The following is a 68,966-nucleotide window of genomic DNA, read 5'->3' as shown; positions in this document are numbered from 1 at the left end:
TTTAAATTATTTTAAAAAAATTTAAAATTATTTTTAAAAACAGTTAAAATTAATAAAAAATTATTTAAATAATTTAAAAATAATTTTTATTTTATTTTTAAAAATAATTTTTTATTTTTTCTAAATTTTTACTTTTTAATTTTTACTTTTTTCTTGTATTTTTTGTATTTTTATTGGACTTTTTAAAATTTTATTTTCTCTTAAATGACGTGTTGTACTATGATTGGTTCCACGTAACAAAAGTGACACATAGGACGCGTCATGTTAGCAAAATGTTAACAGCGTCAAAGGCAATTGACGGAATGTACTATATTGAAACGGTTTTGAAATTTTTTGTATCAACAAATTACTAAAAAAATATTTTGGACCAACTTGAAATATTCATGAAATCTTTTAGACCACCGGTGCAATTTATCCGAGAAAAAATGAGAGAACGCCCTAGTATTTTATAGCATCTTTTCTCTACCGAATAACATGTATTTGTAAGTAACACTTAGGTCGAGTTCGTTGGTATCGATAAAACATTTTTATTTTGACAGATAACCTGAAAAATACTTAAAGAAAGAATGATTAATGTTCTTAAATGCGACTCACATTCTTTTTGTATAGTTGCACCACTAATTATCTAATTATCAAGACGATTTACGAAAAAGTTTGAATAGACGAACTTCCACATTTTTAAAAATAAAATATCATGTCATATAATAAGAGTATTTTTTAGTTATTTCTTTTCCTTCTCCTCAAACAAGAAGTAGGGGCAGACAATTCATAATGAAGGTTGCATTTAGATCAAGGCATATCATTATAAACCCATGCATGTTCTTTTACCATCCCAAATAATTAGTTGTCCTGAACAATTATATACATATATTATTGTTTTGGGAAAAAAATGAAAGATAAAACCGATTTGATTTACCTTTTCCTTTTTTTTCAAAAAAATCGAATCATTTGTCATAGTTATGTCAATTCGAACTGGCACTGATGAGATTATTATTCTAGGATGTTTTTGTAAATCGAATCTCACTCAAAGGGAAATGAACGGGGGATAGATGCTTGCTTGGCATTAACTTGTCCAGCTCAAGAACAAGAATAATCATTTTATGCATGGCATGCTACGTGTGACTATTTCATTTGTTGGAATATTGTGAAAATATGAAATGAAAGAATAACCACAAAATAAATAGTTCATATTTATCTTATGTCACTAATATTAAGAAGCTAATCTTCAAGAATTAACCGTTATCGTTTAACCCGTTATCTTGCAACTTACCATGTATATCGCTTTTGATATGATTAAGCTCTCTAGTCGTTGTTAAATTAAGTCCAATTCATCGTTAAGGGGGAGAAAAGGGCCTAATTAGTCAACTCTTCCTACCCTAAATTTTCTTATTCAATACTAATGATCACGCTAAAGGCTTACTGATGAGAAATTATGCATACATATACTGCTTGACATTGATATTTTTGGGTTTGACCTCGTTACCTCAATTAATTCGCCATGAAACTTGATTAGAAGCCAAGGCCTAGCTAGCTAGCCTCCTTGAGTATAGTTCAATTAATCGAACATGAAACGACCGCTAGCCACCTCAAGTATTTAATCACATCAAGCGCTCGAGTTAAGCTTGGCTAGATGACGGATTCATTTAACTAAGGTATATTAGTTAATTACTTAAACAATAATTAGCTCGACCAGTGAGATTCTCCTTAATTTATATGAGAAAAGAACATAATTATGACTAATACAACACTTTAACGGATCGTTTGCTCAAAACATATATATGTAGCTGTAGCAGGTTGGGAAAAAGAGTAGAGCGGTGATTATGATCAACCACTGTCTGTTAGAGTGGTGATCTATAGTCTAATCGATGTCGAGATGTTCCTTAACCAGGGTACTCACACCATGGACATTTTAATTATGAATATAACTGCTACGTTTGATTTGTTAGTGTGATTTTAGAATCATGATTTTTATTTTAACTCAATACATTACACAACAAAAACACACGTTTTCCAAGTCAAAATTATAATCTCATCTCATTTGTCCTTTTTCACAATCAAAATTAAATTAAAATCAAAATTACTTTAATTCTGAAATCAAACACACCTAACATATCTAGAATAAATTATCCTTATGGTGCCTCTTGACAAAGAGTTACGCATAAAGAAAAACACATGCATGAATCATGCATGAAAAGGGTACTCATAATAATAACAATAATAACAAAAAAAAACAATGAAAAGGGTAATCCGGATATTTAGTTAGTATTTTTCGTATTTGATCAAGTTATATGCAATCACGATGTATTTTCATATTCAGCAAAAAAAAAATACAAGGTATTCATTATTTGTACATTATTTTCAATAAAAATCGCTAAAGAGATCACACTTATCGAGAGAGAGAGAGAGAGAGAGAGAGAGAGATCAACTAATTTCTGTTTATATATATATTTATTTATTTTCTATCTAAAACTATATATGTATATATTACCAGATCGTTATTAAATTGACATAAATATATACATTAATAGAGAAACTGGAATATCGAAGATCTACTGGTCCCGACAAGATCGGTTTCACGATTTGAGACCTCATGGGGTAAGATTCTAAAGCCAAATTAATCAAAGGTCATGCAAAGAGCAAACGAAGAAAGCAGCACGGAATTGCTTTAGCTAGCTAGCTATCAAAGTCAAAATTAACTTTTGAATACTTTTCCTCTTGATGATCGTGTATATATATATATATATATATTAGAAAAGAAAGTAACTTACTCAATGCAGTGTCGGATCAATTATCGATCGTTGAAGTGGAACGGCCACTTTAATTTATATAACGGGGTTCCACCTAGAGAAAAATTATTCGAAGACGTAAGTTTTTCACTAAGATAATAAAAAATATATAAATTATATGTTTCAATAAAGAATTATTAATACTTAAAAAGAATATGATCTAAAAATCATAATCTTTAGATTTTAGTTGAGTTCAGGACAACACCCTCATTCGACTTGTGGATGAGGAAAACCAAATTGCTACACATGCTTGCTTAAGCAAGCTCAATGGAAGAGACTCCATGATACTAGCTAAAAAAACGTAATAACATGTGCAAGTCGGATAAGTTTCAATGGTCATGCTATATAGTAAATTTTGATATAAGTACATATATATATATATATATATAGAATGCATGTGACAAGTGCATAATTGTTTGGATACGAGCTAGAAATCGGGTGCGATCGATGAGTCCGACTAACACGAATAAGGCCTGTTCGAGGTTGGTCGCAATTTTTTGTCGGTAGAAAGTGGGGATCTATACGTACGTGAGGTTTCAGTCGCACGTGGCCCCCATCATCCTCATCATCCCAAAAGCAGCACCGGCTGAGAAATGTTTGCCACTCTTGGTGGTGGCTGATTGATTGATCGGGTGATCGTACGGTCACGATGATTACATCCATCCATCCAAAGGATGGGACCTCGATCGATGCAGGCCCAGGCCAATGTTATATTATCGTTGAGTGCTTCCAACCGTACGGACCACTGTAAACTCCAGTGCACCGGAACGTGCATGCTCCGGCAGACACCTCATCATCGTCCACATTCCGCCTATATATATATATATATATATATATAGGGCCCGATAGCCTTGTATCAGGTACGTGCAGCGGTGACGGACCTTAGTATCGTTGGTGGTATAAAGGTGGTGGTTCTCAGAGAGAGGATGGCTCATGGAGATTTCAGCACTCTCATGGCTGAAAAATAAGTATTAATTTTAGAATAAATAAAAATATATGAGAGGTAAAAATTAAAAATTACTAAAAGTAAAAAAATTATTTAAAACAGAATAAATAAAAATAGATTTTATCAGCATTTATTAATCTGATTGAGAAAATCATATTTGCAACTGCAATTTTGATTCAAATTATGACATAAAAACTCTTATTAAACACCAAATCTACTTAAAATTATAAAAAAAAATTATAAAACCTCTCACTAACAAACGAACTCTAAAAGTGAAAACATCTTTGCGAATTGAATTGTTCGGATGGCACTATAACTCTAGGCTCTCATTGTTTCCCTAGTTCTCTGATTGATATTTCATTGTTGCGTTTTGGCGACATTATTGGGCTCTACTTAACTCGATTATGCTTAGTGTAGTTTCTATTCTTTTATTTTATTTTCTTTCTCTTGAGCTTTGGCTTCGATTCGATATGATTATGTGTAACCCCGAAAAAAAAAAAAGAAGGAAACTATGCCATGTCATATCGTTTATTGAAATTGCGGACCCCACTCGGATACTTTCTTTTTCTTTTTATTTTTTTTTATGAACGGGTAATTTCTTTCTCTTTATCCTTTTGGGTGAAAATATGTCAATTTCCTTTTTATTAAACCCGAAGACAATTTCTCGGGTCATAAAATCTTCAAAGTATATATCCGACACGAATATATATATATATACACCATTTGAGATCTGCTGCTACTCATAATATACTTGTATCATTTTGAGGAAAGCAAAAATTGATAATACATTGTAGATTTTTTTTAATCCTTTTGGTGATAAAAGGGGACCAAGCCCAATTTATTTATGTGTTTTTTCTTTTACATTTTTGCATGCTCAAGATGATTCGATTATTTTCAATTCTTGAATATATCATTAAGTTGAAACAAAAGCTAGCATGTTTACTTCGAGAAAAAATTTCAAAATTTTCATAAAAAATGGAAATTTTTGAAATATGTATTTACCTACCTAAATGAAACAACATTTTATAAGAAAAAGCTGAATTTTCTAATTTTTCAAATTCAAAATAATTTGAAGAAATACTTTTAATTGTTCTCCAGCTTCTTTGTTTAATTGGATTTAATTAAAATTTTGCAATAACTTTTTTACAATTTTAATTCAAGAATCTTTAATTAAAAAGTTCATAATCACTAAAAAGCATATTATTCAAGTCCCATACTCAATAAGAAAATACTAAATTTTGAGTTTGTAAATATAATTTTTCATTTTTAAAAAATATATATTTAGAAAAAGAGAAGAAAAGTGAGAAAGAAAAATTGAAAAGATTTTTTTTCAAAGTATAATATAAAAGGCACGATTCTATTATATATACACACACACACACTAAACTGTAGGCATGCACGTATTGCGCGACAACTATAATGGTTTTCTCTAATACATTCATGGATGGATTGATTTGATAGAGGAAAAATTTTTAATGTTTAGAAAAATAAAAAGAAATAATTTAAGGTAAAATTTGAAAAAGAAATAAAATTATGTGGTAAAACATGGGATTGGGAGGTCAAGAGAGGAGAGAGTAAAACAAGGAGAGATTGACACGTGGATAGAAAGAGATATGAGAATAGTAAAATAAAGAAAGATTGACACGTGAATAGAAAGAAATATTGTCATTCTACTCATATCTTTTATTTAAATTATATTATATTTTAAACTAAAATTAAAGGTTGCATTCAAATTTTCAAACACTCAACGAAAGTTTTAATCATAATATTCATCTTTTAAAAATATTTTAGTATATATTTGAATAGAATAAATTTATCAACAAAATCGTACATCGCACGCGTAATAGGCTAGCATATGTTTGATTAGTAAATATCTAATGTTTATTGGCCTTCTTAATTAAATAAATTTTCCGTTTTGAAAAAGAGGGTATTATGCTGTAAATACACGTCTTCGCCTTTGAACTAAGAATCTCTAAATTTGATTCTTACTAGTATAATTTTTCATGCCTCCTTTATTTTTCATTTATCATTCCATTTAGGACACTAAGTATAATCATCGTAATAGGAGAAAATAATTTTTATATTATATTATAAATTGTAAAGAAGAGATCAAGGGGTGCTTTTTAGGGACTAATGTGTGGAGAACCCTCACCAACTTTCGAACGCAACTCCAAAACGGGAAGACAATTGTGTTGACCATGACGGGGTCGTGTCTCTTACTTGCTTTAATAATGATGATTAGGGTTAACATTAATAATTGCTAGGTAATTAATAAATGTCGGGGCATGTTCAATGTTATTAAGCACCTACTTTGAATAAATCACGTTTCTTTAACTTATCCTCATGATGGTGATGGACTATTAATTGGAGACACAACGTTAGGAGAGACAAGAATCACATTGATCATTAACTAACGAGTGTTGATATATATATTTTTGATAATCAACCTAATAATATTTCTCCTAATTTAAAAATTCACCCACAATATGGAATGAGTTATAATTGACGCATTTAAGGACAATTTAATATTTTTATGCGAGTGTCGAGAGGGTGCACAATTTAGGAGAATCTAGCATTTGTTAACTTTATGCCCGATAAGTGGTACCTGCTGCCCGGATCTGACAATTAAACAAAGTTATCGATTGTATAAGCGGTTCCATCTATTGTATGTTGTATCAATTTACATGATTGATGTTTAAACCATATATAATATATTTTGCTTGAAAATGTCTTACATTATTAAATATATATACCTCTTTTTACCATTATATAATATGTCATCGATGTGCAGCTGGTTCACTTTCCGTGTCTTGACATCAAGTCCCTAGCCTACGAGAAGGCGAGCAATATTAACTCGATATTGATTGAATCATAGGTTATGACGGTATGTTGATAATTAGAAGTATTCATGGGCAGCCAAGGGTGCCGGATGGCCCATAATTTCATTGGGGGCATACGGTGGCCTTTTGCTAATTAATCGGCCATGTTGTGCCATCAGGTAATTAGGCTGTTTGTGATACAATATGAGATCAAATATCTATGGCATCTTAAGAATTACTAGTTTTATTTTTTTATGAACAATTAAACTATCCATGGCAACTTAAGATTGCTAGCAATCTAATTGGGTAGATAGAGGAAAAGTCTTTCCTAATTAACATCAAGATTGATGGGACTAAGGTATAATTAAATGATTGACGATATACATATAAGTTTCCTAATTAACATGCTATTCAGATTTTCCATTGTATAATTTTCTCGATCCAAAAGGAAAAGAAGGAATTTCAATCATAATTAATAATGTTGAAGGTACTTAGAATCATCATACATAGAATATTCAATCGATTTCTACAACAATCTATATTTCTTCTCTCGGGGTCCATCTTCACAAGCCGGTTGATATAAAAAAATTTATATCCAAGTAAATGTCTGGAGGCATTACCAAGAGCTATACGTGTGTAAGAATGGTTTCAAATCCACATCATAAATTACTCATGATTGTATGAATATTTTTCTCGCTGCGATGTGGGTGTTTTCTCTAGTATACATTTAACGGAAGTAGAGTTAGGCCTAGGCAACTTTCATTTTTATTGCTAACTTCTTATGAGGAAAAAAAAAAGGAGTTGCATCAATTGAATTGCGTGATCCTGCCTCGCCACGTGGCGTGAGGAAGCACAAATTGAAATGCATAAAACTAAGGATTTGGTGCTAATCACTCGAATAATTGCTATAATTATTATTCATTAAAGAATTCTTATTGGTTCTTCCTCACCACGTCATTTGAGATAGGATCATCTAAAATTTTCTCATTTGAATTGGGTTCATTTAGCATGGAATCGTAATGAATTGACCATGGAAAGGAAAGTTCAAATTCCTGGAATCTAGCTCGATGAAAGAGGAAACTACATGATGCGGGACTAAATAACTTTAAGATGTAAATGTTCCAGAAGATATAATAGACATGAAGATATCACGATATAAATTGCCTAATTAAGAGCTTCCATAGTCTTTTTTTTTTGGGGAAATTTCCATTGTCTATTTTTTTACCCAAAAAGAAAGAAGAAATAATTTCCTTATTAACAATTATATATACATGTATCCCCATACGCAGGCCGGTGTTACACGTACTCAGCCTTGCTCCCCATTCTCCCCGACGTCCTCGCTCTCGCGACTCCGTCTCAGCCCTTGGTCGAAAACTACTATTATCCTTTCTGGCTACTGGTTATTCCAGAAATCGAAACAATGAAGTGTATCGGTTGCAAATACACGCCTTCTGCTGTGCTCGGCAAGGAATGTTCGACGATAGAGCAGTCGGCGAACAATTGGGCATCGCTGCCGAGAGACCTCTTGCTCTCCATACTGGGAAGACTAGTGCCGGAAGTTTCCGATTATATACACTTTGCTTCTGTATGCAAGGACTGGTTCTCAGCCGCACGCGATCATCAGGCCCTAACTCACAAAAGGCCGTTCTTCCCTGTCCTTCTTATTCCGGCAAAGGACAACAGCCCGACACATCGAGGTTTGTGTAAGAAGAGATATGCCCCTTTTTAATTTTTCTTTTAATAGTAATACCACGGCATGATCAATGAAACTTTATTTCGTTGTATATTTCGCTCGAACCCATATCTTATCTTATGCATTTAATAATGATAATGACACATAAAATTACAAACTTTTCAGCAGGTTGGTACAATGCGGTCGAGAACAGGATAGTGACGGACTCCCGATTTCGTGTTCCTTATAATAAGAGGTGTTGTAGTTCACATGGATGGTTGATCTTCACCGAGGAGACCTTGGCTTTAACACTCTTTAATCCTTTATCTGGAGCAACCATCCATCTCCCTCCGGTGAGTAAGGTTCCGACTAAAGAAGAACTTGGGGAACACAGGTTTTACGACCACGAATATCAAGTCCAAAAAGTTGTGTTGTCTGCTGATCCTTCTATGGCTCCGGGCAACTATGAGGTTCTTGCCATTTACGAAGACGGAAGGCTGGCCTTGTTTAAGTGCGGATGGAGCACATGGATTCATGTCGAATGGGATGGACTCCTAATCAGAGAAGTAACCTATTTCAACGGAAAGTTTTATGCTGCTAACGTCTTTTCATTGATGTGCCTCGATGTGTGCAGTAACAAACTCGAATCTAACTCCGTCTCTGTTACTCTGAGATGGCCAGCCGAACGGCCACTTGATAGTGCTTGGCCTGGCATGACATACCTTGTTGGGACACCTTACGGACATCTCCTCTGGATTAACAGGATTCATACATATAAGAGTATCGGCACCCATAAAGATGTTCGGGATGACATCAAAGAGTGTCTTGAAGCCAGCGAACTAATAGAAGAGAACGGCTGCATAAGGTACCGCTTCACGTCACGCTTCGAAGTCTATGAGGTGAAGAAAAAAGAAGGGTCGACGACGCAGTTAGTAGCAGAGCCGGAGCTCATTAAAACGCTCGACGATATGGTTCTGTTCTTGGGTCACAACGAGTCTTTGCTGCTTTCGACTCCGTGATTTCCCCGAGTACAAAGCAAACTGCATCTACTACGTAGATGATTGTCTTTACTTGCCAATTGGAGCTCCTTACCAGCCATTTGGAGCGATTGACATGGGTGTCTTCGATCTCGAGAGTCAGTGCTGTAAGCCGTTTGATTTCGTAGGCTCTGGAAAGGGACTCATGCCACCGCCTATATGGGTCCTCCCAAAGGCGAACTTTGAAATACCACTTTCTAATTAATATATGCATGCATCCTTGTTCTAACTCCCCGTCCAATAAACCACACATATGTATATAACTTAATTTGATTTTTTTTTCCTTTTGGCAAAATCAAGTTCATAGTTTTTTTTCCGCAGAATTATCTGCATGCATGTATTTGCTTTCCCCTGCCTTCAATTTCAACCACTAATTGAATAGTTTGCATTTCCAATCCAAAATATTGTAGTTTTGTTCCTCATGGTACATTATATTGGGATGGCTACCAGATGTGGAAGAACAATACACGACTCGTTAACTTAAGGTCATATTCGAAATTAATTTGACCACGAAATTGTCCTCTGCGGTTCCGCCCCTTCAGGCTTCATGTCTCTGTTGGGTAGTCATTCGATTTTCAGCATATAACATCCCACATAAACCTTTTCGAAAACCTGGCCCCTGGCTAGCTAGCTAACAAATTCAAAGAAACCTTGCATGCTCAAGATCAAGAATATATATAGAAACATGGAGCTAAGCTAGCTTGTTTGAAGCTAAAGCTCGTGTATCATATAGAGCCGCTACAAATTAGTCGATCGAGGATCGAGCTTGACTCGATCAATTGTATGAGCCATTAACCCACATAACATGATTGTTAGAATCGTGATTCGAGTCGTAAAATCGTATGATTCTACGATTCAAGGGACGGCAAGCGATTCTGATTTCACCTGGCAGATCGAAGTAGTAGGATCGGGCTTGGATCGGGAGTTGAATTGCACAATCGTGGAATCGGTGCGAGTCAACCGATCCTACTACCGGTTACACTGCCAGCCCAACTTAGCACAAGCCCAGCCCATTTGTTCGGTCGGTCCATCAAGAAGCCTCGACCCGATTTTTTTATTTTTTACTTTCAATTCTCTTCTTCTCGGCTTTCAATCAGAGGTCAAAGTTGAGAGATTATCGAAGAACTGAGGAAGCCCTAGCTTTGCTTTGCCCTTCTTTTCCAGTTGAATCCTACAATTCCTACCTTCTTTGAAGTGTTGTACTTTGATTTTGAGTCTTCAAAACTATTGCAGCGCCTGATTTTGAGTCTGTTATCTTCGGAGTCGGAGCTATGCTTTCTTGGAGCTCTCTCGGTCTCTCCTGCTGCTGTGCTTCTTCTTGTTCTCCTTACCACAAGTGCCTCATATAAATTTGCTAACACGGAATTTTTCATGGATAATAAAATAAAATTTAAAAGTTATAATAAAACAAGGCAACGGTGACACGGAAAAAATTAAAATATAAAAGAAGAAGGGATCGATAATTTTAATCGTAATTGTCATATATCTATCTACCTATTATCTATTATCTATCTATTAATCTATCTATCTAACTATCTATCTCCCTGTACTTTTTTTCAATAAAAAGTGTGGGGTTAATTCTATATTCTTGCTTTAATCCCATATTTTCATAATTCCTTATATGCCATCTCTTCGCGCCCTTGCATTTAAACTAGACACCTTCTTACTCTCCATCTGACCTCAGGCCCTTCACCTTGTTCAAACATGATGGTAATGGACTATTAATTCGTGACACAACGTTGGGAGAGACAAAAATGACATTGATCATTAACTAACAAGTGTTGATATATATTTTTTTGATAATCAACTTAATAATATTTCTTTTAATTTAAAAATTCAACCACAATATGGAATTGGTTATAATTTACGCATTTAAGGACTATTTAATATTTATGTGTGTGTCAAGAGGGTGCACAATTTAGGAGAAACTAGCATTTGTTACTTCATCCCCGATAAGTGGTAACTGCTGTCCGGATCTGACAATTAAACAAAGTTATCGATTGTATAAGTGATTCCATCTAGTGTATGTTGTATTCATTTACATCCTTGATGGTTAAACCATATATATTTATTTTGCTTGAAAATGTCTTACATTATTAAATATATATACTTCTTTTTTACCATTATATGATATGTCATCGATGTGCAGCAGGTTCACTTTCTGTGTCTTGACATCAAGTCCCTAGCCTACGAATTTTAATACAAGAAGGCGAGCAATATTAACTTGATATCGATTGAATCATAGATTATGACGGTATGTGGATAATTAGAAAGTATTCATGGGCTGCTAACTTGCTAAGGGTTGCCGGGTGGCCCATAATTTCACTGGGGGCATCCACTGGCCTTTTGCTAATTAATCGGCCATGTTGTGCCATCAGGTAATTATGTTGTTTGTGATACAATATAAGATCAAATATCTATGGCATCTTAAGAATTACTAGATGTATTTTTTTTATGAACAATTAAACTATCCATGGTAACTTAAGATTGCAAGCAATCTCATTGGGTAGATAGAGGAAACGACTTTCCTAATTAACATCATGATTGACGGACTAAGTTATAATTACGTGACATTACGATATATATATATATATAAGTTTCCTAATTAACATGCTATTCAGATTTTCCATCGTATAATTTTCTCAATTCACTCAATTCAAAAAGGAAAAGAAGGAATTTCAATCATAATTAATAATTTTGAAGGTACTTAGAATCACCATACATAGGATATTCAATCGATTTCTATAACAATCAATATTTCTTCTCTCGGGGTCCATCTTCACAAGCCCATGAATATAGAAAAATTTGTATCCAAGTAAATGTCTGTAGGCGTTACCAGGAGCTATACGTGTGTAAGAATGGTTTCAAATCCACGACATCATAAATTACTCACGACTGTACGGATATTTTTCTCGCTGCGACGTGGGTATTTTCTCTAGTATACATTTAATGAAAATAGAGTTAGGTCTTGGCAACTTTCATTTTTATTGCTAACTTCTTATAAGGAAAAAAAAGAAAAAGAAAAAAGAGTTGCATCAATTGAATTGGGTGCATCTGGCATGGAATCGTAATAAACTGCCCATGGAAAGGGAACTTCAAATTTCTGGAATCGGGCTCGTTTAAAGAGGAAACTACATGATGCGGGACTAAAACTTAATAAAATTAAGATGTAAACGTTCCAGAAGATATAATAGACATGAAGATATCACGATATAAATTGCCTAATTAAGAGCTTCCATTGTCTTTTTTTTTTTAGGAAAATTCCATTGTCTATTTTTTACCCAAAAAGAAAGAAGAAAAATAATTTCCTTATTAACAATTATATATACACGTATCCCCATACCCAGGCCGGCGTTACGCGTTCTCAGCCTTGCTACCCATTCTCCCTGACGTCCTCGCTCTCGCGGCTCCGTCTCAGCCCTTGGTCGAAAACTTCTATTATTCTTTCTGGCTACTGGTTATTCCAGAAATCGAAACAATGGAGCGTCTCGGTTGCAATTACATGCCTTCTGCTGTGCTCGGCGAGGAATGTTCAATGATAGAGCAGTCGGCGAACAATTGGGCCGCGCTGCCGAGAGACCTCTTGATCTCCATACTGGGAAGACTAGTGCCGGAAGTTTCCGATTATATACACTTTGCTGCTGTATGCAAGGACTGGTTCTCCGCCGCACGCGATCATCAGGCCCTAACTCACAAAAGGCCATTCTTTCCTGTCCTTCTTATTCCGGCAAAGGACAACACCCCGACATGTCGAGGTTTGTATAAGAAGAGATATGCCCCCTTTTTTATTTTTTTAATAGTAATACCAAGGCATGATCGATGAAACTTTATTTCGTTGTATATTTCGCTCGAACTCATATCTTATCTTATGCATTTAATAATGATAATGATACATAAAATTACAAACTTTTCTGCAGGTTGGTACAATGCGGTCGAGAACAGGATCGTGATGAACTCCCGATTTCACGTTCCTTATAATGAGCGGTGTTGTAGTTCACATGGATGGTTGATCTTCACCGAGGAGACCTTGGCTTTAACACTATTCAATCCTTTATCTGGAGCAACCATCCATCTCCCTCCGGTGAGTAAGGTTCCGACTAAAGAAGAACTTGGGGAATACGGGTTTTACGACCACGAATATGAAGTCCAAAAAGTTGTGTTGTCTGCTGATCCTTCTATTGCTCCGGACAACTATGAGGTTCTTGCCATTTACGAAGACGGAAGGCTTGCCTTGTTTAAGTGCGGATGGAGCACATGGATTCATGTCGAATGGGATGGACTCCTAATCAGAGAAGTAACCTATTTCAATGGAAAGTTTTATGCAGCTAACGCCTTATCATTGATGTGCCTCGATGTGTGCAGTAACAAACTCGAATCTAACTCCGTCTCTGTTACTCTGAGATGCCTCGCTGAACGGCCACTTAATAGTGCTTGTTCTGGCATGACATACCTTGTTGCGACACCTTACGGACATCTCCTCTGGATTTACAGGATTCATACATATAAGAGTATCGGCACCCCTAAAGATGTTCGGGATGACATCAAAGAGTGTCTTGAAGTCAGCGACCAAATAGATGAGAACGGCTGCATAAGGTACCGCATCACGACGCGCTTCGAACTCTATGAGGTGAAGAAGAAAGAAGGGTCGACGATGCAGTTAGTAGCAGAGCCAGAGCCCATTAAAACGCTTGACGACATGGTTCTGTTCTTGGGTCACAACGAGTCGGTGCTGGTTTCAACTCGTGATTTCCCCGAGTACAAAGCAAACTGCATCTACTACGTAGATGATTGTCTTTACTGGCCAATTGGAGCTCCTTATCAACCTTTTGGAGCGACTGACATGGGTGTCTTCGATCTCGAGAGTCAGTGCTGTAAGCCGTTTGATTTCGTCGGCTTTGGAAAGGGACTCATGCCACCGCCTGTATGGGTCCTCCCAAAGGCGAACTTTGAAATACCACTTTCTAATTAATATATGCATGCATCCTTGTTCTAACTCCCCGTCCAATGAACCACGCATATGTATATAACTTAATTTGAATTTTTTTTCCTTTTGGCATAATCAAGTTCAAAGTTTTTTTTTTATCGCAGAATTATCTGCATGCATGTATTTGCTTTCCCCTGATTCAACCGCTAATTGAATAGTTTGCATTTCCAGTCCAAAATGCTGTAGTTTTGTTCCTCATGGTACATTATATTGGGATGGCTACCAGATGTGGAAGAACAATACACGACTCGTTAACTTAAGGTCATATTCGAATTAATTTGACCACGAGTCTGACCTCCGCTGTTCCGCCCCTTCAGGCTTCATGTCTCTGTTGGGTAGTCATTCGATTTTCAGCATATAACATCCCACATAAACTTTTTCGAAAACCTGCCCCCCGGCTAGCTAGCTAACTTCAAAGAAAACCTCGCATGCTCAAGATATATATAGAAACCTGGAGCTAAGCTAGCTTGTAAATTGAAGCTAAAGCTCGTGTATCATATAGAGCCGCTACAAATTAGTCGATCGAGGATCTAGCTTGACTCGATCAATTGTATGTGCCATCAACCCACAAAAAATGACTGTTAGAATCGTGATTCGAATCGTAAAATCTTACGATTCTATGACCCAAGGGGTGACAAGCGATTCCGATTTCACCTAGCAGATCGAAGTAGTAGGATCGGGCTTGGATCGGGAGTTGAATTGCACAATCGTGGAATCGGTGCAAGTCAACCGATCCTACTACCGGTTGCACTGCCAGCCCAACTTAGCACAAGCCCAGCCCATTTGTTCGGTCGGTCCATCGAGAAGCCTCGACCTGCTCTGTTCGACTACCCTCTGGCCTTCATCTGTAGCTGTCTCCTTCCAGCCCACTCTTCAGAGTCCATTGCCCACTTTTGAAAATGATCCCCTATACGCATTGAGATCTTCGATCCACCATGTTGCCTTATGCCCCTGCATTTCTCACCCAATGCTTAGCATCTTGTAAATATCTGCGCCCTCTCTCCGCGTCCATTGCTCAGTTTCGCATTTCGATTTCAACCCCGACTAGCCACTCCATCTACAGCCCTCGCAATCGCCACCGCCGACTCCCTAGCCCCTAACTTTGCCCTCTGCATGCCATACAACCCACGATCAACCCAGCAGCACCAGAGTGTCGTGCTTGATTGCCATACAACCCACGATCATCTCTGTCCCCCGTTTACACTCTCTCTGCTTATTCTTTCTTGCTTTCTCCTGCAATTATCAAGGTCCGCTTTTGCAGAGCGCTTCTATTGAAAATTGGAGGGCCTGTTATATATGCCGCAACCTGCATCCTCTCGCATCTGATATTCCCTGCTCTTGACTTCAATTTTTTGAACTGTTTGAACTTAGATATATGCTTTACGTTGTCGATTAATCAACCTCTATTGAAATCCACCAAATGGAACAACTTGCATGTTTCAAATTCGAGTTTATTATGCGTATGTTTAAGATTAAACACACCAACTTTTCAAATTGGTGGTATTAAACACGACTGTGCTTTTTTTTTTTTCTAGAGAATCAAGCTGAATTCTACTATTAAACAGATTTGTAACCTTTTTCTTCTTCTTTTATAATTGAAACTGGAGATTTGATTTGTTGTGTTCAGAAAAGTTTTAACACTGGTGCTATTCAAATTTGATGAAATTTTTGCTTGGATTTTCCTTCTAACTAAGAGTTGAAAGCAACGGAAATCATCCTTTGTTGTGTATCTGAAGACATAATATATCAGGAATACTGACTGTCACCATTTATTATTTATTATTTTTTTGGGTTAAATATCACCATTTAAATTTAAAATATTATGAAGTTCATTTTTTTTTGTGTCTTTACGATAGGGCTTGCTGCTGGCTGAACATTGTTACTTCATTTTCTTCGTTCTTTTTAATCCTCGGCCTTACTATTCTCATATGCCTGAATGTACTGTTCCAGTCCAGTTAATATAAGAGTAGATAAATCGAGTGGCTGTTAATGAACCAGGTAATGTGACATTTGCCAACTCATGAAGCAAAGTAAAAGTGTGCATTTTATTTAGTTATGAATAATTTTTATTTTGTTTTCTATTTAGTTAGTGTGTGTTGTTTGGAGTTAAAATCAATGCTGAAAATTAAGTATTTAATTTTTGAATACTTAATGAATTAAGTGCTTAAGTGATTAAGTTGATTTTGTTTGGCGTAAAATGTGAATGTACTCTTAGTTGTTATTACCACCATTACAAGATGACCCAAAAACTTTTCTTTTGCTGAACTTTGACCGAATAATCTTTGTATTATATTACTTTTTGATTTTTTAGAAATTAAAAAAAAATTATTCTTTTTAAAGGGACAGAACAATAACATAGTGGCTGCGATTATCCAGGAGGGGGTGGAAGCTGGTAGTGGCTCGTGATAATTTACTTTTCATCCTAGCCCTTTTTGAAGTTGGATTTGTTTCAAAAAGAAAGTTTTTATGTTCACAAATACATTGACATGGGCTTTTTATCGAATTTAGTTTCAAATAATGTATTCTTTCTTCGAGTCTGCTCAATCATCTAATAATGCTCTCTCCTTTGGTTCTGAATCATTTTCGGAGAATGTAGATATCTTTCTTGAACCGCTTGTGACAATTTGAAGATGCATCTTTGATTCCTCTTTTTATTTGTGTAAAATTATTTTTGTTATTTTGTACCGAGCCGTTTTGTAGTTTTAAATGCCAAATAGCCATATAGATTCCGATCTTCATTTGCTTGAGGTTTGCTCTCATGAGATTTCTTAAATAATGGGCATATTATGTTGTGATCTACGTTTGAATGGATTTCGTGAATTTAAGCAACCTCTCACAAGTATACAGTCTTTCCTATTTTTCTCTTCAGATTTTTTTAATATACTTCTGGCCTACTCATGATTCTCAAAATTTTTATATGATTTTGTGTTTTTATCAGGGATTCAACTCTCTAATTATTTGATTACTATCCGCTTATATAATGTAGGAATTTTTGAACAAATTTTTCTGATATTATTTTAGCCTTGACTACGTTAAACAAAATTTCTTACTTTGACTCTCTATGTAATAGTATGTAGGTACCAAATCATTAATGAACGAGCCTAAAATTCTCCTTTCTACTAGGACCAACATTTGTAGGGTCACCTTTTCGCTGAAAAATTGCATGAAGAGAGAAAATAACCATGGTTCGGAAGAAGAGAAGTAATATCAATGTTGAAAAGGGATACATTATTAGCGTCCCAACATGAGCACCAATATACTTCACCAACCGAGCTAAAAATGAATGCACTACATTGCTGACTTCTTCCAGCCCATTTAACTAGCCAATCCTTTTGAGGTAAGAGTTACGCTTGGAACAGTTTCCTTACTAATTATATTGATTTTCAATTAGCTATATAACTACATTTTCTCTTGTTTAATGTTTACGTAGGACAGGAGGACAAAATCCAACATCATTATAGACTGCCTTAGTTGGGAGGGCACTGAAGCAGCTATGAAGGTAATTAATCACAATGCTTCATATATATATATATATATATATAATTTGAAATATTTCTCTCTCAAAGTTTTTGGACTTAAAATGTTTTTGCAGCGACATGATATTGCTAAATAATTGATTAACAGGAACAGACAATTAAACAAGAAGACACAAGATGGAAAGGCTATGTGGGCAACAATAGTGAGTCTCCATCATCAAGTCTTCAACAAAGCAGATTGAGCTCACTTCGTTCCTAATTTTTTTTGTTTCTTTTATGGCAAGAAAAAAATAGCAATAGACTAAATAATGTTTGATTTTATTTGGATTGTGGATTGAAAACTCAGGGTTAAACATGTTTTCATTTAAGGGGTTCGAATAGTTGCTGGTTATCTTAGGAATTGATCTCATTTGGTGGAAGGCGAACATATGCAAACCCTGTTGTGAGAAGTTTATCAGGTGTGATGTCTTTGAAGACATCGAAAAAATACCAATTGCAAGTTATAAATAAGATCTATTTGTTTCATTTTGTGGTAATTCAGTGATACAAGGCACATGCCAATCCACTAGTTATACATAGAATATTCAAATGTTATATTTAAATTAGTTAATCGTTCTCAAAAAAAAAAAAACACAGTTTCTAATAGTTCTCTGCGGCAGGGTCCTTCACAAGCTCATGGATGTAAGTCTTGTATGCAAGTACGTGTCTCAGAGGCGTTACAATTAGAGCTACGCGTGAGCCGACAACAATGTATATAGAACAGGAAAAGCTGTTCAAACTTCAGAGACGTTTGTTGGACCCGAAAACATAAGAGATCCCGATTTTAACATTCTGATTCACATAGGATAGGATCAGACACCACGACGCGAAAGGACGCCTGAAGTAAGCAAATTCTTTCAGCGATGGCGGCTGCATTAGCCCAAAAAAATAATAATAATAACATAAAAAAGAACATAAAACAGTTAACTCGACATATAGCGCTGATGGAGATAATTAAATTTACGAGGCTGCCAATTAATTTAATTTATTATTGCATGCCAGCTAGCTCGTGTAAGTAAATGCATTAGGTGCGGAGAGAAGACTCCAATCATGATACGCATAGACCGTTGCCCCCATCGTGCCACGATGGAGGGGAATACGGATCAAATGTACGTACGTCTAAGCGATCCCGTACCTAGTATATATATATGCCTTTATGGGTTCGGTGCACCCATGTCTTCAAGAAGAAATTGGATGTGTAACATGTTTATATCTCATAATTAATTGAGACATAAATCATACTTATAAACCTAATTAATTATTTCTTGATATACTAAGTATATTATTGCTACATTCGATATGTCCTTGACAGCTAACTTTCTGACTCGCCAAGCGTGCCCGGTCGGGACGGCTGATCTAATTTCTCCAGGGCCCAAGCCGGTGAGAAATATTTCCAGGCCAGCCTTTGCAGATCTATCAGTTTGCCATGACCATAGTACTTCATCGCTCCAAGAAACATATCTAGGTCATTTAAGTTGTTAATTTCCCTCCTCAACCTCGTCTCCTTAATTCATTATGGCCTATTCAATTCATCTTTCATAAATATTATCATCAATTGGTATCTCTACCATATTATAGCTAGGTTTCGTCACGGTCGTCTTGGCATAAAATCTATTTTAATTTACAATATTATCTTTGACATATTTTAATTATTTAAGGTATGCATCACGAAGCAAACGGCATATGTCCGTGAGCAACTTACACTGATATATTGAGCCACATATATGAGCTTCTTCAAGCTGTCAGCTACTGAAAAACAGAAAACTGCTATGCCGCCGTGACTGTGTGAGTGCACCGAAAATTAGATAAACAATATATAAACGTGTAATATACATAATAATGTTAAGACTTGAGCAAAGCTCACAGTAAAGCATGCTCAAAGATAAAATGACTAAACGAGACCACGTACGAGAGGAGACCAGACGAGGAGACAATGTACTAAACGAGACCACATTTAACGATAATGATAACGACACTAGACTGCGATGAACACGGGGGACCCGCTAACATTAAAACATTAACAGACCGAGACTAGATGAGCTAGCTAAGTCTATGGAGAGTATCGCTATGCGCCTAGTTAAGCAACAGCATTATTCTGGGCATTATCATCGACGGCATCCTCCTCCCTTTCGTCCCTCCTTTTGCTCCTTCCCTTCGATGGCTGCGGATGCCGCCGGTCCACGTGCTCAGCAAGGTCCGCCTTGGTCAAGAACCGCCTCCCATGCTGGCACTTGGTGCAAATCCAATGGGCGTTTCGGTGTGCATCCTTCTGATGAAGAGAGACTGACTTCGATGAGGGCAGAACTGCCCAACACAGATTACAATAACCATTGTAATCGCTTTCCGCCCAGCGAATACGATCATGACGAAGAGCCATACCGGACGTTTGAATTAGACAGGAGAGAGAGAGAGAGAGAGAGAGCAGTGTAATATATAAAGATGAGAGAGATTTGAGGGTGATGAGAAGGGATCGGGGGGCTGCTATTTATAGCTCAAGCTAGCTTAGCAAGCTGTAGGTGATGATATAGTATAGTAGGGATAATGATACACTGATACATACCTGCAGATGAATTATTATTGTGTGTAGGGAACGAGATGATCAGATGGATCAAAGTTTTGGCACGCCAAATCCTCCAGAGGCAGGGGCAGGGAGTGCATTGATCAGCTGCTAGCTTATGCCGTCTCTCTCGCCATTCCATTGTTGGGAGCTTGAGAATGAGAGCAAGCTGGCTCTGATGATCATATATATTTCCATTAAAGGAATGGGATCGAGACAGACAGACATACATCTCTCTCTCTCCTCTCCTCCTCTCCCTGAGCTATGTGAGAGCCTGAAACACAGTGGAAGAAATTAAGCAAATGATATCAAGCAGAGCTGCAGATGCATGCGGAAGATCAATATGCATATCATGAGGAATATTGGATGGGATCGAGGGAAACTAAAAAAAAAACAAAAACAAAGACCAAAGCTAGCTCAGCTAGTGAGAAAGATCCAGGCAAGGGCAAGGGCGGGGGACTGGAGGAGAGGAGTGAGATATACGGAGAAGGACAAACGTACGGTCAAAAAAGAATTACTCGAGATTCAATCAATATATATGTGTGTACAGAGGGGTAAAACGTAGAGTCAAAACTATTTTATTTTATTTTTTAACTTAAGGTAAAAGCAAGTGCGAAATGCCCCTGGAATTGGAAATGTCCCTGCTTTATTTTTCACTCTGTTTTCATTTTTATTTTTCTATTTACTTGAAAAAGATGAAGAAAGCATATATACCCATCCCTTTTTCTTTTTCATTTATTGGGATAGAAAATAATACTTTTGCCGAAGACTAATCAAATATATTATCATTTTCCTTACCCAAAAAATGTGCTATTCTTTTATTTTACTTTTATTTTTTAAAACGAATACGTAGAAAACAAAATAACATTTTAAAACGAAAAAGTAAGGCCCTAGGGGTACTATGTACTCCTGTCCTGGATAGTAGATAGTAATGATGACGAGTTAAAGAGACTAGTACCGGTCAAGTAGGTCCCATCAAGTCATTTTTTTATGCATGTCGTTTTAGGATCTAATTTCCCACTTAAATAATAATAATAATAATTTTTTATTCAACTAAAGTTTCAAATTTTCCAGTGTTATAATCAAGAACGGAAATGATTTTTTTCTGCCGAGGAATCCCGAAATGTGAACATTATTTTAGTGGACTCATTATATATGCATTAGTTAATAATTATAGTAAAAAACCCAAAATCCAAAATTGCCCACTCAAAATCATAACACCACCGCAAACCCTTAAATGCATTATAATAATCTAAGTCTACAAAATCCTAAAACCTCAATTTCCTTTCTCGGATTTTAAAATTAAAATTTTATGGTGCGTTTAGTTTCAAAGTATAATTTTAAAGTCAGATTTTGATTTTGAAAAGAATGGTATAAATGGGGCCCACCATTTGACTTTGGATGAATTATTTTGTTTTGTTGTAGAAAAAAGTGATATAAATAGGGTCCACTCTTTGAATTTGTATGAATTATTTTGTTTTATTGTGGATAAAATTAGGTTAAAGATATAATTTTAAAATTTAACTTGCAAACTAAACATGGCAAGTTTCAATATTTTTAGGATCTCATATTATAATTTTTACGGTTATAGAAATTTATTTTAGGGTTTTTAAGAGTAATTAAATTTCAATCAGACAATGTGATTGGACCTAGGAAATTTAGGGGTAATTAATTAGACAGGTTTCACGAGTAATTACTTGAACCTAGGAAATTTACGGGTAATTAATTAGGCAGGTTACATACGCGTATTAAATGCTCTCGTAAATAGAGACGATGATAGAGTGTAGCCATTAAATTGAAGATATTTTGTTAAAAAAAATATTGTCGTTCAGGGAGCCACTATATTGGTGACAATATCCTGACATTGAACATCATATAATTGTTCACCAAAAAAACACATCATATATTTGATATTGTGGGTTATAAGATAATTAATCCCTTGCCTCCCCTGTCACTTATTTTCTTTTCCCTCAAGTGGATATAATCAAAATGTATCAGCCATAATGATAACTGTTTCTTTATACCCGATCAAGCTTCGGAAAATTTTCGGCGGAATTCTTTAATAAAATTTTTAAAATTTCCCCAATAAACTAAAAAAAAAAAGTTGTTAACAAATATTTTTAAAAATAAATATTCATTTTTTAAGAGTTAATTATATTTATATAATCACGTGGTATTTTTTTAAGGGTAAATTGCATTGTTGGTCTAAAATATTTTATAAATATTTCATTATGGTCCAAAAAGTTTTTTTTACTACATGATGGTACAAAATATTTCAAAGTTGTTTCATGATGGTACAAACCATCAACTCAAGCTTGATGCCGTCAAGTCGACACTGACGTGTCACCTCCTTATTGACGTGGTCGAAAACTTTTAAATAATTCTAAAAATTTTAAAACTTTTAAAACTTTTAAAAATAATTTTAAATTTTAAAACTTTTCAAAATAAATTTTAAAAAAACTTTTAAAAATATTTTAAACTTTTAATTTTAATTTAAAATTTTAAATTTTAAATAATTTTTATTTTAAATTTTAAATAATTTTAATATAAATTTTAATTTTTTATAAAATTATTTTAAATTATTTTAAAAAAAAAAAAATTAAAATTTTTAATTTTTAAAAATAATTTTTAAATTTCAAAATTTTAAAATAATTTTTTATTTTTTTTCTAAAATTTTACTTTTTTGTTTTTTTGTATTTTTAAAAAAAATTAAAAATTTTCAAAATTTTAAAATATTTTTATTTTTTTCAAAATTTTTACTCTTTTTTTGTATTTTTTAATTTTTTTGTTGTATTTTTTTGGACTTTTTTAAATTTTATTTTCTCTTAAATGACGTGGCGCACTATGATTGGTTTCACGTAATAAAAGTGACATATAGGACGCGGCACGTCAGCAAAATGTTAACGGCGTTAGGGCCAATTGGCGATTTGTACTATTATGAAATAACTTTGAAACATTTTATACCACCATGTAACGAAAAAAACTTTTTGAACCATAATGAAACATTTGTTAAATATTTTAAACCATCAGTGCAATTTATCCTTTTTTTAATAACCAAACATTTCAACTTTCTTTTTGGCCACAAATATTTCAAATCTAACAAATAAAATCAAGTGTTTCTTTATTTTTCCAAATCAATCCAACTTGTCAATTATATTATTTAAATGCTTACCTGACATGTCCTAACTGGCATTTTTATTCCACGTGGCATCAAAAAATAACTAAGTAAGATTACAGAGGCCAAAATCAAAACAATTATTTATTTATTTATATAAGATTAGCTAAATAATCCGATGTTTTTTTGTTTTTCTTCATCTATTTTGTGAGTGAATTTTGCGTAGTATTTGATCATCCCCTGACAGTGGTCCCCAATTTGGTCGACGAGCTATTAGTAAACAAATTGAAATTGAAATTTGCCAAATCATGTGCAGATCTTCTAGCTCGAATTTGCCGATTGGCGACCTTGTACCATTCATCACTCCAACTCAACCAACACATTGTTTAATTCTAATTAAAATAAGGGGCCTTTTATTTTTCCTTTTCTTTTGATGGATTACTAAATTCTCCCTTTATTTTTCCCGTTTCCTAACAAATTAAGGATTTTTTAAGTTTCTTCTCATTACGATACTGTCTCTTAGATGTCCTTCAATTAATAGTACATGTAGAGGGTTTAAGATTGATGTTGAAGTTGAAGGGGTTCAAACTCATCATTGCTTTAACGTAGCAAACTTGCCGAGCTCAATAACAGCAATTAGTCTTCGTTCCAATTTTGTTCGACGTCATGCATCATGTGAAGTGTAAATAAGAGGACAATAATTAATTTTATTCTTGCTGTGTAACTCTTTCGTTTGTAGTAATCAACCTCATGAGTTTGATCTAAATTACCATGATCCTATTAACTTGTTCGGACTTAGGATAATTAGCTTGATGGGTCATCCTTTCCTTATAAAGGCTCTCTCCCAGGATTTGTTAAAATTTTTGCACGAGTAATTATATATACACTCTCTTGAATAGGATTGAACCTATGAATTTTGGACCACATCTCCCTGAATCACAGTAGAGTTCGTAGTAGAAATTTTCCTATAAAATAATGTAAAAATTCGAGATTCATTGAAAACACTTTATTATTAGGATGAGTCGAGAATAGGAATAAAGATCAATAGCAATCAATAAACTAAAGATATCTCTTCATCACACAGAATGACAATTTATTTTCGTCATTTTGAGAGCCCTAATATTTGCGACGATGCCCTAACACGGAACATCATATATATATATATATATATATATATAATTGATGATGCTGTGGGTTAAATGACAACTAAAACCTTTTTCTTTTTGGATTTTTCTCAAAAGATATATATATATCTATATATATATATATTAGGACAATCCAAAAATATCGATGATGTTGTGGGTCAACGATTATTTATCTCTTTTATTTGGAGCACTCCGGAAAGACGGTACAAGGAAAAGAAAATTCTAGCATGAAATTAGGCCAACCGGACGATACAACTATTGGGACAACCCAAAAGTACTATGTGGGCCCATCTTCCCGACGTGAGAATATGTGTCGCTCTCTTTGTTATTCTATAAATATAAATATAAACGACGTGGCTCTCTAATTTCATGCAATCATATTTCTCTGGTCACACGGCGTGCGGGTCCCAGGAGAAGATCTCAACTCCTCCTTCAATATTTTTGGGTCATGGACTATAATTAATTTGTGTTGAGGCATTAGGAATAGGAATGTGACAAACGACCATCAACTTTATCTTACTTCCAAGATGATTACTGTCGCCATTATCCCACGATCGAGCAGTGATCGAAGATATAATTAAGCGACTCTGTCCGATATCTTTCCTTCTTACCTGCTTTCAAGTTCCCATGTATCTTTGGCGAAAAACTTGACGTGACATATAATTATGATTTTTATTGATTATATAAAAATTACAAATAAAAGTCAATCGAATGAATTTTAAATTTAAAGAAAATTCATAAACGTAAAGGTGCAATCCACCGGGAACAAAATGTAAAGGTCCATGTCATCAAATAAGTTGTTACCACTACAAGTCTACCAGAGATTCCTTAATTTTCGAGGGACAAACTCGTCGGATACGTTGATAATCCTGGATATCTATGGCATCTTAATTTATGGCAGGTATGGTGAGAATTAAATTAACCACGGCCAGTCAAAATTATTAGATTTTACTTATATTTTCTTTTTTTTTTTGGGGGGGGATTATGAGGGAGATTTTACGAGTTAATTAACCGTTCAAATATGATAACCTAAAATTCCAGGCAATCTATGGGGCAAGGCCCCCAAATTCATCGAAAAAAAATTCTGGGCAATCTAGTCAAGGTGAAAGAAAAAACAAAATGGTGGGACTTGGACGTAAATATGAAATTCAGAATGTTATACGCTCTGCCTTAACATTCCCAAAATTAGACCATGCTCTCGTTTGGCTCGGCCTCAGCACCGGGTCACTGGCGGTGACTCCACCACCACCTCACTCACTGTCTCCGGCTCTCCCTCCAGAGTCGGGACGTTCACATTCCGGCCCTCCGGGTCACCGTGTCCCTATGAGTTCGCATTATCATATAAAGATCAGAAATACGAGTACTGATATGGACACGGGCTAAAATAAGAAATAAATAAAGTAATTGGACTGGCGAAGGCCACAAAAGCCCAATATAGAGGAACAAGCCCATGAAACTTTACTATTATTTGGGTCAAAGCCCAACAAACCTCTCTCCTGGGTTCGGCTTCTCCATCACGGTCTCTCTCTCTCTCTCTCTCGCCCTCCCCCAGTCACCGGAGTTCGGCTAAACCACCGCCATCTCCGCCACTGTGGGGTTCCGACGTCGACCCCTATAGGCTTCCGACCACATCAGGTTCTTCCTAAGTTTTGCCATTAATTTTAATTAAGAATTGACAGTAATTGTGTTAGAATCGGAGATTAGGGATTGTAACAAGGGCTGAAAGCAAATTCCACGATCACATTGGTATCATTAACTCAGTTCCTCTAAACCTTCACTAATAGGATTTTTTTTTTCTTTGTTTGTTTTGGTAGGAATGACTAATAGGATACGAAGAGATTGTAAATCCTGCAGACGACTATGCATTTCGATCCATCAGCATTTCTCTTTATTCAAAAAATGGCCAAAGACAGCAAAAGCAGCAATGTTCGTATAGTTTACATCAATTCCCCGTTCAGCAACTCCTGGAGACAACTATGCATTTCGATCCATCAGCATTTCTCCTTATTCAAAAACTGGACAAAGAGTAAAAGCAGCAATGTTCGTATAATGTACTTCAATTACAGCAAGGAGTTCTCGTTGGCAGGGCTTCACCACTTTCTTCCCCAGATCTGGAATTCCCTTCATTTTCCCAATGATATTGTATAGCTGATGGATCCCCCAAACACTGTCGATAGTGGTTCTTCAATTATTCATTTATAGGACAAGTGAATGTGGACCGATGGATATTTTTAATCACCAGGGACCAATGAATTCCCAAGTCTATAACGAATCGGAATCCCACATCCCCTTTTTCGAGTCTCTCCAATGCAGTATTCAGAGAGTCCATCTGAAAAACTTCAATGTCCGCTGTGATGTTGTGCTCTGAGGCAAAATTTATCATCTCCTGTGTCTACTTAAGCCCACCCATTGAACTTCCCCCCGATAAGCTTCCGACCTGCATTGTGTCATTAGTTTTACATGGCTGATTAGTTCAAAAGTCTCATATGGTCTACTTCATGATATTACAAAATTCAAAGTAATAATTAATTTGCCATAAGAGCCGGCATACCCGAGAGCAATGGGAAGGCCGGAAACTCGAGTGGCTTGTCTGGTATACCAACTGTAACTAGCTTGCCGTGGTTCTTCAACAGACCAGTCAAAGGTACAAGTGGATGATCCACCACTGTATCGATGATACCATACATCATGCCCATAGCAGACTGTGTTCAGAGCAAAATATTAGAAATCAAAACAAACAGTTTATGAAGGAGGGGGGAAAAAATCGTGAATATATGTGTGTGTGTGTGTGTGTGTATGACTGTAAATTGTTAGTATCTCATATCATCATATACCTGCATTTACCCCTGGTCATTACTAAGTAAGAATGAGTTGGCCCCGAGGAACTCCACAGCCTTCTGCTTTTTAACAGGGCTATTATCGATGGCAAGTCACCTTGAGGCCCATGGCCTTGGCGAACTTGACGGCAATGTGACCCGATCCTCCGAGACCGACCACACCGAGATGAAGCCCGGGCTTATCAAGTCCATAGTACTTCAATGGACTATAGACAGTGGTCCCAGCACAGAGGAGTGGAGCCGCCCCAGCAAGCGGCAGATTGTTAGGAATCGCCACCACGAAGTGCTCATCCACCACCATGATGTTGGAGTAGCCTCCATAGTTGAGTGTGCCATCATCATGGTACTTGCTATTGTAAGTGGAGATCTTTTCAGGGCAGTAGTTTTCGAAATAATTGACACAATTCTCACAGGAGCCGCAGGACCCGACTAAGCACCCGACACCAACCTTAAACTTTGTTACCTTCGGGCCTACTTCTTTCACCACTCCCACAATCTCATGCCTATATGAGACAGAAAGTACATGATCTTTCGGCTTAATTCAATTTAAGGACAGTACCACCCACCTGTCTACACAGAATCTAAAAAGATTCCTTGAAAAAGATGAAAAAAGAGCCTATACCCATCCCTTTTTCTTTTTTCATTTGTTAGGATAGAAAATAATACTTTTTTTTTAATTATAAAGGAGGCCCATGTACCTAGTACATTGAAATTGAAATTCTAAATATCTAATAAAGAGACACGGGTGGTCCCACTGGGTATCGAACCTGAGACCTCTTGGTCACCAGGCGAGAGGTGCACCACTGTGCTATTCCCTCTCTCGATGAAAATAATACTTTTGCCGAAGACTAATCAAATATATTATCATTTTCCTCACCCAAAAAATATACTATTCTTTTATTTTATTTTACTTTTAACAACAAATACCAAAAAAAAAACATTTTAAAACGAAAAAGTAAAACCCTAAACGTACTAGGTACTCCTGCCCTAGATAGTAAATAGTAATGATGACGAATTAAAGAGAGTAATAGCGGTCAGGTAGGTCCTATTAAATCATTTTTTTATGCATGTCGTTTTAGGATTAATTTTCCACTTAAATAATAATAATAATAAATTTTTTTATTCAACTAAAGTTTCAAATTTTCCAGTGTTGTAATCAAGGAGGGAAATGATTTTTTTCTGCCGAGGAGTCCCGAAATGTGAACATTATTTTAGTGGACTCATTATATATGCATTAGTTAATGATTATAGTAAAAAACCCAAAATCCAAAATTGCCCACTCAAAATCATAACACCACCGCAAACCCTTAAATGCATTATAATAATCTAAGTCTACGAAAATCCTAAAACCCCAATTTCCTTTTTCGGATTTTAAAATTAGAATTTTTAGAGTTTCAATATTTTTAGGATCTCATATTATAATTTTTACGATTTTAGAGTTTTAGAAATTTATTTTAGGGTTTTTAAGGATAATTAAATTTCATTCAGACAATGTGATTGGACCTACAACATTTACGGGTAATTAATTAGACAGGTTTCACGCGTAATTACTTGGGCCTAGGAAATTTACGGGTAATTAATTAGGTAAGTTACACACGCGTATTAAATGCTCTCTTAAATAGAAACGATGATCAAGTGTAGCCAATAAATTGAAGATATCTTTTTTTTTTAAAAAAAAAAGCTTTGTCGTTCAGGGAGCCGCTATATTGGTGAAAATATCCTAACATTGAACATCATATAATTGTTCACCAAAAGGACGCATCATATAATTGATGTTGTGGGATATAAGATAATTAATCCCTTTCCTCCCCTTTCGCTTATTTTCTTTTCCCTCAGGTGGATATAATCAAAATGTATCAGCCATAATGATAACCGTTTCTTTATATACCCGATCAAGCTTCGGAAAATTTTCGGCGGATTTCTTTAATAATTTTTTCAAAATTTCCCTAATAAACTAAAAATGAGTTGTTAAAAATATTTTTTAAAATAAATATATTAATTTTTAAAGAGTTGATTATATTTATATAATCTCGTGGTTTTTTTTAATAACCAAACATTTCAACTTGCTTTTTGGCCACAAATATTTCAAATCTAACAAATAAAATCAAGTGTTTCTTTATTTTTTCAAATCAATCCGAGTCGTCAATTATATTATTTAAATGCTCACCAGACATGTCCTAACTGTCATTTTTATTCCACGTGGCATCCAAGAATAACTAAGTAAGATTATAGGGGCCAAAATTAAAACAGTTTTTTTTTAATACAAGGTTAGCTAAATAATCTGATGTTTATTACTTTGCGGTGACACTTAATTAATTTCCTCTCTCTTTTCCGTCTCGCTCACCACCGAGGTAATATGAGAGAGTAAGTTTCATCAGACTGAACGCACATTCTGCGAGTTGGATCAGGAAAGGGCACGAGGTTGCCAATCGGAAAATAGGTAATTCTGAATTCAATTGGGAACGGCGCAATCTGAAAAATTGTAACATAAAGGCTATTAAGCAGGGATTTTTTTTTTTGTGTGTGTTTTTCTTCATCTATTTTGTGAGTGAATTTTGCTTACTATTTGATCATCCCCTGACAGGTGGTCCCCAATTTGGTCGACGAGCAATTAGTAGACTAACTGAAATTGAAATTGAAATTTGCCAAATCATGTGCAGATCTTCTAGCTCGAATTTGCCGAATTGGTGAATCTGCCGATTGGTGACCTCGTACCCTTCATCACTCCAACTCAACCGACACGTTGTTGAATTCTAATTAAAATAAGGGGCTTGTTTCCTTTCCTTTCCTTTCCTTTCCTTTTCTTTTCTTTTCTTTTCTTTTGATGGGTTACTAAATTCTTCATTTATTTTTCCGTTTAGTTTTGCAATATAATTTTAAAATTTTAACTCTAATTTAATTATTCTCACTACAAAACAAAAATTAACTATTCCAATTCAAAAAAATGGAGCACATATATAAACTCACGTACAATTTCATTATATTTAATTCAATTTTTAATACTAAATTCTCTCAACAATTCATTACTTTTTCAATAATTCAACAACACAATCATTACACGATCATCACTTTTTCTTAACTATTCATTATTTTTTCATACTTTTTCTTATAATTCAACAATATAATCATTACAATCCAATTAAAATTAAAATTCAACTTCACTTTAACTCTAAAACCAAATACAAGTTTCTTCCCGTTACAACACTGTCTCTTATATGTCTTCAATTAATAGTGCATGTAGAGAGTTTAAGATCGATGGTGAAGTTGAAGCGGTTCAAACTCATCATTGCTTTAACGTAGCAAACTTGCCGAGCTCAATAACAGCAATTAATCTTCGTTCCAATTTTATCATCACGTGAAGTGTAAATAAGAGGACAATGATTAATCTTATTCTTACTGTGTAACTCTTTCGTTTGTAGTAATCAACCTCATGAGTTTGATCTAAATTATCATGATCCTATTCACTTGCTCCGACCTAGGATAATTAGTTTGATGGGTCATCCTTTCCTTATAAAAGCTCTCTCCCAGGATTTGTTAAAATTTTTGCACGAGTAATTATATATACACTCTCTTAAATAGGATTGAACCTATGAATTTTGAACCACATCTCCATGAATCACGGTAGAGTTTGCCGTAGAAATTTACCTGTAACGTAGTGTAAGAATTCGAAACTCATTAAAAATACTTTATTATTAGGATGAAGTCGAGATAGGAATAAAGATCAATAGAAATCAATAAATTAAAGATACCTCGTCATCACACAAAATGAACATTTATTTTCGTCATTTTGAGAGCCATAATATATGCGACGATGCCCTAACATGGAACATCATATATATTTAATTGATGATGCTGTAGGTTAAATGATAACTAAAACCTTTTTCTTTTTTGGATTTTTCTCAAAAGATATATATATATATATATATATATATTTTAGGACAATCCAAAAATATTGATGATGTTGTGGGTCAACGATTATTTATCCCTTTCATTTGGATCACTCCCGAAAGACGGTTCACGAAGGATAACCCTAGCGTGACATTAGGTTGACTAACCGGACGATACAAATATTGGGGCAACCCAAAAGTACTGTGTGGGCCCATCTTCCCAACGTGAGAACATGTGTCCCTCTCATTGTTATTCTATAAATATAAATATAAACGACGTGGGCGCTCTAATTTTATGCAATCATATTTCTCTAGTCATACGGCGTGCGGGCCACGGGAGAAGATCTCATCTCCTCCTCCAATATTTTTGGGTCATGAACTATAATTAATTTGTGTTGAGGCATTAGGAATAGGAATGTGACAATCGACCATTAATTTGTTACATGCTTTCAAGTTCCCATGTATCTTTGACGAGAAGCTTGACGTGACGTATTTTTATCTTACTTGATATGTGAATAATCCCCTACACTCTAGCTTGTATACTTGTTCTGTATCATTATGTCATTTGTTAAATGAAAAAAATTTCAGGTGATGGGAGAATTTTATCCTTAATGAGTCGATCTGACTCAAATTGAAATAATTCAGATCTATTGAATTTTCGAATATCAAGATATAAAAAAAATGTATTATATCATCGAGGTGTTTTAATTTACTTTTCATGTGTTGGCATGGATGCTCGTCTTTCAATAATGATCCAACGTCCGATACCTGTGAAAGAAGTATGAATATTACAAGTTTCCATGGGCCAATAGCTTATAATTTTTTCAGGGCCTACGTAGGTCATAAACTCGAACCTGAGCCAGCCTTCGCTAGTATATGAATGTATTAGCGGCCTACTAGCTCTCTATTTCACAAGTCCAATTTGGTCAATGTTAGGGGTGCGCATGGGTACCGAGTATACTCGAAACCAGTCGGAATCTACCAGTTATGGTAGGATTCAGGTAAGTCGTACTGAAAATAAGATAGGTTCCGGGTATTAAAATCAAGAATCGGTGGAACGGTTCCAGTTCCGGTTCCAACCTACAGGGTAGTCGGAATCGATTATTTATTAAAAAAAAAGAGGAAAGAGTAAAGTTACTATCTCCTCTAATGAAACAGAACAAAGGCACTTTGTTGTGTGGAATCGTATTATGGATGTTTAATTTTGTCAATGAATTAATAAGACATTTTTTTTTGTTGTAGATTAATCTAAATCTTTATTGATATTATATTTGATGTGATTACTGATTGTGTATGTGACATTTTCGATTTTATTTAGCGAAACAAAAAAAAATTTACAGGTTCCAACAGGATACCCGGAACATGTGGTATAATACAGGTTTTGGGTAGGTTCTGGTTCCAGGATTCAACATGGTAGGGTCCGGTTCCAAAATCTAGGAACCTGTCCCTTGCAGGATAGAGTTCGAGTATCGTGAAAAATATAAGGTACTCGGAACCAATCACCTCTAGTCAATGTTGCCAATCCAAAACTCCAACTGTTTACATGTAAAATCACAATCATAAATATATATATATATATATACATATATAAAGCCGTGACGCGCTTATAAGAAAGTGCCATCAGACTACTTTTTTAAAACTCTCAGCTCGTAATTGCATGTCTTATCAAGTGCCGGACACCATAAATATCTTAGGAAAGATTCATGTATTTGTTGTCGTAAAGCATTGTATGCATTCATTTGTTTATTCTTTTATTGTTTGTAAAAAGAGCAACTCTTTGTAGCATTCATCCTTTAATTAAGAAAATCTCAACAATCTAACTTCTCTCGATTTACCTATTATTTTATTTTTATTGCATAATTATATTAAATTATTATATCGAAAATCAATAATAAACATTAAAAATTTTTAGAAATAAGAAACTTATCCAATTCACGCTATATATTAAATATATTCTTGAAAGGCAAAAAGTTTTATGGATAAATTAAATGACTTCGTGATGGATATGCTGTGTAATGCTACAATCATGTAATTATTATTTTTAATGGTTATAAAAAAATTATAAATAAAAGTGAATGGAATAAATTTTAATTTGAAAGAAAATTCATAAACAAAGAGGTGCAATCCACCAAAAAGAAAAAAAGAGTAAAGGTCCATGCCATCAGATAAGCTGTCACCGCTACAAGTCTACCAGATATTCCTTAATTTTCGAGGGATGAACTCATCGGATACGTTGATAATCCTGGATAGGTATGGCATCTTAATTTATGGCAGGTACAGTGTAAATTAAATTGACCACGGCCACTCAAAATTTTTAGATTTTACCTTTTTTTTTATTATGAGGGAGATTTTACGAGTTAATTAACCGTCCAAATATGATAACCTAAAATTCCAGGCAATCTAAATTTTTTTTAACTCAACTTAACTTCAATTCACTTATTTTCAATTCAATAATACAATTATTACTTTTCCATTTTTAAATTTTTTTTACCATTCAATTTAATTTTTAATATTAAATTCTCTCAACTATTCATTATTTTTTCTATAATTCAACAATAAATCATTACTCTATCTCAACTATTCATTACTTTTTTTCACATTTTTTTATCATAATTCAATAACGCAATCATTATAAACAAATTAAAATCAAAACTCAACTCAACTCAACTCAACTCTAAATTTAAATACATTCTGAATTGTTTGAATGGTACTTTAACTCTAGGCTCTCATTGTTTCCCTAGTTCTCCGATCGTATTTCATTGTTGCATTTTGGCGACATTATTGGGCTCTCCTTTACTTGATTATGCTTAGTGTAGTTTCTGTTCTTTTATTTTATTTTCTTTCTGTTGACCTTTGGCGTTGATTCGATATGTATAACCAGGAAAAAAAAAGAAGAAACTATGCCGTGTCATCTCATTTATTGATATTACGGGCCCACCCGGGTACTTTCATTTTATTTTTATTTTTTTCATGAACAGGTAAGTTCTCTCTCTTTATCCTTTTGGGTGAAAATATGTCAATTTCTTTTTTAATTAAACACAAAGACAGTTTCTCGGGGCATAAAATCTTCAAAATATATATCCGAGACGAACATATATATATATATATATATATATACCATTTGAGATCGGCTGCTACTCATAATATACTTGTATTATTTTGAGGAAAGCAAAAATTGATAATACATTGTAATCCTTTTGGTGATAAAAGGGGACCAAGCCCAATTTATTTATTTGTTTTTTCTTTTACATTTTTGCATGCTCAAGATGATTTGATTATTTTCAGTTCTTGAATATGTCATTAAGTTGAAACAAAAGCTAGCATGTTTACTTCGAGTTTTTCAAAATTTTCATAAAAAATGAAAAGTTGTGAAATATGTGTTTACCTACCTAAATGAAACAACATTTTTTAAGAAAAGCTGGATTAATTAAAATTTTGCAATAACATTTTTACAATTTTAATTCAAAAATCTTTAATTAAAAAGTTCATAATCACTGCAAAGCATATTATTCAAGTCCCAAACTCAACAAAAAAAAAAACTAAATTTTGAGTTGGTAAATATAATTTCTCAATTTTTTAGAAAAATATATTTAGAAAAAGAGAAGAAAAGTGAAAAAGAAAAATTGAAAAGACTTTTTTCAAAGTATAATATAAAAGAAACGATTCTATAATGGTTTTCTCTAATACGTATACATACACGTATTGTGCGACAACTATAATGATTTTCTCTAATACGTTCATAGATGGATTGATTTGAAAGAGGAAAAAAATTAATGATTAGAAAAAGAAAAAGCAATAGTTACGTGGTAGAACATGGGATTGAGAGATCAAGAGAGGAGAGTAAAATAAGAAGAGATTGACACGCGAATGAAAAAAAGATGTGAGAATAGTAAAATAATGAGAGATTGACACGTTGATAGAAAGAGATATGAGAATAATATTAATTAAACGTTATTATCCTTCTACTCATATCTTTTATTTAAATTATATTATATTTTAAACTAAAATTAAAGGTCACATTCAAATTTTCAAACATTATAAAAAAGCAAAAGTTTTAATCATAATATTCATCTTTTAAAAATATTTTAGTATATATTTGAATAAAATAAATTTATTAATAAATCCGCACATCACACGCGTAATAGACTAGCATATGTTTGATTAGTAAATATCTAATGTTTATTGGCCTTCTTAATTAAATAAATTTTACATTTTGAAAAAAAAGGATGTTGTGCTATCAGTACACGTTTTCATCTTTGAATTAAGGAGCTCTAAATTTGATTCTTGTTAGTAGAATTTTCCATGACTTCTTTATTTTTCATTTATCATTCCGTCTAGGACACTAAGTATATTCGTTGTAAATTTTTATATTACATTATAAGTTGTAAAGAAGAGATCAACGAAGGTGCTTTTTGAGGGACTAATAAGTGTGGAGAACCCTCACCAACTTTCGAACGCAACTCCAGAAGGGAAGACAATTGGGTTGACCGTCACGGGGTCGTGTCTCTTACTTGCTTTAATAATGATGATTAGGGTTACACTAATAATTGCCAGGTAATTAATAAATGTAGGGCCATGTTCAATGTTATTAAACACCTACTTTGAATATATCACGTTTCTTTAACTTATCCTCATGATGGTAATGGACTTTTAATTCGTGACACAACGTTAGGAGAGAAAAATATGACATTGATCATTAACTAACAAGTGTTGATATATTTTTTTTTGATAATCAACTTAATAATATGTCTTCTAATTTAAAAATTCACCCACAATATGGAATTGGTTATAATGTACGCATATAAGGATAATTTAATATTTATATGTGAGTGTCAAGAGGGTGCACAATTTAGGAGAATCTAGCATTTGTTAACTTTATCCCCGATAAGTGATAATTGCTGCCCGGATCTAACAATTAAACAAAGTCATCGATTGTATAAGCGATTCAATCTATTGTCTGCTGTACTCATTTACATGCTTCATGGTTAAACCATATATATTTATTTTGCTTGAAAATGTCTTACATTATTAAATATATATACTTCTTTTTTACCATTATATAATATGTCATCGATGTGCAGCTGGTTCACTTTCTGTGTCTTGACATCAAGTCCCTAGCCTACGAATTTTAATACGAGAAGGCCAGCAATATTAACTTGACATCGATTGAATCATAGATTATGACGGTATGTGGATAATTAGAAGTATTCATGGGCCGCTAAGGGTGCCGGGTGGCCCATAATTTCATTGCGCGCGGACGCTGGCCTTTTGCTAATCAATCGGCCATGTTGTGCCATCAGTTAATTACAGGGGCGAAGCCAGAATTTCCCCGGGGGGGGGGGCAATTGTCCCCCTGCTAACAACACACTGGCTTCGCCCCTGGTCCGGGGGGGCCAATTGTCCCCCTGCTAACACACTGGCTTCGCCCCTGGTTAATTATGTTGTTTGTGATACAATATAAGATCAAATATCTATGGCATCTTAAGAATTACTCTTTTTTTTAATGGACAATTAAACAATCCATGGCCACTTAAGTTTGCTAGCAATCTAATTGGGTAGATAGAAGAAACGTCTTTCCTATTAACATCATGATTGATGGGACTAAGTTATAATTAAATGATATGGCGATATATATATATATGAGTTTACTAATAAAGTTAGGCCTAGGCAACTTTCATTTTTATTGCTAACTTCCTGTAAGGGAAAAAAATAAAAAAAGTGCTGCATCAATTGAATTGGGTGCATTTAGCATGGAATCGTAATAAACTGACCATGGAAAGGAAACTTCAAATTCCCGAAAGCTCAATAAAATTAAGATGTAAACGTTCCAGAAGATATAATAGACATGAAGATATCGCGATATAAATTGCCTAATTAAGAGCTTCCATTATCTTTTTTTTTTGGGGAAAATTTCATTGTCTATTTTTTACCCAGAAAGAAAGAAGAAAAATAATTTCCTTATTAACAATTATATATACATGTACCCCATACGCAGGCCGGTGTTACGCGTACTCAGCCTTCATCCCCATTCTCTCTGGCGTCCTCGCTCTCGCGGCTCCGTCTCAGCCCTTGGTCGAAAACTTCTATTATTCTCTCTGGCTACTGGTTATTCCAGAAATCGAAACAATGGAGCGTCTCGGTTGCAATTACACATCTTCTGCTGTGCTCGGCAAGGAATGTTCGATGATAGAGCAGTCGGCGAACAATTGGGCCACGCTGCCGAGAGACCTCTTGCTCTCCATACTGGGAAGACTAGTGCCGGAAGTTTCCGATTATGTACACTTTGCTGCTGTATGCAAGGACTGGTTCTCCGCCGCGCGCGATCATCAGGCCCTAACTCACAGAAGGCCGTTCTTCCCTGTCCTTCTTATTCCGGCAAAGGACAACGGCCCGACATGTCGAGGTTTGTATAAGAAGAGATATGCCCCCTTTTTATTATTTTTTAATAGTAATACCACGGCATGATCGATGCAACTTTATTTCGTTGTATATTTCGCTCGAACCCATATCTTATCTTATGCATTTAATAATGATAATGATACATAAATTTAACAACTTTTCTGCAGGTTGGTACAATGCGGTCGAGAACAGGATTGTGATGAACTCCCGATTTCACGTTCCTTATAATAAGAGGTGTTGTAGTTCACATGGATGGTTGATCTTCACCGAGGAGACCTTGGCTTTAACACTCTTTAATCCTTTATCTGGAGCAACCATCCATCTCCCTCCGGTGAGTAAGGTTCCGACTAAAGAAGAACTTGGGGAACACGGGTTTTACCACCACGAATATGAAGTCCAAAAAGTCGTGTTGTCTGCCGATCCTTCTATGGCTCCGGACAACTATGAGGTTCTTGCCATTTACGATGACGGATGGCTTGCCTTGTTTAAGTGCGGATGGAGCACATGGATTCATGTCGAATGGGTCGGACAACTAATCAGAGAAATAACCTATTTCAATGGAAAGTTTTATGCTGCTCACTTTTTCTCATTGATGTGCCTCGATGTGTGCAGTAACAAACTCGAATCTAACTCCGTCTCTGTTACTCTGAGAAGCCTCGCGGAACGGCCACTTGATAGCGCTTGGCCTTCTATGACATACCTTGTTGGGACACCTTACGGACATCTCCTCTGGATTTACAGGTTTTATACACGTAAGAGTATTGGTACCCCTAAAGATGTTCGGGATGACATGAAAGAGTGTCTTGAAGTCAACGAACAAATAGATGAGAACGGCTGCATAAGGTACCACTTCACGTCACGCTTTGAAGTCTATGAGGTGAAGAAAAAAGAAGGGTCGACGACGCAGTTAGTAGCAGAGCCAGAGCCAATTAAAACGCTCGACGATATGGTTCTATTCTTGGGTCACAATGAGTCGGTGCTGGCTTCGACTCGTGATTTCCCCGAGTACAAAGCAAACTGCATCTACTACGTAGATGATTGTCTTAACTTGCCAATTGGAGCTCCTTATCAACCTTTTGGAGCGATTGACATGGGTGTCTTCGACCTCGCGAGTCAGTGCTGTAAGCCGTTTGATTTCGTAGGCTCTGGAAAGGGACTCATGCCACCGCCTATATGGGTCGTCCCAAAGGCGAACTTTGAAATACCACTTTCTAATTAATACATGCAAGCATTCTTGTTCTAACTCCCCGTCCAATAAACCACACATATGTATATAACTTAATAATTTTTTTTTTTACTTTGTCATAATCAAGTTCGTAGTTTTTCTTTATCGCAGAATTATCTGCATGCATGTATTTGCTTTCCCCTGCCTTCAATTTCAACCACTAATTGAATAGTTTGCATTTCCAATCCAAAATATTGTAGTTTTGTTCCTCATGGTACATTATATTGGGATGGCTACCAGATGTGGAAGAACAATACACGACTCGTTAACGTAAGGTCATATTCGAATTAATTTGACCACGAGTCTGACCTCCGTGGTTGCGCCCCTTCAGGCTTCATGTCTCTGTTGGGTAGTCATTCGATTTTCAGCATATACCACCCCAGATAAACCTTTTCGAAAACCTGCTCCCTGGCTAGCTAGCTAACAAATTCAAAGAAAACCTTGCATGCTCAAGATCAAGAGTATATATAGAAACGTGGAGCTAAGCTAGCTTGTAAATTGAAGCTAAAGCTCGTGTATCATATAGAGCCGCTACAAATTAGCTGATCGAGGAGCTAGCTTGACTCGATCAATTGTATGAGCCATCAACCCACAGAACATAGTTATTAGAATCGTGATTTGAGTCATAAAATTCGTGGATTAATCACGAATTTTCGATTCAAACATTGAAGCATATCAGTTGCAATTACACTCCTTCTGCTGTGCTCGACGAGACAATGACCCATATCCATTGCAATTACCCATATCCATTGTTTGTGAAAATATGCAATGTTTCTATCTATCTATCTCTCTCTACTTTTTTTTTTTTTAAAAAAAAGCGTGGGGTTAATCCTATATTCTTACTTAATCCCATATTTTCATAACTCCTTAAATGCCCATGCCTCATTATCACCGTTCCCCATCTCTTCGCGCCCTTGCATTTAAACCAGACACCTTCTTACGCTCCATCTGATCTCAGGCCCTTCACCTTCTTCAAACATGGCGTTGTTCTCGCCATCCCTTCGTTCTCGCCAATGTCAGCTGTCCACCCATGCTCTGTTCAACAACCCTCTGGCCTTCATCCGCACCCATCTCCTTCCAGCCCACTCATCAGAGTCCATCGCCCACTTTTGAAAATGATCCCGTGTACGCATTGAGACCTTCGATCCACCATGTTGCCTTCTGTCCCTGCATTTCCCACCCAATGCTTCGCATCTTGTAAATATTTGCGCCCTCTCTCCGCGTCCATTGCTCAGTTTCGCATTTCGATTTTGACCCCTACTAGCCACTCCATCTACAGCCCTCGCCGACTCCCTAGCCCCAACTTTGCCCTTTGCATGCCATACAACCCACGACCAACCCAGCAGCACCAGAGTGTCGGGCTTGATTGCCTCTGCCTACCGAACCACGAATTTTCCATTCAAATGTCGGTGCCTTTTGGTCAAGGCCCATTGAATTTCACGCCTAACAGGTCAGTTGTGCCTCCATGCATTTGAGTCTATCATGTGTTTTCGGATTGTTTGATTGTGTATCAAATAATTATTTTTTTATCCTTATGCGGGCCAATTGCTAGCTAAAATGTTCCTAGTGTTCCTCTTACATGCGATTTTACAGTAGGTTTTTGATTCTTCAATAGTTCAATAGAAGAGAGAAATGCTAACGGCTTTGTCCAGAAGAGTATAGAGTTGATAGAACGTAGCCGAACAGGTTCATGCATTGCTTGCACCTTCTCTTAATACCTTTTCAATAAATGGATTATATTTTAGCTTTAAAAAAATATTTTGTCAAGAATTACTCTTTTTGTTTCCCTTTTTTTTGGGTATCTATTTTGTTGCATCGGCTGCAAGATCACATTTGAACTGCACATGTGGATAAGTTATTCAATCAAGCATAAAAAAAATGTATTTAATTTACCCTAGCAACACTACTACTAGATGTTCTTTGGTAGATACTTTTCTAGGTAAATAAGTCTTTGGACATGTAGATGATTTTATGTTTTACTGTATATAACTTATATACGAAGCAAATAAGTTTTAGGAAGACTTCTTGGTTGTATCGAGCCAGTTATGTTGCTTTCATGACCTTATAGATATTGGAACAATTGTGGAAGTATTTAATAACATTGATCAATGGTGTAAGTGTTCTTTATATTTTAGAATTTTGTTCTTCCGATTATGAACTTGAGGTTTCCTTTTGCTTTGAGTCATCAGACGCCTTTGACCAAATCTCATGACTTTGTTTTTTAACTGGGTGGCCATTATAAGGAGTTTTCTGTGACACCAGCTTATTCCCCCTAAACCTTTGCTGTGCCACCTGGCCTCTCTGTGAATCACAGCCCATTCCTGACGGCCATGACCTGATGTACTAATGATCAGCTCACTGACTTGCGCAGTTGTGGCCTTGTTAGCCTGCGTCATAGAACCCCTACAGGACCTATTCGCGCCATAAAAAATATTTGCATAATTCCATTTCGCTTGTACCTTTTAGGCAAGTCATCTCTGTCCCCCATTTACAGCCTCTGCTTCTTCTTTTTTGCTTTCTCCTACAATTATCAAGGTCTGCTTTTGTAGAGTGCTTCTATAGAAAATTGGAGGGCCTGTAATATAAGCCGCAATCTGCGTCCTCTCGCATCCGATATTCCCTGCTTTTGACTTCAGTTGTTTGAATTGTTTGAACTTCGATATATGCTTTACGTTGTCGGTTAACCAACCTCTGTTGAAATCCACCAAATGGAGCAACTTGCATGTTTCAAATTCTAGTTTATTATGCGTATGTTTAAGATTAAACACACCAACTTTTGAAATTGGTGGTATTAAACACGATTGTGCTTTTTTCTAAAGAATCAAGCTGAATTCTACTATTAGATAGATTTGTAACCTTTTTCTTCTTCTTTTATAATTGAAACACGAGATTTGATTTGTTGTGTTCAGAAAAAGTTTTAACCCTGGAGCTACTCAAATTAGATGAAATTCTTGCTCGGGTCTTCGTTCTAACTAAGAGTTGGAAGCAACAAAAATCATCCTCTATTGTGTATCTGAAGACATAATACATCAGGAATACTTACTCTCACCATTTATTTATTTATTTTTTGTTAAATATCACCATTTAAATTTAAAATATGATGAAGTTCATTTTTTTTTTGTCTTTACAATAGGACTTGCTGCTGGCTGAACATTGTTACTTCATTTTCTTCCTACTTTTTAATCCTCAGCCTTACTATTCTCATATGCCTAAGAGTAGATAAATCGAGTTGCAGTTAATGAACCAGGTAATGTGACAGTTGCCAACTCATGAAGCAAAGTAAAAGTGTGCATTTTATTTAGTTATGAATAATTTGTATTTTGTTTTTTAATTAATTAGTGTGTGTTGTTTGGAGTTAAAATCAAGTGCTGAAAATTAAGTACTTAATTTTTGAATACTTAATGAATTAAGTGATTAAGTTGATTTTGTTTGGCATAAAATGTGAATTTATCACCATTACAAGATGACCCCAAAACTTTTCTTTTGCTGAACTTTGACAGAATAATCTGTATTATATTACTTTTTGATTTTTTAGAAATTAAAAAAATTTATTCTTTTTAAAGGGACATAACAATAACATAGTGGCTATGATTATCGGGAGGGGGCAGAAGCTAGCGGTGGCTCGTGATAATTTACTTTTCATCCTAGCCCTTTTGAAGTTGGATTTGTTCAGCAAGAAAGTTTTTATGTTCACAAATACATTGACATGGGCTTTTTACCGGATTTAGTTTCGGAGAATGTATTCTTTCTCCGAGTCTGCTCAATCATCTAATAATGCTCTCTACTTTGGTTCTGAATCATTTTCGAAGAATCTAGATATCCTTTTTGAAGCGCTGTGCGAATTTGGAGATGCATCTTTGATTCCTCTTTTTATTTCTGTAAAGTTATTTTGTTATTTTGTACCGGTGGGCAAGCCGTTGTGTAGTTTTAAATGCCAAATAGCCATATAGATTCCGATCTTCATTTGCTTGAGGTTTGTTCTCCATAGATTTCTTAAGTAATGGGCATATTATGTTGTGATCGACGTTTGAATGGATTTCGTGAATCTAAGCAACCTCTCACAAGTATATAGTCTTTCCTATCCTTCTCTTCATAATTTTTTTTAATATACTTCTGGCCTGCTCATGATTCTCAAAATTTTTATATGATTTTGTGTTTTTATCAGGAATTCAACTCTCTGATTATTTGATTACTATCTGCTTATATAATGCATATGTAGGATTTTTCGAACAAATTTTTCTGATATATTATTTTAGCCTCGACTACGTCAAACAAAATTTCCTACTTTGACTCTATATGTTATAGTATGTAGGTACCAAATCATTAATGAACGAGCCTAAAATTCTCCTTTCTACTAGGACCAACATTTGTAGGGTCACCTTTTCGTTGAAAAATTGCATGAAGAGAGAAAATAACCATGGTTCGGAAGAAGAGAAGTAATATCAATGTTGAAAAGGGATACATTATTAGCGTCCCAACAGGAGCACTAATATACTTCACCAACCGAGCTAAAAATGAATGCTCTACATTGCTGACTTCTTCCAGCCCATTTAGCTAGCCAATCCTTTTGAGGTAAGAGTTACGCTTGGAACAGTTTCCTTACCAATTATATTGATTTTCTATTAGCTATATAACTACATTTTCTCTTGTTTAATGTTTACGTAGGACAGGAAGACAAAACCCAACATCATTATAGACTGCCTTAGTTGGGAGGGCACTGAAGCAGCTATGAAGGTAATTAATCACGATGCTTCATATATATATATCTTGGTATTTGAAATCTTTCTCTCTTGAAGTTTTTGGACTAAAATTTTTTTTGCTGCGACATGATATTGCTAAATAATTGATTGACAGGAACAGACAATTAAACAAGAAGACACAAGATGGAAAGGCCATGTGGGCAACAATAGTGAGTCTCCATCATCAAGTCTTTAACAAAGCAGATTGAGCTCACTTCGTTCCTAATTTTTTTTTATTTCTTTTATGGCGAGAAAAAAATAGCAATAGACTAAATAATGTTTGATTTTATTTGGATTGTGGATTGAAGACTCGGGGTTAAACATGTTTTAATTTAAGGGGTTTGAATAGTTGCTGGTAATCTTAGGAATTGATCTCATTCGGTGGAAGGTGAACATATGCAAACCCTGTTGTGAGAAGTTTATCAGGTGTGATGTCTTTGAAGACATCGAAAAAAATACCAATTGTCATTTTAAATATATAGATATAGATGAGAGATAATAATTTTGTTATACCAATTGCAAGCTATAAATAAGATCTATCTATTTTATTTTATGGTAATTCAGTGATACAACGCATGTGCCAATCCACTAGTTATTTCTAAAAATATTTAGAACCGTACGTAGAATATTCAAATGTTATATTTAAATTAGTAAATAGTTCTTAAAAAAAAAATCAGTTTCTAATAGTTCTCTGCGGCAGGGTCCTTCTTCACAAGCTCATGGATGTAAGTCTTGTATGCAAGTACGTGTCTCAAAGGCGTTACAATTAGAGCTCCGCGTGAGCCGACAACAATATATATAGAACAGGAAAAGCTGTTCAAACTTAAGAGATCCCGATTTTAACATTCTAATTCACAAAGGATAGGATCAGACACCGCCACCAGGACGCGCGAGGAGCCTGAAGTATGCAAATTCTTTCAGCGATGGCGGCTGCATTAGCCAAAACAAAAAATTATAAAAGAACATAAAACAGTTAACTCGACTCAAATATAGTGCTGATGGAGATAATTAAATTTACGAAGCTGCCAATTAATTTAATTTATTATTGCATGCCAGCTAGTTCGTGTAAGTAAATGCATTAGGTGCGCAGAGAAGACTCCAATCATGATACGCATAGACCGTTGCCCTCATCGTGCCACGATTGAGCGGAATACAGATTAAATGTACGTACGCCTAAGCGATCCCGTGCCTAGTATATATGTATGTCTTTATGGGTTCAATGCACCCAAGTCTTCGACAAGAAATTGGATGTGTAACTTGTTTATATCTCATTATTAATTGAGACATAAATCATACATATAAACCTCATTAATTGTTTCTTGATATACTATGTATATTATTGCTACATTCGATATGTCCTTGACATCACTGCCCTTGTCTATCTTGACCCAACAAAACATCAATATACGGCACACAAGCCATTTCGAATTATGGAAGTGTGTGTAGTATGTGGATCAGAATTAATATAATAGTCTCCATGCACGTAGCTAATTTCTGACTCGCCAAGCGTGCCCGGACGGGACGGCTAATCTAATTTCTCCAGGGCCCAAGCCGGTGAGAAATATTTCCAAGACCATAGTACTTCATCGCTCCGAGAAACATATCTAGCTCATTCAAGTTGTTAGTTCCCCTCCTCAACCTCATCTCCTTAATTAATTATAGCCTATTTTCATAAATATTATCATCAATTGGCATCTCTACGTGATTATAGCTAGGTTTCGTCACGGCCATCTTGGCATAAAATCTATTTTAATTTACAATATTATCTTTAACATATTTTAATTATTTAAAGTATGCATCACGAAGCAAACGGCATATGTCCGTGAGCAACTTACACTGATATATTTAGCCATATATATGAGCTTCTTCAAGCTGTCAGCTACTGAAAAACAGAAAACTGCTATGCCGCCGTGACTGTGTGAGTGCACCGAAAGTTAGATAAACAATATATAAACGTCTAATATATATAATAATGTTAAGACTTGAGCAAAGCTCACAGTAAAGCATGCTCAAAGATAAAATGACTAAACGAGATCACTTACGAGAGGAGACGAGACGAGGAGACAATATACTAAACGAGACCACATTTAACGATAATGATACAAGACTAGACTGCGATGAACACGGGGGACACACTAACATTAAAACATTAACAGACTGAGACTAGATGAGCTAGCTAAGCCTATGGAGATTATCGCTGTGCGACTAGTTAAGCAACAGCATTATTCTGGGCATTATCATCGATGGCATCCTCCTCCCTTTCGTCCCTCCTTTTGCTCCTCCCCTTCGATGGCTGCGGGTGCTGCCGGTCCACGTGCTCAGCAAGGTCCGCCTTGGTCATGAACCGCCTCCCATGCTGGCACTTGGTGCAAATCCAATGGGCGTTTCGGTGTGCATCCTTCTGATGAAGAGACTGACTTCGATGAGGCCGGAAGGTCCCCACACAGATTTCAGTAACCATTGTAATCCCTTTCCCCCCAGCGAATGCGATCATGACGAAGAGCCACACCGGACGTTTGAATTAGACAGGAGAGAGAGAGAGAGAGAGCAGCGTCATATATAAAGATGAGAGAGATTTGAGGGTGAGGAGAAGGGATCGGGGGGCTGCTATTTACAGCTCAAGCTAGCTTAGCAAGCTGCAGGTGATGATATAGTATAGTAGTGATACTGATACACTGATACATACCTGCAGATGAATTGCTATTGCGTGTAGGGGTGAGATGATCAGATGGATCAAAGTTTTGGCACGCCAAATCCTCCAGAGGCAGGGGACGGGGCAGGGAGTGCATTGATGAGCTGCTAGCTCAAGCCGTCTCTCTCGCCTTTCCATTGTTGGGAACTTGAGAATGAGAGCTAGCTGGCTCTGATGATCATGTATATTTCCATTAACGGAATGGGATCGAGACAGACAGACATACATCTCTCTCTCTCCCCTCGCCCGCCCCCCCCCCCCCCCCCCCCCCCCCCCCCCCCCCCCCCCCCGAGCCATGTGAGCGCCCGAGAAACACAGTGGAAGAAATTAAGCAAATGATATCAAGCAGAGGCAGCAGATGCATGCAGAAGATCGATATGCATATCATGAGGAATATTGGATGGGAGCGAGGGAAATTAAAAAAAGAAGAAGATCAAAGCTAGCTTATCTAGTGAGAAAGATCCAGGCAAGGGCAAGGGCAGGGGACCGGAGGAGAGGAGTGAGATATATGGAGAAGGACAAACGTAGGGTCAAAAAGAATTACTCGAGATTCAATCTATATATATATATATGTATATATATAGGGTGGTAAAATGTAGAGTCAAAACACATTTTCTTTTTTTCTTTTTTTTTTTCCTTACTTAAGGGAAGAGCAATTAAATAAGTAATTGTCTATGTAACGTACTGATGACTTCACTTTACAGCTAAATAAGATGAAGTTACAATCCCTTTCTTTTAGATAGTTTATTGCTTAAAATAAAACTTGTACATGTCTAGACCGGAGAGTACCAGCATATACAATGAACTAATAGTTTGCTCCAAGGATTTTTCACAGCAGAAGAAAGAACTGTCCGTGTATTCATAAGTTTATAATCAATGAGATAAATTTGAGGGAACAAAAAGAAATAAAATTAAATTTGAGAACGAGGAAGAGATGAGGAGGATAAAAAAAGGAATAGAAAAAAATATATTACGTACTTTCGAAGAAACAAAGTCCAAAAATACGGTGTCAACTGTCAAGTACATGAAGAATGTACTATTGCAAATCTCCTTACTTACAATTTCAATGACTATGAGAGATGCCAATTACATATTATTTAATGCTTGTAAATATGGTTAGCCGTTAAAGGGATTTATGTCCAATCAAGTCTAGGGGAACATGAACCATCCATAGATAAAGTACCATTTAATTTATACATGTAAAAATAATAAAATAGTAAAATAAAAACGTAAGTTAAAGCTTTTCATATCGCTCACCTCCACTTAAGTTTTTTATTTGTTTGTTTCAATAATTAATAAGCATGGCAAAAGTGAAGCCAAAAGAAAAAAAAATATAACAATAATAGTAAAAGGTAAAACCTTTGCTAAATGGCTAAACTCTTAATTGCACATAAAATCGACTATTTATAACTGAAATTGCAAGGGGAGGAAAGTATTCCAAAGATTACTTCTCAAAAAAAAAGAAAAAAAGAAAAAAAGGAAGGGTTCCAAAGACTGAGGTGGTCAGTGCTTCAGCAGCAACATTCTTGTCTTTATCCAGAAAGCTCAGATACAACACAAGAATACTATTTAGACACGAATATGACATGGAAGTACATAAACATGTAGACCAGAAAATAATAGAACCGAAATGAGGCACTTTTTCCGGCACAATGCAGAAGTTCATTTCAAGATTACAAAATGATTCTGACAAAAGTAGATGAGCAAACAAATGCAATGAACTGAGAGTAATCTAGATGCAAAAGAGATGCGGAAATTCGATGTCAGATAATAAGTAAATTAAATGCTCAAACAGGGCGGTTCCACTAGGTGATTACTAGCGCTAAAACAAAGGTTATAAGGGAGACCAATCAAGCCAAGCTTACAAAGTGCAACACTCAAAAATAGATTAAATGGCAGAAAAAAAGAGTCGATTCTGAGGCAAAAATTAAAATGAAGAAAGCGCACCATTCCGTCCTGAGAGTAGCGAAAGAAAGCACATATGTAAGAAACAACAGCTTTGCCAGCAAAAGCATGAAAAATAGAAGTGCATTGGTCATTGGACATACAATTGAGTTGATGATGTCATCCATTAGCGGAAAAATAGCCAAGATAGACACATTCAAGATAATGTTATTGTGGCTCAAGAGCTCATCCACATAATGAGAACTCTTCGTAGAACCAAGGGCTTCATGGTGGTGCAAATTGATCTTGAGAAGGTTAATGATAGCCTGGCGTGGGACTTCATATCTGATAACTTCCCATGCAGTGGGTATTCCAGAAAATCTTCGCAACACTATTATGGATTGTGTCTCTTCTCCATCTATTCGTGTTCTATGGAATGAAGAGGTGGCAGATTCTTTTGATATAGGTCGGGGCATATGACAGAGGTGCCATCTATCACCGTACTGCTTTGTTCTTTGTATCGAGAGACTGGGCCATCTGATTAATAACAAGGTCTCTGATGGCAGTTGGAAGCCAATTCGGATAGGGCAGATGGGGCCTGTGGTGCCCTATCTCATGTTTGCAGATGATCGATCTCGTCCTTTTTGCAGAGGCTTCAGTTGAGCAGATGCAAGTAGTTAAGGGGGTTATGGAGGAATTCTGTGAGCCGTCGGGACAGAAAATTAGTGTGGTGAAGACAACAATATACTTCTCGAAGTATGTTTGTCCAAGTTTGAGAGACGAGATTCATGAGGTATGTGGTTTTTTGGTTACTGAGGATCTTGGCAAATACCTTGGTGTGCCGATTATCCACAAGCGTGTCACAAAGCAGACTTACTACAGGATTGTGGAGAGGGTTAAAGCTAGACTTTCTGGTTGGTCGGCAATGACTCTTTCTATGGCTGGGCGTGTGACCTTGGTTAATTCTGTCATTACGGTGATCCCATCTTTTTCCATGCAATCAACTAAGATTCTATAAGGTATTACAGATGAGGTTGAACGGCTATGCAGGAATTTTGTATGGGGCCACATGACTGAACATCGCAAGATCCACCTGATTAGTTGGGAAGTTATAACTCAACCAACTAATTCTGGTGGTTTAGGTATCAGAAGGCTGAAGGAGATTAATGAAGCCTTTTTGGCTAGGCTCTGTTGGGGAATGATTGTGCTTTTAGCCTTTTATGGGCTCAAGTGCTACGACACGAATATGATATTCCCAGGACTAGATTGGCATGCTTCACTAATAAAGCGAAGGCATCATGGTTATGGAACTCCTTTAAGTGATATTTGGCCGAAGATTGAACAAGCAATTTCCTGGTATATCGGCACAGGAGATAATACATCCTTTTGGAGAGAGAATTGGGGGCCAGGACAAGGGAACTTATTAAACAAAGCCATTGGTGTTGTGCTGAACCATTGGCTGAATGCGCCTGTCTCTTCGTTTGGCAACCGAGAGGAAGGATGGCGGCGGGATCTATTTGCTGCAGCTCTACCACACGGGTCAATTCTTCGAATGGCTTGCTGTCGCCACCAGATCCGACTCGCGGCCCTGATAAAGCTGACGTCGAACGGGAACTTCTCGGTTAAATCAACTTATCATTTACTCGTGCAGGGTTCTTATGCAGATTAAGGTACTCTTTGGAAGCTAATATGGAAGTGGCCTGGCTTACAATGTATTCGATGTTTTCTGTGGTTAGTGGGGCATGGTCGGTTGCTAACGAATGTGCTACGATTGCGACGTGGACTTTGGGGGACTGGCTTTTGTGCGGTTTGCGGGTCTGGCATGGAAACTGTCTTGCATGTTCTTCGTGATTGTCCAGTGATGTGGGTAACCTGGAAGCAGCTTATTTAGACTAGCCTCCAGGCCGTGTTCTTCTCGGATGACCGAGACCAATGGCTGATTCGCAATCTTTCATACTCATCTGTGGACTCTACTCTATCATAGAGTCTCATCTTTGGTGTGGGATGCTGGATGGCATGGAAATGGAGGAACTCCTCACTTTTCGATGAGGGATTCTTGTGGCCGAATTCATGCTTGAGTGTTATCACTGGCATTGATTCCTGATCTGCTCGTCAATGGAGGAATGGGGGTTGGAGTACACCGGTACCGGGTTGGCACAAGCTAAACTCTGATGGGGCTGCAAAATGAAGCCCGGGAGAGCTGGAGCCGCTGGCTTGATACGGGACGATCATGATGGGTAGGTGGCTTTGCCCAGAACCTAGTAGTAGCTACTTGGGTCGTGGCGGAGTTTTGGCCAGTAAAAAGGGGAATGGAATTGCTGTTGGGAAATTGGAGTGAGGAAGCTTCTTATTAAAGTGTACTCCGAGGTGGTTGTCCAGTTAATTCGATCGCGGCAGAATAGAGCCAGTCAGAATCATGCTCTAGTTTCGGACATTCATCGCTTAATCAGTCGGGACTCGACGAGACTCTGGACCATATTTATCGAGAAGGCAACATGCGCGCTGATTCAAATTATGCAATCGCGTTGCCTTTGGGAGTTCACAAATTTAGTTCTAGTCCCTTGGGCTCAATTTACTTATATTTGGTGATATCATTGGGGTCACCATGCCTCGACTTTATATTTTTTAACTATTATTTTAATTTAATGCATTCGGGCTTCGTCCCCAGTTTCACCAAAAAAAAAAAATTATGATTTCTATGTTTGCTTTTGCCGGACTCCGAGTTCATGGATTGTTTATAAAACTCTATATAGAGGGAATATATAAAGTCCAGGACATTCACGGCCGGTTTTTATTTGTCCAAAATATCCGGAGACTCTTCAATTATCTACTCCAAAAATGATACATTTAATACTCTTATATAACTTCTTCATCATCATCGTCACTACCATCATCTTTCTTAATTCTAATTAATTATTATGTAATAATAATAATAATAATAATAATAATAATAATAATAATAACATTTAATGCTTTCATTATAACTTAATCCTTATCATCATCATCATCTTTCTTAATTCTAATTAATTATTATGTAATCTTATTATTATTATTATTATTATTATTATTATTACTACTTATTAGTATTAGTATTAGTATTAGTATTAGTATTAGTATTAGTATTAGCATCTCTCTCGAGCGTACAATATAATTGGTCACATTGGCCACATTGCCTTCAATAGACTTAATCTCACTCTTCTTCCTCATCTTTTTCACGTTAAATTATCATGGACGTCCGACTGGATTTTTAATAAGTTTTGTAATACATGTGTGGGAATAGGCGGGTCATGAGCTATAACTTGCCACCAGAATTCAGTCCACAAAAGCGCGCACACACACACAGACACGCACAAACATATATAATATAGGTACATTTGCAAGGAATTTGAGACAGCGGGCAAGATTTTTAGGAGCCAAGAGCATGCTGACAGCCAACACCCTAGGTCGAGACTTCAAGGCGGGAGAAGAACAAGAAGAACAACAAACGCCGACAACTCAAGGCCAGAATGAGGATGAATGTTGTAGTTAACGCGGCAATAGGCTGTGCATAATTTGGTGGTGGAGGGTTAGGATTATTTTTTTTCCCCTTAATTTCAATTGAAAAAGAGAATCATTTATCGATGAATATTTTTATGTTCATTATATACAGTCATTTTAATATAATATTATTTCTTTACTATTATTCTAGATGTACATCAAAGAAGAACATTAACCCCAAGAAATCAAATTAAATGATTTCTCAATCTTTAATTTGTATAAAATAACCTTCCATAATCACTCCTCTGAACCTCGCCATAAACCGCAATCCGAACAAGCCATAAGAGAATTATAAATCTAGTTTAAAATAAGCTTATGAATCTTCAATCCAACCATATTCGACAATTTACTTATGAAAAAAGACCATATTGACAATTTGAAAAGGTAGCGCAGAATATATCATTGCTTGCCTTTGAAATCCATGCGTTATTTGAAGAGGATATAAACATGATCTGATTACTATCATGCGAAACTTTTTTATTTTTTTGATAGGCAGAATCAAAAACCAACCAATGGTTCCCATGAAGCTGAATTTATTAATTGGAATAGACAATTTTCTAAAATTAAAATGTTCTTTTAAAACTTGTTTTGGTTTGGAGGATTATGATCGGGTACTTTGAAATCGATAACCAAATTATACATGGGGACGACTCAACGGAACAACTTGTTTTCTTCAGTGAACCAATGGAATACCACGTTACATCACTCTTCAGAGTCTACGAGGTAAAGGAAAAAGGAAATAGAAGGAAAGACGCTGTTAGCGGAGCTGAAAACACTCGACAGTATGGTCATATTTCTGGGCCACAATGAGTCGGAGCTAGTTTTGACTCGTGATTTCCCCGAATACAAAGCAAACTGCATCTACTACATGGTTGACTGCCTTAACTTACCTAACGCAAATCCTTTATCAGCCTTTTGGCACGATCGACATGGTGTATTCGACATCGAGAATCAACTTTGTAAGCGGCTTGATATAGGCCGGCCCTGAAAAGGGCTCATCCCACGTTGGAATCCCAGTCTCTAATTAATATGTGTCATTCTTTAACCTCCCTCCAACCTTATAATTCAATTGCTTAATAGTCTGTTCATTCGGGATATATGTGGATTTTAATAAAGAGGTCTATTCATCCGATGTTAGAGGTTAGTAAATTAATTCTAGAATTGTATACGTAACTCTGAATTGTTACTTGGAACTAGACGGGATATAACTTTGAAAGAAGTATAATAAAGTGACGTACGCTCTCATCCATGAGATTCTGATTCGTATCTTTTGCTGCGCCTATCGATTGACCGGAGAAGCCCAATGAACTCCATCGTCCAATTCCAGAGGCCCATAAAGAAAGTCAAAAGCGAATCCCCGGGAATGGCGCATTTGATTGCCACCAACGAAACTCAACCCCCACATGACCAAAGCCAACCAAACAAATCATAAACATTACAGATCAGAGATAGAAACACTGAACACAAATCCCAGATTGCAATAAAAACCAGAAAAAGAAATAAATTTTAAAAAAAGGAAGCTGGAGAGATTGCATTTGCAGTCTCTCTGTCTCCCTTTTTGGATCTCTCAATTGTTATAATATAGTTGTGTATATATATATATATATATATATATATACATGCATCTAAGTCAATCAATCACGTATAGGCTATGCATCAACCCTTTTTCTTCTGCAAATTTCTGATTCTTAGGAACATTACTGCTTCCACATCTTCGGCCTGATAGGTCACGATTTCTACCCCCCTCCCGGAAGGAACACCTCTTAAATTTTTCCGGGAAAGACTATGAGCAGAGTCCGCGCACATTCGTCGCCTGATTTAATCCCATCTAGTTCTTCTCCTTCTGAAGATGAAGCGGGGCATTCCGAGGATCTCTCCTTGGAAGGTAATAGTATCAATGATCATCTCGTTTCAGCAGCCGATGTCGGATGGGCGTCTATAATTTTTTCTTTTTTTCGTGTTCTACATATTGGAGCGATTTCTCATAGAATGATTTGTTTTGTGATTCGTTTTTTGATCCATCTAGGTGTGGCTGCGAATGTTATGTTGATAGTGAAACTAATCCATGATCACACTGGGGCATGCACGAAAGAGAACGATGACCGGAAGGCCCAGAGAGTGGCCGGCATGACTGCGATTCTTGACGATGCCAAGGCTCGTATCCAGAAATCCCTGTCATCCACTGGCCAGAAGAGGGAGGCAGAGCTCCGGAGGTGTATGACGGATCTCCGACCCAGGAACAATTTCCCTAGGGACCGTAAGAAGTCCCCTGAGCCTGTCCCGATGGACGAGAAAGAACAGATGAGGAAGCAGCTTAGCGCGAGCCTAGCTGCTCGAAAGAGCCTCGAGATGATGTGCTCGAGCCTGGGGAAGGAGAAGGAGATCATGGCTACCGTGCTGTCAAGGAAGGTGCACGAACTGAACGAGATGGAGGAGATGGTGAGTGATTACAAGGCGCAGAATGAGATGTTGGTCTCTAAATTGCAGAAGGAGAGGAAGCTATCGAATGGCGGGGACGGGCAAGGGAATGCTAATGCAGTTCTTCAGGAGAGGAATAGGGAGCTCTCGGAGCAGCTCCTGAAGTCCCTCGATGGGTACAAGTCCCTGAAGAAGAAGCTAAAGGAAGTGCAGGAGGAGAAGATGAGGCTGAGGTCTTCCCTTGAGGAGATAGGGGAAGAGATCTCGGTCGGTCTTGATCAGGTCAAGGGGCTCAAGGAGAAAATTAGAACTGCTGATGGAAGCCCTGAGGAAGCCGGTTCGAGGATCAGAGTGGAAGAAGGGGAGATTGATGCCTTAGAGAAGATGCTGAAGGGCTTCAAGCTCAAGGTCTCAGAGTGCGCGCAGAGGAGTATCTAGCATCTTTATTGACGGATCCAAACTCGGGGGGGGGGGGGGGGGGGGGGGCAGAAATTCCAGCCTTGTGCATTACGTGCACTCTACGTTAACCCAGATCAGGGGGCAGCTAATTGCTAACAGGGTGATTTCTGGTCCTGCTTAAGCGGGCAGGTTCCAGCCCGAACAGACTGCTGGTACAGTACCAGACGTGCTCGTAGGTCTATGATCCTGGAGTGTTGTGTCGTGCCTTGGTCTTATTGGGAATAATTTGGAAACAATGCTAGACACGCCGTTCAATTGGCTGTTGTGGTACTAGAGATGCTGCAGAGGATTTGTGTTTCCTTGCCGTGGTTTCTTATTTGCAAGGGAAGGGAATGTTCAGCACATTACAACATAGTGAATGAATGCGGCGTTTCTTTTAGACCTTCAGAAAATTTGACAGGAAATTTAAGCCTTTCTGCCGTGTCTTGGCTAAGTCGGCGGCTTGTGATAAGTGCGCAGAACCTATAATCATCTCTTCTCTCTGTATTTATGTTTTTGTTATGGAGCTGAAGTTGTTCAGAACCAAAATGCTGATGTACGCTGCCGGAGATCTCCCTCGGCTACCTGTTAGGATCTTATAAGGTCAAACCACAGCGTCGTCGATTGGCCTAGGCAAGGTCATCGTTTGGTTCTCACAAATCACAAAACCTTTTTCGGTTCCAAACCGGCTCAAGTCAAATTGGCATCGGGTGATCGTTGTACCTTGTCCAGTCCACGTCACCCTGGACTGTGGCCATATCCACTTCTTTTTTCGCTAAGATTACGATTCGGTTTCTATTACTGAGGGTAATATGTACACCGTTCATACTTCTCGCCGTATATGAATTAGTATCTCGTGATTTCTACCCCACAAAGACAAACTTGATCTAATCACGAACGGGCTGAATCTCAGGACATGAAATACTATCATTTACTCGTAGTCCGGTGTCAACGAACAATAACCCCTTGAAGCCGTAAACGAAACCAACGGTCAATTTGAAATCGATTAACCGCCACTCACTGGCGCGTGGTTTATATACAGCGACGCGCAACCGTTGCTAGTTCTTCTCCAACAGCAAGGCAAATTAGCAACCCCATGAAAGACGAGAGCTTCCGCCAGTAGCAACGACTGCTCAAGAGGAAGAAATCGAATCCCCAACACAGACATGTACCTATGCCCACTAATCGCCTCCCCTCCACCGCCCAAAACTTCTCGCCGGCCCCTTCCATTGACGACAGATGCATCTCTCTGCTCCAGCTCTGCGCCACCTCCCTCTCCAAGCTCAAGCAGGTTCACGCCTTCTCTCTCAGGCACGGCGCCTCCCCTGCCAGCCCCCACCTCGCGAAGCATCTCATCTTCCACATTGTCTCTGTGTCTGCTCCGATGTCCTATGCCTGCGCGGTCTTCTCCCAGGCACACCACTACAACGTCTTCACCTGGAACACCATGATCAGGGGCTACGCCGAGAGTGAAAGTCCCGGCCCAGCGATCGAGCTGCACTGCCGAATGCGGGCATCCAGCATCGAACCTGACACCCACACTTACCCTTTCCTGCTCAAAGCAATCGCCAAGCTTGCGGCAATCAGGGAAGGCGAAGTCGTCCACTCGACTGTGGCGAAGAGTGGGTTCGACTCGCTGGTGTACGTCCAGAACAGTCTGGTCCATATGTATGCGTCCTGCGGACAGGCTGAGAGCGCGCACAAAGTGTTCGGGGTTATGGCTGAGAGAGACCTCGTGGCTTGGAACACTGTGATTAATGGGTTCGCCGTCAATGGGCGGCCCAGTGAGGCTCTGACGCTCTTCAGGGACATGGGTCCTGAGGGGGTCGAGCCGGATGGATTCACTGTGGTGAGCCTATTAACTGCTTGTGCTGAGCTTGGGGCTCTGGCTCTTGGCAGGAGGCTACATGTTTACATGATCAAGGCCGGTCTAACTGAGAACATGCACGCAAACAACGCCCTTTTGGACCTCTATGCCAAGTGCGGAACCGTCCACGACGCGCATCGGGCGTTTGATGAGATGGGGAAGAGGAATGTGGTCTCTTGGACGTCTCTGATTGTTGGGCTGGCGGTTAATGGGTTTGGCAAGGAAGCAATTTTGCTATTCAAAGGACTGGAGATGGAAGGATTGAGCCCGACCGAGATCACCTATGTAGGAGTTCTTTATGCTTGCAGTCACTGTGGGATGGTGGATGAGGGTTTCAACTACTTCAGGAAGATGAAGGAGGAACATGGGATCGTCCCACGGATCGAGCACTATGGTTGTATGGTTGATCTGTTGGGAAGGGCGGGCTTGGTGCAAAGAGCCCTAAGGTTCATCGAGAGCATGCCGGTGCAGCCCAATGCAGTGATCTGGAGAACACTTTTGGCGGCATGCACGCTTCACGGGGAGTTGGATTTGGCAGAGGTAGTACGGGCCCGACTCCTTCAGTTAGAACCCAAACACAGCGGGGACTATGTCTTGCTGTCCAACCTCTATGCATCGGAGCATCGGTGGACCGATGTGCAGAGAGTGAGGAGACAGATGCTCAGCGAAGGAGTGAGGAAATCTCCAGGACATAGCCTTGTTGAGCTGGGGAATCGCGTTCACGAGTTCACCATGGGTGATAGGTCCCACCCACAAAGTGAGGCGATATACGGGAAGCTCGCAGAGATGGTGAGGCTATTGAGATTGGAGGGCTATGTCCCTCACACGGCGAATGTGCTGGCGGACATAGAGGAGGAGGAGAAGGAATACGCTGTGTCTTATCACAGCGAGAAAATTGCAGTCGCGTTTATGCTCATTAACACACCTCAGGGGACCCCCATAAGGGTAGTGAAGAATCTGAGGGTATGTGGAGATTGTCATTTGGCGATCAAGCTAGTGTCAAAGGTCTACAATAGAGAGATTGTGATGAGGGATCGGAGCCGGTTTCACCATTTCAGGGACGGAAGCTGTTCATGCAAGGACTACTGGTGAATTTTATTCATCGGGCTCCTGCAAGCACACAACTTCCACCACCTTGACTCATCTCATTAGTCGAGCTTGCTTATGACAGTGCTTAAGCTGAGTGTTTTTCCCGTCTTAGCTCGGTTTCTTTGGGACCGGTTATAAGAATCCTAGACATCAATGAGAGAAGTTATCAAGCCAGCCGTGTATGGAAGCTACAAGTGCAAAGCATACATGGAAGCTGCAACCAGCATGGGCCTAAAATCTAGGTCTCTGGGCCTTGTGAAGACGATGTTGTGCCCCAAAAGCTCCGAGGTCTGCTCAGGAATATTCTCGGAAGGCTTTGAGAGAAGTTGGAAGTCATTGCGCGATGTGTTTCGTGAAGGCAATTTCTGCACGGATCGGCTTGCTAGGGTGAACCCACTTTTTCTCTTTAGGTATTCATGTTTTAAAATGATACTCGTAACCTTTTCATGTAACAGAGACACATGCACGGAAAGATATAACCATGTAAGAGCATTTTGCTGAATAACCGTGCAAGAGAATTAAATGGGCAAAAGAGAGCGGAATAACGTGTCGGAGTTTTATTGTTATTTTTTATTTTTGATTGTAGGTTTGGTTAGGGAAAATAAAATAAAATGACAATAGAATTAAATTCTTTTTATGAGAATCAAAGCTAGAATATCTTGAGAAAGGGAGTTTAGGGTATGTTTGTTTTAACTTAATCAACTAAGTGTTCTGCTTAAGTAAGGTTTCGGGTTTGAGACCTTGTGAATATAGAAAATCCATGCTGGTAGAGCTTTACTCCTTAATGGATCGACTCAAGGCGATTGGATTAATTGAAGTCCAATTGGACTTTCGGATACCTGGATTTACACAAAAAAATAAGTGTTTAAAGGTTAATTACAAAGGAAAATGAAAGTGAGAGATCAGGAAAAATGAGAGGTGAGAATTGTTTGATTTGTGGAAATGATTTTAAAATCATGATTTTGATTTTAACTCTACCCACTACACAACAAAAACACACATTTCCCAAGTCAAATTTATAATACAATCTCATTTGTCATTTTCCACAATCAAAATCAAAATCAAAATCAAAGTTACTTTAACTCTGAAATCAAACGCCCCCTAAAGTTGCTTACTCAGTAAGTAAAAAAATCACTTAATGAGTTAAGTCAAAATATTTGATTTAATCGAATAACTCATTCTTCTCTTATTGATGTCTTTAACTCCTCAAAAAATATTTCATCATCCTTATCAAATATCCCTTCTTCTTATATACTTCATCTCTTAACTAATTAAGTTCTTAATTTCTAAGCACTTATTTTATCCAATGCCACCTTAGTGTAGATGGTATAAGTCGTCAAATTTGAACTTAGGCGGCTTGGAATCGATTTTCATTAATGCGACTTTCGTTTTTCAAGAAAGACTTATATGTAATGAGTGTATTTTATGGCATGTGTCACAAGTTTATAAGGGTTGATCAATTAATTATAAGTTTTCAGTATTTCTAGCTTAGTTTAACTTTGATGTCCCGTTTTCTACTAAAAAATGTATAGATTTTTAAAAATATATCACAAAAAGAAACTCCATATCAACATGAAAATCAAGGCACGAGAAATGGAAGAAGATATTGTGTGTAAGAGATATATAACGTGATATTACACAATTGACCCCATTCTTCGATGGATAAAATATATGTTCTCAATGCAAATATAATCCCTAGAAAAGCTCTTAATTCAAAAACCCATTATCGTTGATCAACGATAATATGCAAAGCCAGGCAGCATCATATTACTGTAAATTCACAAAAAAAAAAGTTCGAGCGAATGTAACTTTTTTCAATCTGAACCCTAATATTCGAAAGGCTAATTAGACACCGACTAATTCAATTGCGTCGAGTCGGCCCACTGAAGGATAATACTCCCCCAGCATGGACTTTCTGCATTCACAAAGACTTGAACTCGAAATCTTTCTTAAGCGGAATAAGCGCTGAACTACTTGAACCAATCCACAATGGTGCCGCGAATGCAATTTTATTGGGAGCATAACAGAAATTGTCAGAAAAATAACTAGAAATAGTTCGATTAAAAGATATAGAGCGAAAACAACCATAGGCGAGGAAAACCATCCTACTCCTTCCTTTGCAATCACCATCAGCTTCATCTCCTCCTTCAGCTCCCTATTCTCTATTTTCGCTGTCACTTGGTTCCCCTGAAGCCACTATGCTGCTGTCACACTCCCTCGAGCTCCATAAGTCGCTAGTGTTGTCCTCTACTCCCTACCGTACTATGGCTATGCTTCTCCTCGAGCTTTTTAGCTCCCCATTACTCGTCAACGCTGCGCTGCCCTCCCTCGAGCCCCGTGGTTGTTAGGCTATTGTCCAAGCCCCTCCCAAGCTCAGTCTACTGCTACCACTGCTCCTTTGCACCTTCCTTCCGGCTCCATGGCTATCACCATCTTCATCCTCTGCCCTCTCTCGACTCCCGTCACTCCTCCGACCTCCGTCACCTGCCTTTCTCCTCCATCTTCTACCCCCGAAGCTATCAGCTTCATCATCGACATCACCATCTCTTGTCTTTTGCTACTTCTTCTTTCTCTTCTTTCCATAGCATTCTACATCTTCTTTCCCTTCTTTCCATAGCATTCTACATCTTCTCCATAGCATTCTACATCTCCTATGTAGCCTTCTACATTACATCGCCTTTATGGCCTCCTATATTTCTTTCTTTGCCATCTACATCACCATCATCTTCATTCTATCTCCTCCCCCAAAGCCATCACCTTCATCGTTGACATCACCATCTCATTGTTGCTGCTGATGCTCTAGGCCCCTCCCCTACTTGCTACTGCTGCTGGGGGTGATCCATGCCTCTCTTCTTACTACTAAGCTATTGTGTTGCTACTATCCAGTCCCTATCGGGCCTCCCTGAGCTACTACGGTTGCTACTCATGGGGATGAGAAAGAACAGGAGATGGGAAGAGGAAGAACGGGGGATGAGGAAGAAGAGGGGAAGAGTTGAAGAAAAAAAGAAAATGGGCTGCTAATGGGGTGGTTACACGTGGCAATTAACAGCCAACTAGTCAAATTTAATGTCCACGTAAGCAATTCACGGCGGAGAATGGACGGAAGATGACAACATGCTAAATTAGGGAAGGATTTAAATGATGTTCATTTTTAGAAAAAAAAATTAAAGTACGTGCTAGATTAGAAAATTTGTGGATATTACGTGGAGGATATCGGCTAGCAGTAACAAATGTAACAGCCACGTAGGCATTTGACAGGGGGGTTTGGATGGAAGAAAACGGCGTGCTAGATATGTGAAGATTTTGAAACTTTATTTTTTTAGAAAATTTTAAAAGTTCGTGCTAAATTATGGAATTTTTAAATGGTATGTGCTTTTTTAGGTTAAAATCCCTTCTTTTTTTAAAGTAACCTCAACAACGTGCTCAAATGTTTGCTTTTTCTTTTTTGTTTTCTTCTAATTATAAGTGAAGTATATTGGATTAGTAAAACTGAGGGGAAGGAATCACTCAAAAAAATTTTAGGGAAAGGAATATAAAAAGGATAATGAATATTCAATTATTGATGAGAATAGAAATGAGAATCTTTCGATTTTAAATTAATAAATATGTTAAATCCACCAACAATGTCTGATTTTATTAATGTAACAGTTGGCAACGAGAAAGTATTATAAGTAATGGGTATATTGCATGGCAATATCACAAGTCAATAAAAAATCATTAATTTTTTTTGTTATTTTTAGAACTATTATAAAAAAATTATTATTGATAAACATAGATTTTTAATATTTATAGTGATAGAGTATCACGTGGTTTATTCATCACACATAATATCTTCTCGCCGGCGAGAAACGTGGCATGCTAACGGTCCCTCTCCTCTATCTACTCGTTCAAAGCCTTTCTTTTTTTTCCCCCTATTTCAAAATAAGTCCTTTTTTCTTGCCAGAAAAAAAAGTCCTACCAAAGATTATATATTTGACCGAAAATGTAACCAAACAAAGAAAGAGGAAAACCAGCTAATCTTTTCTTTTTTTTTGCCAGGTCCTTTTCGTAAATTAGACATGTCCAAATGGTTGTTTTATAATAAACTATAATAACTAAAACTTATTACAAAAAATTAATAATTAAAACCATCCCACATGTCATAAGTATAAGCATTTTTTTTTATCGAACCACATCCGTAGGGTAGCGGTACACCTAACTTTGCCGGGGTATCACAGGCTGACTCATTTAATATATATATATATATATATATATATATGTTTTGAATTTGGTATGGGTCTATATATGTGACAGCACTGAATTTATGGTGCAAACACTCCAAGTTTAATCAGGATTGGTTAGACGACTACTTAAAATAGCTTCGCCTTGAGATGCATGGGAATGCGTCGCGGTGTAGCACACTTATGTTTAGGAATCAAGAGGTTTCGAATTTTATTCTCGTTAGTATAATTACATGTGCGCTTTAATTTAATTTTCCGTTCTTTTATGCTATATCTATGAACCTCCGTTATAATATAAATAAATAAATATAGCATCAGCTTGGTCTTTTACCATACAAAAGGTTGCAAAAATAGAATTTTTCATGGCCCGGCATGCACTTCTTACATTAATATCGTTAAAACATTAATTCAACGTTTGACAATATATATGTCTAGTATGACCCTTCATTTACTAGAGACAGCCGCACATTAATGCCGGTTGCCGCATATTATTATCTTGAGAAATGAGGGTAACTTAATATTACAAGATATATGTGATAATAATTTTATGTATACTTTAGATATGTTTAGAATACCAAAAGGAGTCCAACACATTTTCCGAATAGCATATAGCTGATACATGCATGCGAAAAATATCTTCAATCATTCGGTAGATCTCTCCGTCGTTTATCTCCTCTACTTTCCTCTCCTAATAATAATACATTTATTTTTGCTGCACTTCCCAGCCCAGCTCGTGTGTTTCCAAGTGTAATGTCTTATTCTTTTTTTTGCTTAGTAAGTGTAATGTCTTATTCTATAAACTTACTTTTTCATTTTTGATTATTGCATGCTCAATGGTCATGAGAACTTATTGAAAATTTCCGCAAGCCGCTAATTAGCAAAGCAGAAAACCATGAATTCAACTGTCGTGAATTTTGTTTCATATATATATATAAAAATTTATTTATATGCTAACTTTGGTTGAATGAATTGTATGATGATAGAACTTTTAATGCATTTGCTATGCTTTCAATCACTTATTAACTTGCAAAGAAATTCTTAGAATGTGTTGAAACCCGAGAATACAAGATGCACGATATGTTCATGCACAACATATGGAGTTTTTATCGGAATAAATTCATCCGTTGATTTATAATGGTCGTTGTATGCATTTTTCAATTATTTTATTTTGAATTATGGAACTCAATTATTGAATTTAAAAAATTGAAAATAAATATTACATACTTTCTTGAAATATAATCAACTTCTTCCTTTCGTTAAATAAGTACTAAATAATTTCTTGAAAAATAAAAGTTTTCTTGATAAATGATATATATAATTAATTAATAACCGTGCAACAAGCGAGTCTATACCTAGTTAGTAATTATTGTACCAGCTATTCCTTCTTTTCTTCTAAATGATAGTATATAGAGCACATATTTGACAATTGTATCTTTTTCTTCTAAAACTATTATTCTCAAAATAATAGATATTTTATATTCAGTCACCAAAAAAAATTACTTTATATATTAAATTAATTTTATTTATTCTTACGCTTTGAGTTTATGAAAAAAAAAAGTTATCGCGAATTGAAAGCCAGACGGTTTTGAGCTATATGGTCCAAATTAGGTACGGAAAATGCATATCGGCCATTTCGCTTTGATCACAGGTACGTAAAATGTATATCGGCCATTCGCTTTGATCACAGGTTCACTCCACCTTTATATTATTCTCTAAATTTGGTCCTATGATGGACCTGCAGTCTGATTGGGATAATTTCCCTAATAATCTCACCAGTCGTTTTTCAAATTTATTAGGGCTTGAAAGCCAGACTGTTTTGAGCTATATGGTCCGAATTAGTTTGGTCCAAATTAGGTACGTAAAATGTATATTGGCCATTCGCTTTGATCACAGGTACACATGCGTCAAGTGAGCCTACCAGCCTAGCTTGGTTCTGATAAGAGTATTGTTATACCTATTAGAGGAAAAGGAATGGAAGAATGTGCAGCAAAGAAGCAATCGGATTAGAAGATTGCAGAGAAGAAGAAATAGTATTCTATTATGATCATACTCAATTTAAGATTAACGCGGATAAATATTGGCTTTCTTACCGTATGAAATATTAATTAGTACATTCTTTTGAAAATTTGAATCATTTAGTATCAATCGAGAGTTCACAAGTGTTGCACATAAATAGTTTTATCATTAATTTCAATTATACTCTATTTATATTGGTTATTACACAAACTATAACAATAAAGGAAAAAATTAATAAAAAGATAAATCTGCGACAGGGCGCGGAATATACTCAAGTAAAAGTACAAGGACCTTTCCGAGATCAGCCAGCTCGGCTAGCAAATCAGAAATCTAAATTGGGAATAATAATAATAATAATAATAATAATAATAATAATTTATTAATAAGCGAGACAGCCTTATTTATACGTACTATCAATTATTCATGCATGCATGCAACTGCAAGTTTTCCAGGAAATAGGAAAAATTGCAATTTTTATTAGAATTCATAATCAAGGACGATCACTTAATATAGCATCTGCATGGCCTTGTACGAGCTTCCAAGCCGAGCGCACGTGCCTCTCCTTGACGAGGGTCGCGCCGACTGCGAACCTTATCACGTACACCCCACCTACCACTGCATGTGTCATGAGAACCCGACCCGTCCCATTGATCCGCTCCAGCAACCTCTTATTCACATCGTTTATATTAGCAGTAGAAGTTACCGGTTCTTTGACTGTGTGCCCATTTTTAATATGACCATTATCAATGGAGGCATCACCAGATAAGTACCCGGTCGACAGTCCATGCTTGCTGAGCGCAGATGGTGAGATTCGGAAGCAGACTAGAGCGAAGTTCCTCTTGCACACGACCTCAAAGCGGTCATCTTCCCCCACTAGCTCCTCGAAGAGCTTTGCGAGCCTCACATGGCTCTGGATGTGTTTCCTGAGGTTGGCCACGCCGTGGCTCCGCAGGACGAGCCACAGCTTGAGAGCCCTGAACCTTCTGCTAAGGGAAATCTGCCAGTCTTTGTAGTCGATGACCTCCTTCGACTCGGAGGGCTTGTTTCTGAGGTACTCAGCCTGAGATTATAGGGCCTGCCTGAGGAGAGCTGAGTCTTTGACCCAGACGCAGCAGCAGTCTAGCCAAGTGAGGAGCCACTTGTGGGCATTGAAGCTCAACGAGTTCGCCAACTCAACCCCGTCGATTAGACCCCTGTACTCTGGGCATATGCACGCCGCACCGGCGTATGCAGCATCAACGTGGACCCACACATTGTGCTCCTTTGCAACCCTGCACAGCTCCATGACCGGGTCGATGGCAGAGGTCGCGGTTGTCCCGACGGTTGCACAAAGGTACAGCGGCACAAGCCCCACTTTAATATCCATCACAATAGCCTGCTTCAAAGAGCTCGGGCACATCCCGAATTCCGTCACCTTGGTTGTGTCGATCGCTCTAATATTTTGTGCGTTTATGCCCACAATTTTCGCAGCCTTTTTGAAGGAGCAATGCGTTTGGTCCGAACAATAAACAACCAACTTGGTGATGTTTTCCTCCCCGATCTCTCGCAGAACTTTGTCTCGAGCCGCAGCTAGAGTGCAAATGATGGCCTCGCAGGTGTTTCCATGAATGACACCTCCACCGCCTCCAGAGAACAAGAACGGCCTCGGGAGCTTCAGCATTTCCCCGAGCCACTCCATCATGAGGCTCTCGAGCTCGGTGGCTGCTGGGGACGCGAACCAGCTGAAGGCCAACACACCTAGACCGTTGCACAGTATCTCCCCCAAAATGCCTGCAGTGCTGGCATTAATCTGGTAATAGCCGAAGAAGTTCGGGCTCTGCCAGTGAGTCAATCCGGGAAGAATGTGCTTGTGAATATCGTCGATAATCGTCTCAAGTGGCTCAGGCATGTGTGGGGGCGACCTAGGTAGGGCGTTCGAGAGGTAGCCTGGTTTGACCTGACTACATACCGGATGGTCCTCGATGGTCTTGTAGTAATCAGCAAGGAAGTCGATGATCATGTGGCCTTGGCGCCTGAACTCGTCTGGGTCGAGTGGGTTCAAGCAGTTGCTCTCAAGTGCCTCCTCAGATTGCCAGCTAACCATGTGCGCGAATTTTCACGTTCTGGTTTTGTGAATGAATTATAGTTCTGCGTAAGCAACTTGGTAATTGAGAAAGTGACAAGGAGCTGCAGGAGGATTGCTATACTAATATTCAGTAGCTAGTAATTGGATATATATATAGCGGAATGGGGAAGGAAGTGTTAGCTGGCCCTTTTTTTAAAATTTTTTTACCGGTTACAAAGGAGACTCATAGCATAGTACAATGAAATATAAATTTTAATACCTAATAAAGGAGCATGGGTAGTCCCAGTAAGTATCAAACATGGAATGCCTCTTGATTACCAAGCAAGAGCGTGCAACGACATGCTCTTGATTTAAGATGAGAGATTTTTGGGTTAATTTTCGTTATTATTTGAAGCAAATAATAATGTATGCATTTGAATCACCCAAAAATAATGTATGCACTCGCATGATCAATGCGAGCTAGATGCATGCGTGACTCGTTGCATCGACACGCGCTCTTGCTTAATGGTGTTATGCGAACTAGCTAGAAGCGATTTTCTTAATACTAGCTAGTTACACCCATGTTGAGTAGGATTAATTATTATCGAAGACTTATTTTTATATATATCATATATTACGCAGCTTGTTGCAAAAAAAAAATTGAAAATATCAATTATTTATGTCGCTGAAATACTTTTAAACAATGTCTAGGTTTTTTATTTGCGTAACTTAATCTAAGCCATATTAAAAGAATATTAGATTCAAAATATTGAGTTAGCTCTAAAATTTAAAAAAGTTTTGTTCGACATGATGCCTATAGAGGATAAAGAGAAAACGAAGAATATGAAAGAAACTTTACTTTAGCCACACTGAGCAATTTCGGTACAGATCAACAAAATATTAGAATTAGAAGTAAAAAAGCAGGGAAAAAAACTCATTGTAGTTTGTGGATCATTAATGTGGGCAGGGCAATGCCCTGATTTGTACATTTGGCTTTTGCTTGCGGTGGACATTACTTTGTACGTTAATGAAGTGGCACAAAGTCATAGACTTTGAAATCAAAAGTTTTCAAGAACGACGATTCTTAGGTTTACTGATTTCTCTTTTGACAAAAAAGAAATAATAATGTTTTATATTGATAACATGTATCAATCGGGAGCTGATGTCATGTCCTAGAGCCGGTGGACCAAAATAGGGTGCTGACAATGCAGATTATGTTTGTTTGTTTTTTTTTCTGCCGTACGCGGCCAACAATCATTTATCTCAAAAAAATGAAAAAGGGTATATTATCGATTTGTCGTATTAGAAGAAAGGTTGCTACATGGACAAGGACAACTATCATGCAGACAATATCAAGTGTGGGTTCTCGAGCGAAAAAAATATTAAGTGTGGGTTTAATGGAAAAGTTTATTGCGTAATTGATAAAATTAGTTGTGAGATGTAATTGAGTATTTAATTAAAAATTCAGGTAAATCTCCTTCAAAATTCATATAATTTAGGAACCCAAATAATTCATTTGAACTACATAATCATCCAAGTGTTGTACGAAAATGGGGAAATTATCGTGACAGTAATGTTTAAGTAGGCCTAAATTCAATGAAAGAAGTAAAGAACAAAATGAAAATGTACATAAATTAGCTGAAAGAAAATAAAAATTTAAACTCATTAGAAATATCTCATGACTTTATGGTCACAGTCAAGCCGAAGTTCAAACAAGAAGCAGGCTGACCTCACTAAGGACATCTCGTGATCCCTAATCTAGCATTCTTATTAGCCATAAATATTAAAACTAGGCCCATTTTGCATGCTGGTTTTATTTGTGCTCTGCCTTCTGCTTTCTTGGTGGACAGTCGTTCGTATGCTACGGTTATAAAAGCATCATTAGTTCAACACCAGAGAGGAGGTTGCCTACAATATAAATGAGAGTTGCACAGTGCGCAATGATGAACACGTGCATGTTACATAGTAGACATGGAGTATCAATGGCCGCAATTAATGTGTCAATTAATATTCTTAAAATGTATTTGTTATATATAAGATATTAGTTTTTTGCCCATGCTATGCATGGATTTTCTGCTAGAGTGGTTATTTTTACGGGAATTTTTATAATTTGACATCATATATTCTTAAATTGAAAATTTTCAAATATTAGTGTATATAATAACAAATTAAGAATATCTCGAAGTGAATTATAATACCTAATATGGACAAATAAAATAATATTACAAAAAACATATTGCATAACTCTTAAAAATTGTAATAGATAATTTTCACGTATTTTGCAACAAAAAAAATGCAAATTATCTATTATAATAAAACTTATGCTTGCAAATTCATACTTATAAAATTTTTTAGATAGATTTATCTTTTACGATTTTGAAAGTAGTCAATATTTGAACACGCTTATTGCATATCGATTGATTTTTCTTTTAATTACTAATTACGTAGAAGATTAAAATTATTAAGCATTTAATAATTTATATGCATATACCAATTTAATCCTAATGGTATATACATTTACAATTGTGCCACTATTTATTATATCGTATTCAGCTTTATATAGATAGATAGATAGATAGATAGATATTAGATGACCTTTCAAACCCAATAAAATTATTACATTTACTTTTCTAACCCTATTTATTGTCATGTAGTCGAGTTTATATATATATATATATATAGATGGTACCGGGTCATGTAAATATGTTTGACAGACATGTACGTAAAGATGTAAGCATAAATCATGACTCCATGTCATAGTAACCACGCGTGACAACTGTGTATACCCATAGGGCCTGTGTACAGCCCCATCTAATGGCTCCCACACAGGTAAAAGTATGATACGGAGTCATGCTAGAATTTCCCAAGCATATAATAAGAGTATCAAAATGTGTCACAGTAGGCCGAACAACATGTCAGTTATTTTTCCCTTTTCTTCTTGGTTATCACAGCAAGGTTTATAATACACTATAAGGAAAAACATAACATCTAGAGATACATGATCATTCAATTCTTATAATTGCTTTTAGAAGCAGAATATTCAATTGTTTTTATATTTAATTTTATTCACCGCAAATATTTTCTTTCAGATGCAAATA

The 68,966-nt window shown here is 36.9% G+C and overlaps 6 protein-coding genes, 2 long non-coding RNA genes and 1 pseudogene across 9 annotated transcripts; 6 read left to right on the top strand and 3 right to left on the bottom strand.

Moving 5' to 3' along the window:
- Positions 1 to 7,892: 7,892 nt before the first annotated feature.
- LOC116192486 lies at positions 7,893 to 9,620 on the top strand. 2 transcript variants are annotated; one of them, XM_031521046.1, is made up of 2 exons: positions 7,893 to 8,248; positions 8,413 to 9,620. In XM_031521046.1, the coding sequence occupies exons 1-2, from the start codon at positions 7,972 to 7,974 to the stop codon at positions 9,240 to 9,242; spliced, it is 1,107 nt and encodes a 368-aa protein (XP_031376906.1). In that variant the 5' UTR covers positions 7,893 to 7,971; the 3' UTR covers positions 9,243 to 9,620. The 2 variants fall into 2 exon arrangements, with proteins under 2 accessions (XP_031376906.1, XP_031376905.1); XM_031521045.1 differs by having other exon boundaries at positions 8,410 to 9,620.
- Positions 9,621 to 13,190: 3,570 nt separating this feature from the next.
- On the top strand, positions 13,191 to 14,246 carry LOC116192978. The gene has a single exon (XM_031521692.1). It carries the CDS (start codon positions 13,210 to 13,212, stop codon positions 14,227 to 14,229), a length of 1,020 nt encoding a protein of 339 aa, XP_031377552.1. The 5' UTR covers positions 13,191 to 13,209; the 3' UTR covers positions 14,230 to 14,246.
- Positions 14,247 to 26,074: 11,828 nt separating this feature from the next.
- Positions 26,075 to 26,780, top strand: LOC116192380. The gene is made up of 2 exons (XR_004154054.1): positions 26,075 to 26,211; positions 26,391 to 26,780. It is a non-coding gene; the product is annotated as an uncharacterized LOC116192380 (long non-coding RNA).
- Positions 26,781 to 26,871: 91 nt separating this feature from the next.
- On the bottom strand, positions 26,872 to 28,029 carry LOC116192381. Its single transcript, XR_004154055.1, has 3 exons — positions 27,411 to 28,029; positions 27,128 to 27,278; positions 26,872 to 27,013 (listed from the first exon to the last, which is right to left on the bottom strand). It is a non-coding gene; the product is annotated as an uncharacterized LOC116192381 (long non-coding RNA).
- A 9,272-nt stretch (positions 28,030 to 37,301) lies between these two features.
- LOC116192493 lies at positions 37,302 to 39,074 on the top strand. Its single transcript, XM_031521049.1, has 2 exons — positions 37,302 to 37,703; positions 37,867 to 39,074. The coding sequence occupies exons 1-2, from the start codon at positions 37,427 to 37,429 to the stop codon at positions 38,916 to 38,918; spliced, it is 1,329 nt and encodes a 442-aa protein (XP_031376909.1). The 5' UTR covers positions 37,302 to 37,426; the 3' UTR covers positions 38,919 to 39,074.
- A 6,526-nt stretch (positions 39,075 to 45,600) lies between these two features.
- LOC116192288 lies at positions 45,601 to 46,597 on the bottom strand. Its single transcript, XM_031520797.1, has 2 exons — positions 46,350 to 46,597; positions 45,601 to 46,132 (listed from the first exon to the last, which is right to left on the bottom strand). Exons 1-2 carry the CDS (start codon positions 46,450 to 46,452, stop codon positions 45,873 to 45,875), a joined length of 363 nt encoding a protein of 120 aa, XP_031376657.1. The 5' UTR covers positions 46,453 to 46,597; the 3' UTR covers positions 45,601 to 45,872.
- A 6,646-nt stretch (positions 46,598 to 53,243) lies between these two features.
- Positions 53,244 to 55,433, top strand: LOC116192983. The gene is made up of 2 exons (XM_031521698.1): positions 53,244 to 53,661; positions 53,803 to 55,433. The coding sequence occupies exons 1-2, from the start codon at positions 53,562 to 53,564 to the stop codon at positions 54,630 to 54,632; spliced, it is 930 nt and encodes a 309-aa protein (XP_031377558.1). The 5' UTR covers positions 53,244 to 53,561; the 3' UTR covers positions 54,633 to 55,433.
- A 147-nt stretch (positions 55,434 to 55,580) lies between these two features.
- On the top strand, positions 55,581 to 58,154 carry LOC116192982 (pentatricopeptide repeat-containing protein At4g21065). Its single transcript, XM_031521697.1, has one exon. It carries the CDS (start codon positions 55,807 to 55,809, stop codon positions 57,589 to 57,591), a length of 1,785 nt encoding a protein of 594 aa, XP_031377557.1. The 5' UTR covers positions 55,581 to 55,806; the 3' UTR covers positions 57,592 to 58,154.
- A 5,827-nt stretch (positions 58,155 to 63,981) lies between these two features.
- Positions 63,982 to 66,157, bottom strand: LOC116194978 (annotated as a pseudogene).
- Positions 66,158 to 68,966: the final 2,809 nt, after the last annotated feature.

This window comes from Punica granatum, chromosome 1, assembly GCF_007655135.1.
Source record: "Punica granatum isolate Tunisia-2019 chromosome 1, ASM765513v2, whole genome shotgun sequence".
Taxonomy (NCBI): Eukaryota; Viridiplantae; Streptophyta; class Magnoliopsida; order Myrtales; family Lythraceae; genus Punica; species Punica granatum.
The sequence above is the reverse complement of the archived record's forward strand: the minus strand, read 5'-3'. Positions and strand labels throughout refer to the sequence as shown.

What these genes read in the sequence shown, in the direction of transcription:
- LOC116192486 (XM_031521045.1), top strand. Translation starts at nt 7,972, where the DNA reads ATGAAGTGTATCGGTTGCAAATACACGCCTTCTGCTGTGCTCGGCAAG. An exon ending in CAACAGCCCGACACATCGAG is followed by an intron (nt 8,249 to 8,409) that starts GTTTGTGTAAGA and finishes CAAACTTTTCAG; the next exon opens with CAGGTTGGTACAATGCGGTC.
- LOC116192978 (XM_031521692.1), top strand. Translation starts at nt 13,210, where the DNA reads ATGAACTCCCGATTTCACGTTCCTTATAATGAGCGGTGTTGTAGTTCA.
- LOC116192493 (XM_031521049.1), top strand. Translation starts at nt 37,427, where the DNA reads ATGGAGCGTCTCGGTTGCAATTACACATCTTCTGCTGTGCTCGGCAAG. An exon ending in CAACGGCCCGACATGTCGAG is followed by an intron (nt 37,704 to 37,866) that starts GTTTGTATAAGA and finishes ACTTTTCTGCAG; the next exon opens with GTTGGTACAATGCGGTCGAG.
- LOC116192288 (XM_031520797.1), bottom strand. Translation starts at nt 46,452, where the DNA reads ATGCACTCCCTGCCCCGTCCCCTGCCTCTGGAGGATTTGGCGTGCCAA. An exon ending in CAATAGCAATTCATCTGCAG is followed by an intron (nt 46,133 to 46,349) that starts GTATGTATCAGT and finishes CTGGGGGGAAAG; the next exon opens with GGATTACAATGGTTACTGAA.
- LOC116192983 (XM_031521698.1), top strand. Translation starts at nt 53,562, where the DNA reads ATGAGCAGAGTCCGCGCACATTCGTCGCCTGATTTAATCCCATCTAGT. An exon ending in CGAGGATCTCTCCTTGGAAG is followed by an intron (nt 53,662 to 53,802) that starts GTAATAGTATCA and finishes TGATCCATCTAG; the next exon opens with GTGTGGCTGCGAATGTTATG.
- LOC116192982 (XM_031521697.1), top strand. Translation starts at nt 55,807, where the DNA reads ATGCCCACTAATCGCCTCCCCTCCACCGCCCAAAACTTCTCGCCGGCC.